This window comes from Aquarana catesbeiana, linkage group LG02, assembly GCF_042186555.1.
Source record: "Aquarana catesbeiana isolate 2022-GZ linkage group LG02, ASM4218655v1, whole genome shotgun sequence".
Lineage (NCBI taxonomy): Eukaryota > Metazoa > Chordata > Amphibia > Anura > Ranidae > Aquarana > Aquarana catesbeiana.
This window is the reverse complement of record NC_133325.1, coordinates 576,016,450-576,088,538: the sequence shown is the minus strand read 5'-3', so window position 1 is coordinate 576,088,538 and position 72,089 is coordinate 576,016,450. Positions and strand designations below refer to the sequence as shown.

General features: G+C 42.9%; 1 protein-coding gene across 1 annotated transcript; it reads left to right on the top strand.

Annotated features, from left to right (window-relative positions):
• The first annotated feature begins 36,425 nt into the window (after nucleotides 1-36,425).
• On the top strand, nucleotides 36,426-48,612 carry LOC141130019 (pancreatic secretory granule membrane major glycoprotein GP2-like). The gene is made up of 7 exons (XM_073618011.1): nucleotides 36,426-36,496; nucleotides 38,886-39,040; nucleotides 40,616-40,861; nucleotides 42,830-42,986; nucleotides 44,153-44,216; nucleotides 45,479-45,520; nucleotides 48,345-48,612. The coding sequence occupies exons 1-7, from the start codon at nucleotides 36,443-36,445 to the stop codon at nucleotides 48,404-48,406; spliced, it is 780 nt and encodes a 259-aa protein (XP_073474112.1). The 5' UTR covers nucleotides 36,426-36,442; the 3' UTR covers nucleotides 48,407-48,612.
• The last annotated feature ends 23,477 nt before the right edge of the window (nucleotides 48,613-72,089 follow it).

Sequence of the window (72,089 nt, the reverse complement as noted above, 5' to 3'; positions counted from 1 at the left end):
TAAGTCTTATCTTTACTATAAGTGTTATCTATGTCCATATCGGACATAGGGCTCCGACCATAAGTAGGAAGGCCAGTATGGTGGCCTGAATTTATGGGAGGAGCCCGGGGGGGTATTTAAGCAGCCCGCTCACCTGGGGTGCTTGTCGGTTTCCTGTGCGCGATACCCACCCTCCCATCCCCATTTCATAGCATTTCTCAACTATTCATTTCATTCATTTCTCTTACAGAATAATCATTTCTTAAACCAGGGTATGCCCCCTTATTTTGGCATACCGGCCATTAGACCAAGGCACACTTTCAGGTCCATTTCATATGGTAAGTCCACACTTTTAGGTCTATTTCCGATGGTAAGTCTTATCTTTACTATAAGTGTTATCTATGTCCATATCGGACATAGGGCTCCGACCATAAATATATATATATATCAATCTCTACAAAAAATTTTTTATACATTACCTGAATGGAAAAAAATGTAGACCAAAAAGAGAAGCAGACCAAGAAATATGATACAAGTTCTTCTGTTCTTCTGTATCTGTTAAGTTAAAAACAATTAAAATTTAATTTAAAATGAAAAATGGTTTTTAAAATTTTTACATTATTATTGACAATATGCCTAACATTTTTGCAATGCAGACAATAACAATTAGAAAAAGGCAAAAAAGTTTTTTTTATAACATATCTTCAAATTAAATACAGCTTTTGATGGCTATAAAAAAAAAAAAAAAAAAATACTTTTCAGTTCAAAATAAAATAACTATGCAATATGATTATAAATTTATATATATATATATATATATATATATATATATATATATATATATATATATATATACACACACACACACACACACACACACACAATTTATTTGATCTGAAGATCAAACTTTTTTTTTTTTTTTTTAAATTGTATACGTTATTAAACAAAAAAAAAAAAAAAATAGAAAGTTGTAATTAAATAAACTAAAAAAAAAAAAAAAAAAAAAAAAAAAACATAGTTTTATATTGCTGATGTTACATCTAAAAATAATATCTTTCGCTTTTTATACACAATTACAATTTTTATATATATTACAATTTAATAAATACTTTCCTTAGTAAAATAAAAAAAAAATTATTAAAATATAAATAATTTAAATAGACAACAAAAAATTTTATGTTTTAAAAAAAAAAAAAATTGGATAAAGAAATAGATATGAAAATTCTACTGTAATAACCATTACTATAAAGCTAGCTATATTACATTTAAAAATAGATTTTAAAATACATTATACCTATATACAAAGCATTGCAAGTAACAGTATAATTTTAGATTGAAAAAAAATATATAAATAAAGACACTAAGATTACTTACCTTATTGTTTGTGCAGTAGCATATGGTGACAAAGGGGAAGGTATGCCGCGTGTGCTTCGTTCGCCTCGTGTTCTCAGGTAATACTGCTGAATATTACCTGTATGCCCAACCTAAACATGCCAAATTTTGAAACGCCCTCCAAACGTGGCGGACGTAATGACGTCAGTCCTGCAGTCTCGCAAGATTTTGCGGAGGTTATCCGCAATGTCTCCTGGGATGAAAGACAATGAGATCCCAGGAGACATTGCGGGAACGAAGGATATGACGTCAATACCCGCAAAGTCCACGCCCACAGCCGCAGGGACAGAAACAAAGAAAGATAAATAACGGAAGGTAGCAAAAAAAAAAAAAAAAAAAAAAAAAGCTCCATATGGCACTCGGTGTTGCTTTTAGAAGCCACCGAGATGCTGATTAAAAAACGGGTGAAGATCCGCTTTAAACTTGCTCGCGGCTGTAATGTATTGCTGGCTCCTGGCAATATAAATGAAAAATCAAGGAAAAAAACAGCGTAGGGCCCCCCCCCCCCAGTCCATACCAGGCCCTTCATTTCTGGTATGGATTTTAAGGGGAACTCCACGCCAAAATTTAAAAAAAAATTGGCGTGGAGGTCCCCCCGAAATCCATACCAGACCCTTATCAGAGCATGTAGCCTGGAAGTCAGGATGGGGGGGCGAGCGAGCGCCCCCCCTCCTCCTGAACCATACCAGGCCACATGTCCTCAACATGGGGATGGTGCTTTGGAGTCCCCCCAAAGCACCTTGTCCCCATATTGATGGGGACAAGAGCCTCTTCCCGACAACCCTGGCCATTGGTTGTCGGGGTAAAGAAGAAAAAAAAAGTGACCCACAATGTCCATCCATCTTCGATCACGCCACCCAATGGACCCGAAAAATAGAAAAAAAAGAAAAAACACAGCCTCCATGGGAGACCTCCCGGTCACTGCTGTCTTTTCGCTTTGACAGTTCTTATATAGGCAAGGGCGGGGTCACTCGGTTACCTCACCAGGTGGCCCCGCCGCCTTTGCCTATATAACAGCTGTCAAAGCCAAGAGACAGCAGTCGCCGGGAGGCCTCCCACTGAGAAGGAGCTTTTTTATTTTTTTCTATTTTTCAGGTCCTTCGGGCGGTGTGATTGAGAATGGATGGATGTCACGGGACACTTTTTTTTTTTTTTTAATAAAGGAATTGTCAAAAACTGTATGTTGTGGTTTTTACTTTTTGATACTTTTTTTGGGAATGGGTAGGGGTACAATGTACCCGATACCCATTCACATGGGGTGGCGGGATCTGGGGGTCTCCTTGTTAAAGGGGGCTTCCAGATTCCGAAAAGCCCCCTGCCCGCAGACCCCGACAACCAATGGCCAGGTTTGTCGGAAAAAGGCTCTTGTCCCCATTAACATGGGGCCAAGCTGCTTTGGGGGGGACCCCAAAGCACCAATAGGTGAAACCTTGTGAGCTGCCACACTAAACCTAAATAAACACAAAAGATATAATAAGCTGCCCGCACTTCCCACACTTCCCCAAACTGTGATAATGCAATATATATATATACACTGTGCAGCGCTAATATGTATAAAAACAATACTAATGTTAATATATAAATCCAATAAACTATATATAGCAAAAATATCTAAAACATAACAGCATGTTTTTAAAGGAATGTATAAATCAAAAGTGCTGATATTACACTGTGTCCCAGTGGCGTAGCATGGGTTGTCAGCACCCGGGGCAAGGCAAGTAATTTGCGCCCCCTAACCTGCGGACTTTTAGCACTCCCCAAGTCCCTTCAAATACAATAGTACTGACCTACCTGATTCCTATACTGACCACTACACTAACCTACTTGATTTCAACACTGACCAACCTGATTCCTTTACTGACCATTACACACTACACTGACCACTATACTATACTGTCCACTACACTGGGAACTACAATGACCACTACACTACACTGTTCACTACACTGAGAACTACACTGACCACTATACTACACTGACCACTACACTACACTGTCCACTACACTATACTGTTCACTACACTATACTGTCCACTACACTGAGAACTACACTGACCACTACACTACACTGACCACTACACTACACTATACTGTCTACTACACTAACCAATACACTGACCACTACACTATACTGACCACTACACTCTCCACTACACTACACTAACCACCATACTACACTGTCCACTATACTACACTATACTGACCACCATACCACACTACACTGACCACTATACTACACTGACCACTATACTACACTACACTGACCACCATACTACACTACACTGACAACTATACTACACTATATTGACCACCATACTACACTACACTGACCACTATACTACACTGACCACTATACTATACTGACCACTATACTACACTATACTGACCACTATACTGACCACTATACTACACTACACTGTCCATTATACTGACCACTATACTACACTATACTGACCACTATACTGACCACTATACTACACTATACTGTCCACTATACTGACCACTATACTACACTATACTGTCCACTATACTGACCACTATACTGACCACTATACTACACTACACTGACCACTATACTACACTATACTGACCACTATACTACACTACACTGACCACTATACTGACCACTATACTACACTACACTGACCACTATACTACACTAAACTACACTACACTGACCACTATACTACACTATACTGACCACTATACTACACAGCCTACACTATACTGTCTTGCCTACAGTCTCTCCCCCCCCCCCGGGGGCCAGTAACACGACTCCCATGAGGGAGTCTTACTCACCTTCTTGTCCTGGCCTGCATTGGTCCGGAGGAGGAGAAAAAGACAGCGTCTGCTCACATTTTTGCTTCTCTCGCCACGCTCTGGCTGCTGCCATGTTCAGTGTCCAGAGCACTGTGATTGGGTGTATGGGGGTCATGTGCGGAGGTGGGACTTTAGGAGCGATCGCGGACAGGCCAGCCCTACGCCTCACATGACCCCCATACGCCCAATCACAGGGCGCTGGACACTTAACATGGTGGCTGGAGCGCGGGGGACACAGGTACTTGAAATTGGAGGAGGCAGCCAGTAGTGACACTTACTGGCGCCCCCCTAAATGTCACGCCCGGGGCCACGGCACCCCCTGAACCCCCCCACACTACGCCACTCTTCAGTCCTCAATGAAGTTATTTTAAAACTAAACGACAACAGTCCACATAAAAATATAAGGTGCTCGTGCTCCGCGAATATCAATGAATCCTTGATGAAGTATTTAAACCAAACAGCAAAAGTCCATATTAGCATCAATCATGTGATAATGGTGCCTTCATGCAGTGTGCACACACAACCCCCTGGGTGTTCCCTCACCTTAGGGGCTTAAAAATTAAGCCTGTAATAGATAGCAGTAACCTGCAGAAATCCTCCTTTACTTCCTTTATCCTATGCAGGATTGTGGGACACTTATATGGAACACAGGACACCTGCTCCTTCCGATAATAACCCAGCTCAGATGCCTCTATTTTCTCCTGGTATGTTCAGAAAATCTCCTCATAAATCACATGTGGGAAATGACAGAGGCATGCAATACGTGATACTGTTTAAAATGGTTTTAATTGCACACAAAACTCCATACATATATATACATACATACATATATATATATATATATATATATATATATATATATATATATATATATATATATATATATATACAACCCACATTTCAAATGAATAAAAACGCCTTTTAAAGTGCTATAGTGCTGAGGGGTGATAAAGTCACCTGTGGTCCGGTTCTGCAGCCTCGGTTTTCACGGCGTTCCCCCTGTCCTATGCCAGCTCTGCAACACTTCCTGGTACCCCTCTCGTCAGCCGATCAAGCTCCTCCTACCAGTTTCATCACTCTTGTGACTTCCTCTTGGAATTCTGTCAGAATTGCATTTAGTAGCTGCCTGCTCATGTGAGAAAGAGGACCTCAACCTGGAAATTGCCTGCAGTGTAACTTTCCTTAGACTCTACGCCATGGCCCTTCTTAGAGCCCTTGCCATCACTGATGAGTGGCATGCCAAACTTTTTGTGCTTACTCTGTGGCTTTCTCTGCTGTCTGCCCAGATGTTACAACCAAGTCCTCATCAGCCACTCTGTCCCTAGTGGTAGCAGATGTCCAATGCATGACATGCTGTGACCATTAGGCTTGTGCAATTCGTTTTGTAACAAATCGAAATTCGGCCGAATTTTGCATCTTTCGGACATTCAGATGCATCCGAATGTCCGAATAAAAAAATAACGAATTTCAACAAATACGAAAGAAATTATAGCGGATATGGAAAATGAATTTGACATGATTTGGTAATTCGTTAAAGGTCTAATGAAACAAAAAGTACTTTACTCAAAGTAAATCTTACAGTCCAATCAGCTGATTAATTTTGTGCTGGAGGTTGGATTACTGGCAAAGTGCATTCCTGAGAACTAAGTGACAAGGGTGTTTTATTGTATTTGAGCAGAGGAGAAGAGATATTGTCAATGTGTGTGTTAAAAGATTCAACAAACAAACGAATCATTATCACGAATATATATACATACATAAATATCGAATTTCAACGAATACAAACGAAATTATAGCGCATATAACGAATGAATTCGACATGAATCGAGATTCAGTATAACGAATATCGACACTTTACTAATAATAACGAATTATCTGAAAATGTATTAACGTAACATAATGAATATAACAGAACGGAATTATGTATTTTACGAATGACAACGAACCAAAACTAAACAAATTTTTCCGTTGTGCACAAGTCTAGTGACCATAGAACTCCTTTGGCTATTTATTTTGCCCAGTTTTACAACACTGAGCAAAATTATAAACGCAACACTTTTGTGTTTGCCCCTATTTATCATGAGCTGAACTCAAAGATCTACAAATTTTTCTATGTACACAAAAGGCCTATTTCTCTCAAATATTGTTCTCAAATCTTTCTAAATCTGTGTTAGGGAACACATCTCCTTTGCCGAGATAATCCATCCACCTCCCAGGTGTGGAATATCAAGATGCTGATTAGACAACATAATTTTTGCACTCTACATGATTAAGGCCACTCTACAGTAAAATGTGCAGTTTTATCACAGAGCACAATGCCACAGATGTCGCAAGTTTTGAGGGAGCGTGCAATTGGCATGTTGACTGCAGGAATTCCCACCAGAGCTGTTGCCCTTGAATTGAATGTTCATTTCTCTACCATAAGCCGTCTCCAAAGGCGTTTCAGAGAATTTGGCAGTACGTGCAACCAGCCTCACAACCACAGACCACGTGTAACCATACCAGCCCAGGACCTCCACATGCAGGATCTTTACCTCCAAGATTGTCTGAGACCAGCAACCCTGACAGCTGCTGCAAAAATTGGTTTGCATAACCAAAGAATTTCTGCACAAACTGTCAGGAACCATCTCAGGGAAACTCATCTGCATGCTCGTTGTCCTCATCGGGGTCTCGACCTGACTGCAGTTCATCGTCGTAACTGACCTGAGTGGGCAAATGCTCACATTCGATGGCGTCTGGCACTTTGGAGAGATGTTCTTGTAATGGAACGTCCCACACTCCGCTTGAGTGCTTCCGTCAGTATACCACTTCCTCCCAGTCTGGATACAGATATCAAATATTCCAACCGCTCATAAGCACAAAACAGGACGAGACTTGCTTAGCTGCTAACATGGACTCATTTATTAGAACCAAAATTACAAGTCGTTATATACCGTTAAAGAGGAGGTTCCCCCCTCCTGCTCATATTACTCTAACAATACAACTGTAACCTAATTAACATGAGCTAGTTTACTAAATCATTTACCCAGACTAGGTGACTCAGAGACATGACCTTTGGGCAGACTTGTGGTCACCGAGCTTCACACAGTAGTATAAACACAACAGGAGCTAATTACAATTAACAATACAAACACTGATCCCCCCCACCTCCTCAGCCTAGTAGGCAACAAACTATAGTAGGAGTAGACTGTCCGGCTCCTAGACAGTTCTAGAGGCCAATGTGATCAGCTATCTCAACTAACATGTGGAGTTCAGAATCAAACAAAGTCTTTACATATATCCTGGGAGGTATTGTGGATAAATATTACTGTCCCCTTTTAAGTAGTCCAAGATATATTTTCTCACTCACCCTGTGCCAGGATAGCACAGGGTGACTTAGACATAAGAGGTGTATGGGGAGCTGAAACAAGGGTATGCCACACTTTCCAAGGGATTCTGGGTTCCACGGGCCCTCCCGTCACAGTTATCTTCATGGATATATCCCGGTTTTCACTGTACAGGGCAGATGGCAGACAGCGTGTATGGCGTTGTGTGGGTGAGCGGTTTGCTGATGTCAACATGGTGGATCAAGTGGCCCATATTGGCAGTGGGGTTATGGTATGGGCAGGCATATGCTATGGATAACAAACACAGGTGCATTTTATGGATGGCATTTTGAATGCACAGAGCTACCGTGATGAGATCCTGAGGCCCATTGTTGTGTCATTCATCCATGACCATCACCTCATGTTGCAGCATGATAATGCATGGCCCCATGTTGCAAGGATCTGTACACAATTCCTGGAAGCTGAAAATATCCCTGTTCTTGCATGGCCAGCATACTCACCGGACATGTCACCCACTGACCATGTTTGGGATGCTCTGGATCAGCGTATGCGACAGCGTGTTTCAGCAACTTCACACAGCCATTGAAGAGGAATGGACCAACATTCCACAGGCCACAGTCAACAACCTGATCAACTCTATGCGAAGGAGATTTGCTGCACTACATGAGGCAAATGGTGGTCACACCAGATACTAACTGGTTTTCGGACCCCTCCGACCCCTCCAGTACACTAAAACTGCACATTTTAGAGTGGTCTTTTATTGTGGCCAGCCTAAGGCACACCTGTGCAATAATCATGCTGTCTAATCAGTATCTTGATATGCCACACCTGTGAGGTGGATGGATTATCTCAGCAAAGGAGAAGTGCTCACTAACACAGATTTAGACAGATTTGTGAACAATATTCGAGAGAAATAGGCCTTTTGTGTAATAGAAAAAGTCGTAGATCTTTGAGTTCAGCTCCTGATAAATAGGGGCAAACACAAAAGTGTTGCGTTTATAATTTTGCTCAGTGTAGTACATGGATGTGTGAGGTTCCCTGGTGAAAGTTCTAGAAAAGTGGAATCAGGAACTCAGGTCAGAATAACTGAGAAAATGTCAGACATGTTTTAGCCAAAGTGTGACCTTGGGGGAAAGGTTTGGCACCCTATCATGTTCAAAGCAATAACTCTCAATGCATAATGACATTCTTGAATGACATATTTTTCTGTTTTTAATGACCAACGTCTACCTGCAAGAAAAGATGAAAGCATTTATAGATATACATCATAACCCAGCCACTCCTTGTAGCAACCCCCAGCCACAGTGTCACCTTTTTATAGACAACTGGACGTAGATCATAAAACGTTCGATCAAGTAGTTTTGGTACCACCTCTTTCTATATTAAGAAGCATTTATCTATAAAAGCAGATATTCCCTAAATCTGAACTTGGAGAGCATCTGCATCTTACATACCGAAGAGAACACACTTGTAGAAATGAAAGTTTTCATCTTCATAATTGTTGGCATTATAACTAAACAAGTATCTGCAGTAGGTAAGTATATGATACATTACAGCATTATAATTTGAACCCCAGAGCTATTCATACTAAATGCACACAGAACATAGTTTTTAATATATGTTGCATGTCTGTAGAATGAGTTAATCATAAATGATGATAGTAATGGATAATGTAGTAAATAGAATTTTAAATATAATATGAATCCATATGCAGTATATCTGTTTTAAAATTAAGATTTTTCAGTTGGATGTTAAAATGCACAAAGTATATTTTACTTGGTCAGTTACATTATTTATTGATTCCTTATCTATAAATTTGTGGAGCCTTTCTCGACTGGTATTGTTCTACTTTTCATACTTACTATAACATCTCAATTTTTTCACTTCTCCTTCTGAATATGCAAATTCCTGGGTTGTCACAGCCCCTAATTTAGTTTTAACCACTTAACCTCTTGAAGGCTTTACCCCTTTCATGGCCAGGTCATTTTTTGCTATTCAGCGCTGTGCTACTTTAACTGGCACTTGCGTGGTAATGCAATACTCTACACAAATGAAATTTATGTCATTTTTTCACACAAATTCAGCTTTCTTTTGGTGGTATTTGATCACCACTGGGATTTTTATTATTTAATGTATTAAATCATTTTTATTAATTCATTTTTATTGATTTAAAAAAAAACAATATTTTTTACTTTCTGTTAAAAAACATATCCAATAAAATAAATGTATTCATAAATGTAGGCCAAAATGTATTCTGCTACATGTCTTTGGTAAGAAAAAAAATCCCAATAAGTGTATATCAATTGGTTTGTGTAAAAGTTATAGCATCTACAAACTATGGTACATATATACTGAAATTTACGCAGCTATAGACTCTATACTTGTAATGGTGGTGATCAGCTACTTATAGTGTGACTGTGATAGTGTGGTGGCAATCTGGCACTAACAGGCACTGGCTGGGAAGGACACTAACTGACACTGACGTTGTTAGTGACACTAATATAGTGATCAGTAATAATACTGTACACTATACTAATGATACTGGCTAGGAAGAGTTTACCATCAAGAGGACATCAAGGTGCTAACTGTGTGCCTAACAAGTGTATAGGGGCTGATTTTACTCACAGATCTGGCTGCTTTTTCTCCCTGAAGTCACATTGATTTCAGTGAGAAGAAACAACCAGATTGCTGTCTGTGAACAGAGTTCTGTGTGTTTGTAAATACAGAACTCTGCGTTGTGATTGGCCACAGCCGATCAGCAAGTTTCAGTTAAAATCATTGGCTGAAATCTGCTGACAAATTAGTGCTGAGCCCAATCACATTGCATGCGCACCCCAAACCCAGAAGAAAGGCCATGACGTACAGGTACGTTGCCTAGGCAGACTGTGCCACCCGTCCACAGTATATAAAAGTGGAAGTAAATGTGAACCCTCACCTTGTAAAACAACCCTTATATATATATACGTACGTTGTAAATACCCTTTTCTCTTTTTTTTATTAATGACCACATACCTTCAGTTCTCAGCTGCATAAAGAGCTCAGAGAGCCGGGGGGAGATAAAACAGCAGCCCACTGATCTCCCAAGTGGATTGTTGTGCAGGAGAAGGGTGTCAGCAAATGTCTGATCATTGGAGTTAAAGCACAGTCAGAAAACTGACCACGCTTTGACCTCATGCCTAGTATGGCCAGTTTTTATAAAGAAAGCTGAAGGGCTGGCAGGATTACCAGGTATTTCACACAAAGGAAGCAATACAAAGAGAACAGGTTGCTTTTTCATACAAGTACATAGTACAGCAGGCACATATCATGAAATGTTGTGATGCGAGTCAATGACTTAGATCGAATATAGAGATATGCATAGCCGTTTTTTATTTGCTCCATGCTTGTGTGTGACTCAGAATTTCTGTTTTGTTGCTATGTGTGCTTTGAATATCATCTTTGATCTTTGCAGGTCTACACAGAATAATCCTTAGCAAGTTTTTAGACAAGCACTCAAGTGCACAGTGGAGTAACCCACTACACCCCATAGCAACCAATCATGTTAGTTCACAGTTCAGATGAGATTTAAAATGATTTCTTGGCGTTTAAGCATTTCACGTGATGAATGTTGTTCTTTGAATAACCTTATTTTAAAAAATGTTGAGTTCTGTAGCTAGTCCCTGAGCCTTATAAAGGTATAACCCCTGCCCCTTGATTGGACATGCTGCAAAGTTGGATTCTGAATAAAGCATAGGGAGTATGAACCCCTATCAGGTTTATATTACTGTCTCCAGTGAAAACATTTCCCTTCATTGTGAGCCCCAGTGACACCCCTCTGACACAAGGACAAGAAATGAGAGAATAGGGGTCACAGGACAAGAAGGCACAAAAAGAAAAAGAATCCTGACCAAGGTTTTAACTTTATTCACTGCAATAAAAATATGCTTTTGTTTCTCTTGTCATCCCCATTAAGTAGATTTCTCATAACTCTGTGCCTCTGATTCCATGTCATTGTAACAGGAAGTGAGGAGAAATCTCTTCTATGGGGATGTAAAGAGCAATAAAAACCTGACAAAAGTTAGGAATCGTTTCCATTTTATCCTAAGCAAAAAGGAAAGTCTGGACACAATTATGTTCTATCTGTTTTCTGTACAAAAAAGTGGCAACCACCTGTACCTATAACTAGCCTTTGCAGCAAAGTGCACATGGAAGGCACATCACAAACAAACAAAAGATTTCCCAGCACACTTACCACCAGCCAGCCTGCAAAACAACCAAACTGACCCTGTCTAACAATTTACATTGTTTGTTTGTGATCTGTTTTCTGTCTACACTAGTGGATAAGGTGAAGGGAACTAGTCAAGCTCCAAGCCCCCTACCTTTGGGTCCCTGTGGTGGCCATTTGATGTGCTTTTGCAGACGTTCACTACTTTGTCTTGGGAATATGGTTTGAAGACTAATAAGCATCTGGAAACAACATAACTTTTATTTACTAAACCTTGCAAGTGATTAGAATTTCAAGCATGTATGGTATTCTTTGAAGTAGTAAAAATGAATGTGCAATAACTATCACGCAATCCCTCCAAATGCAGTGAAAATTAATTAAGTAAATAGGTAGCAGCCGGCACTGACATGTGATCCTAAACATCAAAGCAAAAATGTAAAAAAATAAAATGCAACGCTACCTTGGTAAACTACAAACGTGATTATATATTAGGAATAATTCTGACACCTTTCAATGCTGATATTCTACATAAGGGGGTTTCAGCATTATTGTTAATATATAATTACATATTAATAGTTTCAATAACAATAAGATCTTAAAATGCGCCACCAATAAAGATCAAAAGACTGTGCCACAGAGCTAATTAGTGATAATAAACATGTATAGCAGCCACTATAAAGAGAAAAACATTAAGAGACAATAAATCACACATATATATATATATATATATATATATATATATATATATATATATATATATATATAGTAAAGATAAATAGCAGCACTAGCAAATAAAAATTAATAATAATATAATAATTTATATAAAAAGTCCCACAGCTATAGAGTGTAAAGAAATTAATAGCCCATGAATAACTTCTTAATCAAACACTTGCTGAGTTTCCAACTGTCACCACACCGTGTGCGTAAACGTGCCACCGCTTCCCCAGTCAGATGTACACTCACCAACTAGTATTCCCTCACACTCTCGTGTTTTGGCAAATAAAGCAGTCACCCCCTCAGGATTAAACGAGATCCCATCAGATAAAAGGTCCAAGGAAAATCGTAATATGTGGAGAAAATAAACTCCAGATAGTGTGATACTGTATATAAAAGTTTATTTAAACATAGCATTACATCACTGTGTTTGTGGTAGTGCACTTACCAAAAGGCAATGAAAGTATCGCATGGGTATTATGTATGATGCCAGAAATATCACGCTGCGGCGAGCATAAGAGAACCTTCAAATTTTGCCCATATTCCTTATCTAAAAAACCCTTGGAACGTCGCTTAGGATAAATATACATTAGGATAAATATACATTAAGATAAATATACATTAAGATAAAAAGCCTCCTGTGTGCAGCAGCCCCCCTCAGCCCCCCCAATACTTACCTAAGCCCCCTCTCTATCCAGCAATGTTGCATGAGAGACTCGGCTGCCTGGGACGCTCCGTTCTCATTGGATGAGACAGCAGCGAAGTGCTATTGGCTCCCACTGCTGTCAATCAAAGTCAGTGAGCCAATGAGGAGAGAGGGGGGGAGAGTCGGGCTGTGGCTCTGTGTCTGAATGGACACAGGGAGCTGTGACTCGGCTCGGGGTACCACCATAGTAAGCTGCTTGCTGTGGGGGCACTCAACAGGAGGGAGGGGCTAGGAGCAGTCAAGAGGCACCCGAGAAGAGGAAGATCCGGGCTGCTCTGTTTAAAACCAACTGCACAGAGCAGGGAAGAATAACATGTTTCTTATTTTTAACAAAAAAAAAAAAAACTAGACTTTAGTATCACTTTAAAGTAGTGGGGAATTCATGAGCATATTTGGAAATACTGAATAGATTTTAACCACTTGCTGCCCGCCCTATTACAGAATGACGGCGGCAAAGTGGTTTGATATTCCTGTTCGGACGTCATATGACGTGATCAGGAATATCGAGCCGCTGCGCGCCCCTGGGGGAGCGCATCGCGGCAATCGTTGTTGCGGGGTGTCAGTCTGACACCCTGCAACACCGATCTAGGTAAAGAGTCTCCGTCGGAGACTCTTTACCATGTGATCAGCCGTGTCCAATCACGGCTGATCACGATGTAACTAGGAAGAGCCGGTGATCGGCTTTTCCTCACTCGCGTCTGACAGAGGCGAGTAGAGGAGAGACGATCGGCTGCTCTCCTGACAGGGGGGGTCTGTGCTGATTGTTTATCAGCACAGCCCCCCCTCGGATCCTACCCATGACCACCAGGGAAGCCGCCCAGGACCACCAGGGAAGCCGCCCAGGACCACCAGGGAAGCGATCCACACTGGACCACCAGGTATGCCCCTAGACCACCAGGGAAATGCCACTGTGTGCCCAGGCAGCTGCCAATCTGTGCCCAGGCAGCTGCCAGTCAGTGCCCACTTCAATGCCTACCACTGCCAGTGCCACCAGGGATGCCCATCAGTGCCTCGTATCAGTGCCGCGTATCAGTGCCCATCAGTGCCACGTATCAGTGCCCATCAGTGCCCAGCAGTGCCGCCTATCAGTGCCCAGCAGTGCCCAGCAGTGCCGCCTATCAGTGCCGCCTATCAGCACCACCCTATCAGTGCCCAGCAGTGCCCAGCAGTGCTGCCTTTCATTGCCCATCAGTGTCGCCTGTCAGTGCCCATCAGTGCCAACCAGTGCCACCCAGTGCCACCCATCAGTGCCCATCAGTGCCGCCTATCAATGCCCATCAGTGCTGCATATGAGTGCCACCCATCAGTGCCGCCTACCAGTGCCCCTCAGTGCCGCATATCAGTGCCCATCGTCAGTGCCCGTCAGTGCCCGCTCATTGGTGTCACCTCATCGGTGCCGCCGTATGAGTGCCTGTCAGTGCCACCTTATCAGTGCCCATCAGTGAAAGAGAAAACTTACTTATTTACAATTTTTTTTAACAGAAACAAAAGCAAAACTTTTATTTTTTTCAAAATTTTCGGTCTTTTTTTATTTGTTTAGCAAAAAATAAAAACCGCAGAGGTGATCAAATACCACCAAAAGAAAGCTCTATTTGTGGGAACAAAATGATAAAAAATTTAGTTTGGGCACAGTGTAGCATGACCGCGCAATTGTCATTCAAACTGCGACAGCGCTGAAAGCTGAAAAATGGTCTGGGCAGGAAGGTGCCCTGTATTGAAGTGGTTAAAACATAAAAAAAATTGTGCAATTAGAATTTGTTGAGGAAGGTTACATTTACTAGAAATTGTTCCTTTTTGCCTGGAATGGTATTCTGGCGATCCTGGCCAGATACAGAGCATTTCCTGATACTGCTGACCAATGGAAGTACTTGGTGGAAACCTCACAATCTTGTGCTAAAAAATTGCAGAATCCCTACAATACCAAATGTTTATTACAATGTTGATCTAACTGCACTTTACTATCACTGGTTGCATACAATTAACTGTGCTGCTGCATGTTTATATGCCAAGGTGCTTTTTAGCTTTCAACTAGCACTGTTTTAAAGTAAATCTGCACTCCATTCAAACCTTTAAATTTAGAACAGAAATTGTTTGTGTGCCTTGCTCTGATTTACCTTTACTTAGAGGCTGACTTTAGGCCCATACACACGATCGGACTTTTTGACAACAAACATGCAAATTACCTGTTTTAAGGCAACATCCGACCGTGTGTATACTCCATCGGACAAACTTTTTCGGTTTTCATCGGACAAAAGTGGGCTGTGCAAACAGACAAACTTTCTGGCAACAAAAGTCCTATGGTGCAAAATCCTATCGTGTGTACAGAAGTCCATAGGACTTTAGTCCAAAGTACAAACACGCATGCTCGGAACCAATGCAAAAGATCAGACAGCAATATAGAAGTTGACCAAAGGGTGGCGGTAAATAGCTGAAAAACCACGTGATTTGGTAAAAGTTGGCTGAAAAAGTCCTGCTGTGTGTATGCATACCAAGTTCACGGCCAACGCCCTTTGGACAGAAATCCACGGAAAAGTTTTTTTGAAGTCCAATCGTGTGTATGAGTCTTTACAATAACATCATGCCATCAAGGCCTGCCAACCATCAACCATGTGGCCAATTAGAGAACCCCAGTGGCCAACAAGGCAACTTGTGGTCCCTGCTCTCAGGTAGGATTTTTAAATGTATAAAACAAAGTAAAGGCTCAGAGTAATGAAATGGTCATTGCACATTTGGAAATTAAAATGTCATGGCAATTTTATCTCTGTTCTTTGACATGTAGTTAAAAGTTAACTTTTTGCAAACTAATATGCAATCGTTGTTGGCAGGCTTTTTCCATACAGGAGCAGCTGTCAGTCAGCATTCCTAATTTACAATGCAGATCCTGATCTGTGCCTCTGTAGTGGGGCCTTGACAATCAATATGACAATCAGTCCTGCACTCAGCTAAACTGTGACACATGGTGGGACCCAGCTGTCAGTTTGAATGGCTCTTCCAGTGTGTTCTGCAGGAGTACACTACAGTCACTCCACTGCCTTTGCATTGGCCTGGCCCTGGCCAAATGTTGAGGCTCCATTATATGACAGCATAGAGTCTGGAACGGAAATGGCACTGGGAACTGTAATTATTTCTGCATTTACATTACTCGTTATTTATTTATACATCAGAACAAGATTTTTCTATCCTATAGCTTAAACAGGAACTAAACCTTCCTATACTTTATAGCCAAAAAAGCTGCCATCTTAGCCTCTTGTTGATCTGAATTTTCCAAAGTGCTGTACATGTGATCAGTTACGACACCAGCCATTTGATGGTTTGACAGTTCAGTTGAGAGCACAAGCAACTGCCACTCATGGCATGCCTTGAATGTAACTGTTTTAGGAAACAGTTAAATTAGTGATTTAGTTCCACGTCATCATTTGAATATAGGCCCACTCTAAGTAGATAGTTTATGTTTAAGAGTTATTTTGTTGGAACAGGGACTAGGATAGTCCAGGTGCGGTGATCAAAGTATAAAGGATCGGCAAACTATTCTATATTTTGGTGCCTGGATAATACATTCTGCGTTGACATCAGGGCCGATCCTAGGGTCACCGGCGCCTGGGTGCAGAAATATTTTTGGCGCCCCCACATGGGCGTGGTCATCTTACCAACTCCTCCCCTTTACAAATCTTTCTATGGCAACGACTCAAATACAGAGATGCTCCCCTAAGAAGTCTTTGTTACCCTGGGATCCTCCTGTGATCTTTTAATAAAGAAAATACAGGAAGAGGGTACACTAATGAGACATGGAGGGGGGTCTCTCTGATGCACACAGAGAGGGCTTCTGTTAGAGAGTCTGTTAGAAAGAACCCCCAGACATAGTACAGGAGATGGTCAGAGACTGCAGACATAGTACAGGAGATGATCAGAGACTGCAGATATAATACAGGAGATGGTCAGAGACTGCAGACATAGTACAGAAGATGGTCAGAGACTGCAGACATAATACAGGAGATGGTCAGAGACTGCAGACAAAGTACAGGAGATGATCAGAGACTGCAGACAGGATATAAGAGATGATCAGAGACTGCAGACATGGTACAGGAGATGGTCAGAGACTGCAGACATAATACAGGAGATGATCAGAGACTGGGGACATAGTACAGGAGATGATCAGAGACTGCAGACATAGTACAGGAGATGATCAGAGACTGCAGACCTAGTACAGGAGATGATCAGAGACTGCAGACATAGTACAGGAGATGATCAGAGACTGCAGACATACTATAGGAGATGATCAGAGACTGCAGACCTAGTACAGGAGATGGTCAGGGACTGCAGACAGGATATAAGAGATGATCAGAGACTGCAGACAGTACAGGAGATGGTCAGAGACTGCAGACATAGTACAGGAGATGATCAGAGACTGCAGACAGGATATAAGAGATGATCAGAGACTGCAGACATAATACAGGAGATGATCAGAGACTGCAGACATAGTACAGGAGATGATCAGAGACTGCAGACATAGTACAGGAGATGGTCAGAGACTGCAGACATAATACAGGAGATGATCAGAGACTGCAGACATAATACAGGAGATGATCAGAGACTGTAGACATAGTACAGGAGATGATCAGAGACTGCAGACATAGTACAGGAGATGATCAGAGACTGCAGACATAATACAGGAGATGATCAGAGACTGCAGACATAGTACAGGAGATGATCAGAGACTGCAGACATAATACAGGAGATGATCAGAGACTGCAGACATACTACAGGAGATGATCAGCGACTGCAGACATACTACAGGAGATGATCAGAGACTGCAGACAGGATATAAGAGATGATCAGAGACTGCAGACATAGTACAGGAGATGGTCAGAGACTGCAGACATGATACAGGAGATGATCAGAGACTGCAGACATAGTACAGGAGATGATCAGAGACTGCAGACATAGTACAGGAGATGATCAGAGACTGCAGACATAGTACAGGAGATGATCAGAGACTGCAGACATAGTACAGGAGATGATCAGAGACTGCAGACATAGTATAGGAGATGATCAGAGACTGCAGACATAGTACATGAGATGATCAGAGACTGCAGACATAGTACAGGAGATGATCAGAGACTGCAGACATAGTACAGGAGATGATCAGAGACTGCAGACATAGTACAGGAGATGATCAGAGACTGCAGACATAATACAGGAGATGATCAGAGACTGCAGACATAGTACAGGAGATGATCAGAGACTGCAGACATAATACAGGAGATGATCAGAGACTGCAGACATAGTACAGGAGATGATCAGAGACTGCAGACATAGTACAGGAGATGATCAGAGACCGCAGACATAGTACAGGAGATGATCAGAGACTGCAGACATAGTACAGGAGATGATCAGAGACTGCAGACATAATACAGGAGATGATCAGAGACTGCAGACATAGTACAGGAGATGATCAGAGACTGCAGACATACTACAGGAGATGATCAGAGACTGCAGACATACTACAGGAGATGATCAGCGACTGCAGACATACTACAGGAGATGATCAGAGACTGCAGACAGGATATAAGAGATGATCAGAGACTGCAGACATAGTACAGGAGATGGTCAGAGACTGCAGACATAATACAGGAGATGATCAGAGACTGCAGACATAGTACAGAAGATGATCAGAGACTGCAGACATAGTACAGGAGATGATCAGAGACTGCAGACATAGTACATGAGATGATCAGAGACTGCAGACATAGTATAGGAGATGATCAGAGACTGCAGACATAGTACAGGAGATGATCAGAGACTGCAGACATAGTACAGGAGATGATCAGAGACTGCAGACATAGTACAGGAGATGATCAGAGACTGCAGACATAATACAGGAGATGATCAGAGACTGCAGACATAGTACAGGAGATGATCAGAGACTGCAGACATAATACAGGAGATGATCAGAGACTGCAGACATAATACAGGAGATGATCAGAGACTGCAGACATAGTACAGGAGATGATCAGAGACTGCAGACATACTACAGGAGATGATCAGAGACTGCAGACATACTACAGGAGATGATCAGAGACTGCAGACATACTACATGAGATGATCAGAGACTGCAGACAGGATATAAGAGATGATCAGAGACTGCAGACATAGTACAGGAGATGGTCAGAGACTGCATACATAATACAGGAGATGATCAGAGACTGCAGACATACTACAGGAGATGATCAGAGACTGCAGACATAGTACATGAGATGATCAGAGACTGCAGACATAATACATGAGATGATCAGAGACTGCAGACATACTACAGGAGATGATCAGAGACTGCAGACATAGTACATGAGATGATCAGAGACTGCAGACATAGTACATGAGATGATCAGAGACTGCAGACATAGTACAGGAGATGATCAGAGACTGCAGACATAATACAGGAGATGATTAGAGACTGCAGACATAGTACAGGAGATGATCAGAGACTGCAGACATAATACAGGAGATGATCAGAGACTGCAGACATAGTACAGGAGATGATCAGAGACTGCAGACATAGTACAGGAGATGATCAGAGACTGCAGACAGGATATAAGAGATGATCAGAGACTGCAGACATAGTACAGGAGATGATCAGAGACTGCAGACATAGTACAGGAGATGATCAGAGACTGTAGACATAGTACAGGAGATGGTCAGAGACTGCAGACATAGTACAGGAGATGATCAGAGACTGCAGACATAGTACAGGAGATGATCAGAGACTGTAGACATAGTACAGGAGATGGTCAGAGACTGCAGACATAGTACAGGAGATGATCAGAGACTGCAGACATACTACAGGAGATGATCAGAGACTGCAGACATACTACAGGAGATGATCAGAGACTGCAGACAGGATATAAGAGATGATCAGAGACTGCAGACACAGTACAGGAGATGATCAGAGACTGCAGACATAGTACAGGAGATGATCAGAGACTGCAGACATAGTACAGGAGATGATCAGAGACTGCAGACATAATACAGGAGATGATCAGAGACTGCAGACATAATACAGGAGATGATCAGAGACTGCAGACATAGTACAGGAGATGATCAGAGACTGCAGACATACTACAGGAGATGATCAGAGACTGCAGACATACTACAGGAGATGATCAGCGACTGCAGACATACTACAGGAGATGATCAGAGACTGCAGACAGGATATAAGAGATGATCAGAGACTGCAGACATAGTACAGGAGATGGTCAGAGACTGCAGACATAATACAGGAGATGATCAGAGACTGCAGACATAGTACAGGAGATGATCAGAGACTGCAGACATAGTACAGGAGATGGTCAGAGACTGCAGACATAGTACAGGAGATGATCAGAGACTGCAGACATAGTACATGAGATGATCAGAGACTGCAGACATAGTATAGGAGATGATCAGAGACTGCAGACATAGTACAGGAGATGATCAGAGACTGCAGACATAGTACAGGAGATGATCAGAGACTGCAGACATAATACAGGAGATGATCAGAGACTGCAGACATAGTACAGGAGATGATCAGAGACTGCAGACATAATACAGGAGATGATCAGAGACTGCAGACATAATACAGGAGATGATCAGAGACTGCAGACATAGTACAGGAGATGATCAGAGACTGCAGACATAGTACAGGAGATGATCAGAGACTGCAGGCATAGTACAGGAGATGATCAGAGACTGCAGACATAGTACAGGAGATGATCAGAGACTGCAGACATAGTACAGGAGATGGTCAGAGACTGCAGACAGGATATAAGAGATGATCAGAGACTGCAGACATAGTACAGGAGATGATCAGAGACTGTAGACATAGTACAGGAGATGGTCAGAGACTGCAGACATAGTACAGGAGATGATCAGAGACTGCAGACATACTACAGGAGATGATCAGAGACTGCAGACATAGTACAGGAGATGGTCAGAGACTGCATTTCCTATGGACGTTAGTAAATAATGGCCAATCGACCCTCTCACCTGACCCAGCGATACAGCAACGGTTCCTCTGATCAGGAGTCAGCTCACTCTGAATTGCCCATGGTGACTCCGCTGGATAGCACCCAGATCTGTATTCTGACAATGACTCCATTCCTTTCTCCACCAGGGATGGTGCTAGGCTGTGTGGCTTTCCCTCTGGTGGCGCAGGGCAGCGGGGTACTCTCTCTGATGGGGTTCCCTCAGCAATGTCCTCTCCCTCTGGAGTCCTGGGTGTACTTCCCTGAAAGCTTTCCCGGACTCCTGGCTCTCTCTCTCCCATTCAGCTGAGCATGCTGTGTGAGCTCCAGTTTCCGTGTTACAGTGGGGCTGCCAGTCCTCGGGACTACATGTCCCACAATCCTCTTCTCTGCTCCTTTTTCTATTCTGTTTCTTCCCTGGGCTTATGAAGGCGGGGGAAGATACATAGTGGGCAGCTGTGCTGGCAAGCGCTGCTCACTAGTACAGCAGCGTGCGCGAGAGGGAGAGGGAGGGGGGAGAGGGAGGGGGAGAGGGGGGAAAGAAGAGCCCGCAGCTGCATTGGCATCACTAGGGTTGGGGTCACTCCCCCTTCCACCAACTATAGTCGCCCCTCAGTACAGACCCCCCTCCACTAAGTATAGACCCCCTCCATCAGTGAAGAACCCGCACTAAGTATAAACCCCTCACTCAGTACAGACCTTCCTCAGTACAGACCCCCCCCACAGGAAAACCCCCCTCCATTAGTACAGACCCCCCCAGGACAGACCCCCCTCCATTAGTACAGACCCCCCGGGACAGACCCCCCTCCATTAGTACAGACTCCCCAGGACAGACCCCTCCTTCATTAGTACAGACCCCCCTCTATTAGTACAGACCCCCCATTAGTACAGACCCCCCAGGACAGACCCCCCCCTCAATTAGTACAGACCCCCCAGGACAGACCCCCCTCCATTAGTACAGACCCCCCTCCATTAGTACAGACCCCCCAAGACAGACCCCCCCTCAATTAGTATAGACCCCCCAGGACAGACCCCCCTCCATTACTACAGACCCCCCAGGACGGACCCCCCCTCCATTAGTACAGACCCCCCAGGACAGACCCCCCTCCATTAGTACAGACCCCCCTCCATTAGTACAGACCCCCCATTAGTACAGACCCCCAAGACAGACCCCCCTCAATTAGTATAGACCCCCCAGGACAGACCCCCCTCCATTACTACAGACCCCACAGGACAGACCCCCCTCCATTAGTATAGACCCCCCCAGGACAGACCCCCCCTCCATTAGTACAGACCCCCCAGGACAGACCCCCCTCCATTAGTATAGACCCCCCCTCCATTAGTACAGACCCCCCAGGACAGACCCCCCTCCATTACTACAGACCCCCCAGGACAGACCCCCTCTCCATTACTACAGACCCCCCAGGACAGACCCCCTCTCCATTACTACAGACCCCCCAGGACAGATCCCCCTCCATTACTACAGACCCCCCAGGACAGACCCCCCCTCCATTACTACAGACCCCCCAGGACAGACCCCCCTCCATTACTACAGACCCCCCAGGACAGACCCTCCCTCCATTACTACAGACCCCCCAGGACAGACCCCCCCTCCATTACTACAGACCCCCCAGGACAGACCCTCCCTCCATTACTACAGACCCCCCAGGACAGACCCCCCCTCCATTACTACAGACCCCCCAGGACAGACCCCCCTCCATTACTACAGACCCCCCAGGACAGACCCCCCTCCATTACTACAGACCCCCCAGGACAGACCCTCCCTCCATTACTACAGACCCCCCAGGACAGACCCCCCCTCCATTACTACAGACCCCCCAGGACAGACCCTCCCTCCATTACTACAGACCCCCCAGGACAGATCCCCCCTCCATTACTACAGACCCCCCAGGACAGACCCCCCTCCATTAGTATAGACCCCCCCAGGACAGACACCCCTCCATTAGTACAGACCCCCCCTCCATTAGTACAGACCCCCCAGGACAGACCCCCCTCCATTACTACAGACCCCCCAGGACAGACCCCCTCTCCATTACTACAGACCCCCCAGGACAGACCCCCTCTCCATTACTACAGACCCCCCAGGACAGACCCCCTCTCCATTACTACAGACCCCCCAGGACAGACCCCCTCTCCATTACTACAGACCCCCAGGACAGACCCCCCTCCATTACTACAGACCCCCCAGGACAGCCCCCCCTCCATTACTACAGACCCCCCAGGACAGACCCCCCCCTCCATTACTACAGACCCCCCAGGACAGACCCCCCTCCATTACTACAGACCCCCCAGGACAGATCCCCCCTCCATTACTACAGACCCCCCAGGACAGACCCTCCCTCCATTACTACAGACCCCCCAGGACAGACCCTCCCTCCATTACTACAGACCCCCCAGGACAGACCCCCCCTCCATTACTACAGACCCCCCAGGACAGACCCTCCCTCCATTACTACAGACCCCCCAGGACAGACCCCCCCTCCATTACTACAGACCCCCCCAGGACAGACCCCCCCTCCATTACTACAGACCCCCCAGGACAGACCCTCCCTCCATTACTACAGACCCCCCAGGACAGACCCCCCCTCCATTACTACAGACCCCCCAGGACAGACCCCCTCTCCATTACTACAGACCCCCAGGACAGACCCCCCTCCATTACTACAGACCCCCCAGGACAGCCCCCCCTCCATTACTACAGACCCCCCAGGACAGACCCCCCCCTCCATTACTACAGACCCCCCAGGACAGACCCCCCTCCATTACTACAGACCCCCCAGGACAGATCCCCCCTCCATTACTACAGACCCCCCAGGACAGACCCTCCCTCCATTACTACAGACCCCCCAGGACAGACCCTCCCTCCATTACTACAGACCCCCCAGGACAGACCCTCCCTCCATTACTACAGACCCCCCAGGACAGACCCCCCCTCCATTACTACAGACCCCCCAGGACAGACCCCCCCTCCATTACTACAGACCCCCCAGGACAGACCCTCCCTCCATTACTACAGACCCCCCAGGACAGACCCCCCCTCCATTACTACAGACCCCCCAGGACAGATCCCCCCTCCATTACTACAGACCCCCTAGGACAGACCCTCCCTCCATTAGTACAGACCCCCCTCTATTAGTAATGACCCCCCAGGGCAGACCCCCCTTCTCCATTAGTACAGACCCCCCCCTCCATTAGGGTACAGTACATAAAAACACCCGGGCGGCAGCTGGAGAGGAGAGGACAGTGTGCAGCCGCGCCGCCCGGGTGGAGAACAGAAGTGTACACAGCAGGCAGCAGGAGTGAGAGACACAGAGAGGAGGAGAATGTGTCAGCACGGACCGCTCCTCCCCCCCTCCCCCCCGCGCGCGACATCACTCACGGCTGGTCTCTCTCCACACAGAGACCAGCCGCTCTGCCTCCCTTCTCATCTCCGGCTTGAGCAGTTAATACAGCGGCGCCTTTCTTCTTAGAACGCCGGCAGAGAGGCGCCGCTGGACACAAACAAGAGGAGGAGGAGGAGGGAGGGGAGCACTCTGGCGCTTCAGCGCCCCCACCTCTCTGGCGCTCGGGTGCACTGCACCCCGTGCACCCCGTCTAGGACCGGCCCTGGTTGACATACTACAGGATCAAATACACCAGGCTAGCTTTAAACCTCTAGGAAATGTGTTATCTGGCACCATTGGAAGTATGCTTTGTGCTATGCAAATTTGGGTGTAGGCAAGATGGCATGACTATTTTCTATAGTTAAAACAGATTCGCTTGTGCCTTTTCTAATAGGTAATTATATTACACATGAAATCATCTCTGAACTTTTATAAGACTTTATACAATACAGTTGTACAATTTTACAGAAAAAAGTGTACAGGTTCTTAGTCACAGCTTTACTTTATGTTGGTTACTTGTTTTGAATTCCACTGATGAATGTTTGTTCATAAATGCTCATGTAAGCCTTCAGTTAATTATGGATAATATTTCATTTCACTTTCTGTCTTTTTCTTTCAGATCCTGAATGCTACGGTAAGCCATCCTTTTATATCATACTTTGGCAATTTTTACATATAAATGGGTTTTACTTCATGCCAAAATGTAATATTGTACTACCTCTGATGCAAAGCCTACACCATACTCTGTTCAGTGGTGAAGGAACAAGATAGCAGAGATGGTGACCACTACCAGGTCAATGACCACTTGTGGCTTTCATCTGACCTTTACTAAAGGTGTTTAAAGAGATTAGATGATGGTTTCCTGGTCCAGCAGTGTTTTTACCAATGATTAAATGTCTATGAAGCACAGTTGGGGTGAGGGACAGGAGTAAAAAAAAAAAAAATGAAGGGAAAGGAAGAACTTCTCATTTACCTGGTCTGGTGCCCATTTGCTGTCTAACAACACTGCATTCCTAGAAAGATTTACAGGTATTTTTTGCACTTATTGAAAATGTTCTTAGCTTCTAAAAAGGAAAAGTAATGCAGCCACCACATCCACAGCCACTAATATGCTGCAATGTTAAATATGCTTTAAAAGGGGTCAACAGGTAGCAGGTGACTTATTTTATTTGTGCTTTAAAAGAGAAACATGGGATGATAGAAAAAAAAAACGACGTACTCACCTCCATGCTGCAGCATCAGTGCCACATTGCAGCTGTCCTATGCTGATTCTAGAGTCAGTCACCACTCTCTGCTCTGCTCCTTACTGGAGTGCCAGCCTGGGCAGGGGGCGGGTGCTGCTAACTGCGGGATGAAAGGCAGGCCACTTATCAATCAGGCAGCAGGGTGGATCTGGAAAATTTTGAAAGGGGGGATTGGTCAAGTGTTTAATGTTTTATAGATAATCGGAGCCTCTACACCAGTGGTTCTCAACTCCTGTCCTCATGACCCACTAACAGGCCAGGTGATATAATTTGCCGCTCAGTGATTGCAGTATTCTCGTCTGCATCTCCCCAAGGTAATAAATAAGTTCTGGCCTGTTAGTGGGTCCTGAGGACAGGAGTTGAGAACCACTGCTCTACACTGTGCAGGTCCCTCAGTCAAGAGAACAACAAACAGAAACACAATTTCACTGATATAGAAATGGCTTGGAACAAAGTGAAGACACTGAAATTGCACAATTCTTTGAATAATACGTTTTTCATATAACAGTTTAACATTTCTCGCTGCATTTTTTGCACACGTTTAAAAAAAATTTTAGGCCTGAATATTACACAAAATCCCCAAACATATATATTATATCTTTTCTGGAAGCAGACACCCTAGAGAATAAAAGTGGAAGTTCCAAGTTTTTATGTCATATGATATTAATGCAAAGGTCTAGGAAACGCAAAATCTCAGTAAAAAACACACTAAAATTAATTTTAGGGCAAACAAATGCAATAGATTACACACACATTTTTGGTAAAATATAAAAGATGAGGTTGTACCGAGTAAATAGATACCCAACATGTCAAACATTAAATGTGTGCACCCATGAAATGGCAATAAACTTCAGTAGCTTATATTTTTTTCCAGGCGATGCTTCAAAACAGTTTAGTGTTTCATCAGTTTAGTGTTACAGAAGAGGTCTTGTGCTAGAATTATTGCTTTCACTCTGGTATGCACGGGGATATACAACATATGTATCTCAACCGCCGTTTTTATGCGTAAGCGCCCCCGGTGCATGCGTTTACGTTCGTACATGCGGATATGTGGGGGTGGAGGGCCTCAACATTTTTTGGATTTTATGTGCTTGGGTGTAACTATGTTTTGCAAAAAAAAAAATATTTTTTTTTACCTAAAGCAGACTTCCACCCAAAAGTGGAACTTCCTCTTATCTGAGACCGGGCCGCGTCAAAGTACGTCAGCAGCTCGGGCCAGTGAGAGAGAGCGCAGCACGCTTCGCGCATGCGCAGTAGGGAACCGGCCGTGAAGCCAGAAGGCTACACTGGTGGGTTCCCTTATCGGCAATGGCGGTGGCAGCAGCACCCGACAACTGATGGAAACATCAGCTGCGGTGCCAACCTTGCTGGACTCCAGCACAGGTAAGTGTCCTATTGTTAGAAGCCAGCAACTGCAGTATGTGTAGCTGCTGACTTTTAATTTTTAAAGGGACCTCCGCTTTAACTTCTTTTTTTCATCACATAGGGGGAAAAAAAGTCCACTATGTGATGATTTTTGGGTGACAGGTTCAGGCATCTCTCCTCTGTGCTCCACTGAATGTTTTGCAATGCAGATCGGCTAAGCTAGCGGGGGACACTGAAAGGCTGACCTGGAACTGACGTCATAGATGTCGCTTTCCGGGTCACAGCAAGAAGGGGAGGAGTGTCCGCTCTCCTTCCTCCCCTCCACCCACTGGCACCCGCCATGTCGGTCCCGGGCCTGCAGATCGGCAAAACATGACGGCCATTGCGGCGCGGGGGTGGGGGGCTGGTACCGGGGGGCCTGAGCAATCGGGCAGCACTGCAGCCACCTGAATGCTTTAATTCACGTAAGCAATATTTGTATGAAAACTGTCCCCACAACAAAATCCCAAGGATAAATTCAAAGAAAATACAAACCTCTGCGTGATGTCCTGAGTCATTCAAAAATAGATGATATCCTGCATCCTAACAAACAATAATCTTCCATGAAACAAAAAGACAGTTCTGCGCATATAGCAAGTATTCGATCTGCATCACTAATAAGAAAATACCATGATCTAGAAATGCTGGGGCTGTTTACACTTGGATGGGTCCTTTCCATCGTTTCTTCTCCAAATACTGACAACTGGTTGTTAGGATAATTTGCATATGGAGGATTTTGGCAAATCTCAGCATTATGAAAACCTTCTTACTGCCATTAATCCTTTCTACTTCCCTATCTTTGCACACATTTACAGGACGGTTATCCTAATATATCTTGCATTGTTGCCTGACTTAGAGTTAAATAATGTCTGACCTTGTTTAAAAAATGTTTTATTTAATTACAGCTGGAAGTGACCCCCCTCTATGTGAAGATGATGCATGTGGAGGAACTTGTAATGCAGATAATGGATGTATCTGTAGTGATGGCTCGAAAAAATGCTTTCCTACAGACTGCATAATGGGTTCCAATGACTGCTGTGATGCGAGTCCCGGGTGGTATTATGACTCAACAAAGCCCTGCTGCACACGTAATACATAATACAGTATTGTTGTTCAAATACATTGAAGAGCTTTCTATGTAAATATTCATGCATTGCAGGCTCACTTGTTTCTGCTCTCTCATATCTATTACAGAGACATTTCAATGCAATCCACGTTGTGCCGGTGATGAAATTTGTTTTAATTCAAGTGGAATTCAAGAGTGTCTATGCAATGTGACAGTCTACAAAGACCGAGGTAAATAGCACTGTTTTCACACAGGACACCAGATTGTCATTTCTAATGCTAGTGTCGTTTTAAAAACGCTTTTCAGAAACCATCCTAAAAGGGCCTGGTATGGACCTTCGGGGGGACCCCACATGTTTTTTTTTTCTTAATTCTGTCATAAGGTTCCCCTTAACCACTTCAATACATGGCACTTTCATCCCCTTCTTGCCCAGACCAATTTTCATCTTTCAGCACTCTCACACTTTGAACATCAATTACTCAGTCATTCAACACTGTAACCAAACACCTTTTTTATATTTTTTCACACAAATAGAGCTTTCTTTTGGTTGTATTTAATCACCACTGTTTTTTTTGTTTTGTTTTTTGCTATATAAGTAAAAAATAAGCAAACATTTTGAAAAAAAACACTTTTTTTAGTTTCTATTATAACATTTTGCAAATAAGTAATGTTTGTTCATAAATTTGGGCCAAAATTTATACTGCTAGGTATCTTTGGTAAAAATAAGCCAAATTAGTGGATATTATTTAGTCTGTGTGAAAGTTATAGAGTCTACAAACTATGGTGCAAATCATAAAAAATTCATCACACCTAAAGGAACTGACTCAATTCTTGAGGCCCTGAAATGTAAGGAAAGTACAAATACCCCCCAAATGACCCCTTTTTGGAAAGTAGACAGTCCAAGGTATTTAGTAAGAGGCATGGTGAGTTTTTTGAAGTTGTAATTTTTTCCAACAATTCTTGGGAAAATTAAGATTTTTTTTTTCCTTTACACAAGATTGTCATAATAACACCCCAAAATACATTTTGCTACTCCTCCTGAGTATGGCGATACCACATGTATGAGAGTTTTTCACAGCGTGGCCACATAGATAGGCCCAACGTGCAGGGAGCACCATCAGGTGTTCTACGAGCATAAGTTACACATCTAATTTCATTCCAACCTATCACACTTTTGAAGGTCCTGGAGCACCAGGACAGTGGAATTACCCACATAATGACCACATTTTGGAAAGAAAACACCCCAACGTATATATTCTATGAGACATGGGCTGCAGATAGGTACTCATGTACTCTGATGGGCTGCAGATAGTTACTCTGGTACACTGATCTGCTGCAGATAGGTACTCAGGTAGTCTAATGGGCTGGAAACAGGTACTCGGGTACTCTAAAGGGCTGAAGGAGGGAGGGAGTGTTTCTGCTGGCGTCATTTTACAATGCGTCAGTAGGGAAGTGGTAAAATCCATACCAGACCCAAAGTGGGGAAGCCTTAACAACCTATTGACTGTGAACTCAACGGGCGACCAACCCACTAAGTGCCCAGAAAGTTTGGGTTTTAGGCGAGTACCTGAATGGGCGATGTTCAGGCCAAACTTATGCTTGGCCCAAACCGTCCGCCCATCCTTAGTGGTGCCTGTACATTGTAACCCCTCACGGTTACACTTGCTGGGTGCAGGAACGGGCCCTGCTGTTAAAAATGAGAAAAATATTTTTAAATTATATGCACTTGTCAAACAGGTGCAGACAAATTGGGCCTCTTCTGGATGTTGTGGCTCAATAACACGGCCAGCACTGGAAAAAATAGGAGAAGCGTGCACTACCTGCAGAGGATGCACCATGTCCGCAAACACCACTTTTCACTGTAGACACAGAGGCTGCTTGCCCTCTTTTAGTGGCCTGTGAGTGTCTGCCTCTCCTTGTTGGCCTTTCGGACATGATGAGGATTTTTTGGGGGATTTTTATAACTTTTTATTATAGAGTGTGGGATGGAAATATGGTGCTTGGGTGCAATACTTTGGTGCTTGGTGCACTATAAACTGTTTTATTATTGTTTTTTATTTTTTTTGGGAGGGGGGGGTTATTATAACTTTTTATTATAGAGTGTGGGATGGAAAAATGGTGCATGGGTGCAATACTTTTGTGCTTGCTGCACAATAAACCAATTTATTATTTTTTTTAAATTTTTTTTTTTGGGGGGGGGGGATTTTTATAACTTTTTATTATAGCGTGTGGGATGGAAATTTGGTGCTTGAGTGCAATACTTTTGTGCTTGGTGCACTGTAAATCTGTAAATCGTTTTACTATAGTGTCTTTTTTAAATAAAGTAAATAAGGGTGCAGGAACTGTGAATATTTTTTTTCACTGTTGCTGCTGAAAAAAAAAAATAAAATAAAATAAATGTAAAAAAATTATGAAAGCTAAAAAAAAAAAGTGGTGCTGGAAAAGAAAAAATTAAAAAAGCCAAAAAAAAAAAGAAAAAAAAAGGGAACCACTGCTAACGCAGAGGAGGAATGCAGAGGAGGAACAGCAATTATGCCCTAAATATTTTTAGTGCTGCTGCAGCAAAAAAAAAAACAAAAACACACATATATATATATATATATATATATATATATATATATATATATATATATATATATATTATATATAAAAAAAGAAAGCAAAAAAAAAAGGAAACCACTGCTAACGCAGAGGAGGAATGCAGAGGAGGAACAGCAATTATGCCCTAAATATTTTTAGTGCAGCAAAAAAAAAAAAAAAAAACACACATATATATATATATATATATTTTTTATATATATTATATAAAAAAAAAGAAAGCAAAAAAAAAAGGAAACCACCGCTGACGCAGAAAGAGGAACACCCCTCAAAGCAGAAGGGGGACAGCAATTATGCCCTAAATATTATTAGTGCTGCTGCGCCAAAAAAAAAAAAAAAAATTAAAACTTTTTAAAAAATGTAAAAAAGGAAACCACTGCTGTGCTGATGCCGAAGGAATAACACCTGCGACACAGAAGAGGGCATACCAATAATGCAGCAACAGAACCTGATGCTGCCAAAAATAAATAAATAATAATCAATGAAAAAATAAATGCTGTCAGTGGTGATACAGAAGTGTTAATAATAAACAAGTGATCTTGTGCAGTAACAAATTATCACAAACAATAATGTAATATAAATATGCAAAATGGTACTAAATCTAGTCCCAAAAACATCAAATCCATATAGTTCTCCATGCTAGAGGTGTCTCTAATTCTAATATGTATTAATTTCTGTTATGTGCTCTCAGAACTCTCATATTAAACCAGTGAATATTCAGCCTCAAAATTATAAAGGAATATTCAGCCTTTAATTATATCACTCCAGGATCCTCTTATGCCGCGTACACACGAGCGGACTTCTCGTCCGCCTGAACTCCGAAGGACTTTTCAACGGAGTTCCGACTGATTTGCGACGGAGTTCCAATGACACGGACTTGCCTACACACGATCACACCAAAGTCCGATCGTTTCGAACTTGATGACATACGACCGGACTAGAATAAGGAAGTTCATAGCCAGTAGCCAATAGCTGCCCTTGCGTCCTTTTTTGTCCGTCGGACTAGCATACAGACAAACTAATTTTTCGATTGGACTCAAGTCCGTCGGAAAGATTTGAAACATGTTCTATTTCTAGGTCCGTCTGAATTTTCGACAGAAAAGGTCCGATGAAGGTCCGATGAAGCCCACACACGATCGGAATGTCTGACGGATTTGTTCCGTCTGACCTTTTCTGCCGGACAGTCCGCTCGTGTGTACGCGGCATTACTGGTATATTCACGCCTTCCTGAAACCCATAGGGTAAACCAGCTTCCGGACTCCAAAACACCAGACGTTAAACTGCTACCAAATCTCTATAGGCTCCAGTTGGCATAGGAATCAAAAATAAAAATGCCCTCCATAGTGTAGAAAATTCGAATAAAGATGTATTTATTGCAAATAAGTGGACTCTTACATCAAATAAGCTTTAAAAATGCATAGAAATAAAAACAAGGCTTTTGAGCGCCTTATTTTTTTTATTTTTGACTTTATCATAGTACTACAAGAATATGGCCAATATATGAAGAATGTGCTGCGATTATGTGATGGCCTTATGCCCTGTACACACGATCGGACATTGATCGGACATTCCGACAACAAAATCCATGGATTTTTTCCGACAGATGTTGTCTCAAACTTGTCTTGCATACACACGGTCACACAAAGTTGTCGGAAAATCTGATCGTTCTGAACACGGTGACGTAAAACACGTACGTCGGGACTATAAACAGGGCAGTAGCCAATAGCTTTCATCTCTTAATTTATTCTGAGCATGCGTGGCACTTTGTGCATCAGATTAGTGTACACACGATCGGAATTTAACCGATCGGATTTTGTTGTCGGAAAATTTTATATCCTGCTCTCGAACTTTGTGTGTCGGAAATTCCAACGGAAAAAGTCCGATGGAGCCCACACACGATCGGAATTTCCGACAACACAATCCGATCGCACTTTTTCCATCCAAAAATCCGACCGTGTTTACAGGGCATTACTTGGATTGGCCCAATCATTGCAGTAACAATTGGAACATTTTTCATTGTTTTAGATACAGAAGTGTTGTACACACAAACACTTTAGTGACACCACTATACTGTGTTATTCACTACACTACACTGTGTTATTCACTACACTGCACTGTGTTATTCACTACACTACACTGTGTCATTCACTACACTGTGTTATTCACTTCACTACACTGTGTTATTCACTACACTGCGTTATTTACTACACTACACTGTGTTATTCACTACACTACACTGTGTCATTCACTACACTACACTGTGTTATTCACTTCACTACACTGTGTTATTCACTACACTGCGTTATTTACTACACTACACTGTGTTATTCACTACACTACACTGTGTCATTCACTACACTACACTGTGTTATTCACTTCACTACACTGTGTTATTCACTTCACTACACTGTGTTATTCACTACACTGCGTTATTTACTACACTACACTGTGTCATTCACTACAATACACTGTGTCATTCACTACACTACACTGTGTTATACACTTCACTACACTGTGTTATACACTTCACTACACTGTGTTATTCACTTTACTATACTGTGTTATTCACTACACTGCGTTATTTACTACACTGTGTTATTCACTACACTACACTGTGTCATTCACTACATTACACTGTGTTATTCACTTGACTACACTGTGTTATTTCACTTCACTACACTGTGTTACTCACTACACTGCATTATTTACTACACTGTGTTATTCACTTCACTACACTGTGTTATTCACTACACTGCGTTATTTACTACACTGTGTTATTCACTACACTACACTGTGTTATACACTTCACTACACTGTGTTATTCACTTCTCTACACTGTGTTATTCACTACACTGCGTTTTTTACTACACTACACTGTGTCATTCACTACTCTACACTGTGTTATACACTTCACTACACTGTGTTATTCACTACACTGCGTTATTTACTACATTACACTGTGTTATGCACTACACTACACTGTGTTATACACTTCACTACACTGTGTTATTCACTTCACTACACTGTGTTATTCACTACACTGTGTTATTCACTACACTGGACTGTGGTATTCACTACACTGCACTGTGGTATTCACTACACTGCATTGCGTTATTCACTACAATACACTGTGTTATTCACTACACTGCACTGTGGTATTCACTACACTGCATTGCGTTATTCACTACAATACACTGTGTTATTCACTACACTGCACTGTGTTATTCCCTACACTACACTGTGTTATTCACTACATTACACTGTGTTTTTCACTACACTACACTGTGTCACACTGACTGCACTAAACTGACTGAACACACAATCCACTAACTACCCTGCCTAATCTCCATTATCAAACACTATACACGACCGCCGTGTAAGCAGCCTTATATAGTGTGGGGCGTGCACCCTGCTTTTGGCCAAACATGGCTCTCACAGTACATGGTGCTGTGATTGGCCAAAGCATACAGGTCAGGTGCATGCTTTGGCCAATCAGCAGCCTTTAATGCACCGCGGTCTGGCAGTGCATTATGGGGCGCTCGTCGGTGGGCAAACTTCCCGCCGAGTGCCCCATTTGTTAGTTTGTTCAGCGATCGGGCCCATCCCTAGTAGCCAGTCTGTGGGAGCCAGAATTATTTTGGCTGGTTGGGTAATCAAATACTTATTTACTCACTAGACTGAAAATTAATTTATAACATTTGTATCGTGTTTTTTCTGGATTTTTGGTTGATATTCTGTCTCTTCTGATTAAAATACAATTACAACAATAACAATTATAGACCCTTCATTTCTTTGTGAGTGGGCAAACTTACAAAATCTGCAGGGGATCAAACAATTATTCTTGCCACTGTATATGCGGCAGCTGGGCATTAAGGTCAACTTGCTGTTCTGACACATATTTGCATAATACTGTCACAAATGGTTTAAATAAAAAAGAAGAGAAAAGTGATTAAAAAAAACTAAAGTTTAAATTTTTAAACATTTGCCCCCACAGTGGAGCTTAGAGTGAAGTTTTGAGGCATGATATATATATAGTACCTATTTTTTCGACACAACCTCATCTTTTACATTTTATAAAAATGTGGATCTTGTATTGTGTTTTTGTGCACTAAAAGTAATTTGTGTGTATTTTTTACTGAAAGTATAAATTTGATAAACAGTAGTACAAAAATTGTGTGACTTAAAAAATGCAACCGCCATCATTTTAATGTTTGATTTCAGAAAATATATAATGTTTTGAGATTTTAGGTTTCATGTGAAAAGTTTACATGTTATTTTAACTTAAAAAAAGGTCCCTTTCACCATAAAAAATAAATGAAAATACATGCCCCCAAGCAAGATGAAAATCCAAAATATCCCCCCCCCCCCAAAAAAAAAGAATAAAAAAATAACAACAAAAAGCAAAGGGGTGATTCCCAAAGAGCTTGCAATCAGAAGTAAAGCACAGTATCTTAAATTAACCTAACCTCTCCATACACAGTTTGTCAGCTTCACTGGCTGTGGTTCAAAGGCCATGCAGTATATTCTGCTTGAAAGTCATAGCATCTATGATATTTAATATTTTTTTCTAATAAGACACCTTTTCATTTGTTGATTGTCTGAGTCCAGATTAAAATTCATACAGGCTCACAACTGCCAGGAAAGAAGCCAGAAGTGTTATTTTAGGTTGTACCATTGAAGGGGATATTTTATTTCTCTGGGACTTCAACAGTGAGATTGCTCTGGCAAAGATGCTTGGAGACTCATCCCACTTGTTGCATTTGTAGTATAAGGGGTGATCCTATTGGTTAGAGTGTAACATCGTTGTTATGCTGGAACAAAGAAGTGAAACTGAGGTTTTCCAGAGATCTCCCTGAGAAATATTAGCTGGTTATTCAGCTTGCTGTCTCCAACCAAAGACCTCAGTTTTAGACAGATTTATTCTTCTTCAGCCAGATAAAAAGGTGTTCCACATATTAGTTCATGTTAATGGTTACATGTTTTTATATACTGTATGTTTACAGTCCTAAACCTAAATCAGCTTTCTTAAATGGCCATAGCAAAAAAAACAATGCTATATCAGTTTTGACAGATCCTGAGGGATTAAACCACCTTCACACCTTGAAACCACCTTGAAATTTCTGAACTTGTGTTTCTGGGCATGTCATCTGATGTGGCCGTTATGAACAAGTCCATCTCTCCCTGTTGGATGTTTTACGTATATATCATGGGGCATGAAACAAGAGGTGGTTGGAAGATGGGTCAGAAATTATAGCAGGGATATTCCACTGTCATTGTATCCAAGACATATAAGAAGCCAAGTGTTGATTCACCCACCAGGCTCCAGCTGTAACCAAAAAAAATCACTTTTAAGAAAATAAACCATGTAAGTTTCATCAAATAAAATATTAATTTTACTATGCTTACTGACATTATTTTACAGTTATTGGAGATTTCAAACCCTCAGTGAGCTGCTCTGGTGGTACAATGACAACATCTTTAAGCAAGTGTGAGTTACAAGCATTGGGCTACAACTTCAGTTCAGTTCACCTGTTCAATACTTCGGAATTCTGTGTCTTTGCATATGCCAACATTCAGAATGATATCAGTATGTACAGCGTCCAAGTGCTAGCAGCCATAGGATGGTGTGGAAACATTGCTACGGTACAACTTATTTTTAGCAAATGTTTGTTTACTGTAAATTACTCTAAATTAAAAAAAGACCCTTAATAAGTGATATATCTACAGTTGTGCTCATAAGTTTTTCAGAGAATATGAATGATAACACAAAAACTTTTCTTTCACTCATGGTTAGTGTTTGGCTGAAGCCATTTATTATCAATCAACTGTGGTTACTCTTTTTAAATCCTAATGGCAATAGAAACTACCCAAATGACCCTGATCAAAAGTTTACATATCCCAGTTCTTAATACCGTGTATTGCCCCAATTAACATCAATGCCAGCTTGAAGTCTTTTGTTGTGTTTGTGGATGAGGCTCTTTATCTTCTCAGATGGTAAAGCTGCCCATTCCTCTTGGCAAAAAGCCTCCAGTTCCTGTAAATTCTTTGGCTGTCTTGCATGAACTGCACGTTTCAGATCTCCCCAGAGTGGCTCAATGATATTGAGGTCAGGAGACTGAAATGGCCACTCCAGAACCTTCATTTTATTCTGCTGTAGCCAATGACAGGTCAACTCGGCTTTGTGTTTTGGATCATTGTCATGTTGGAATGTCCAAGTACGTCTCATGCGCAGCTTCCTGGCTGATGAATGCAAATGTTCCACCGTTATTTGATAACATACTGCATTCATCTTGTCATCAATTTTGACCAAATTTCCTGTGCCTTTGTAGATCACACATCCTCAAAACATCAGCGATCCACCTCTGTGTTTCACAGTAGGAATGGTGTACCTTTCATCATAGGCCATGTTGACTCCTCTCCAAATGTAGCGTTTATGGTTGAGGCTTGTCTCTGTGCTGTTTGGTGTATTGTAAGAGGGATACTTTGTGGCATTTGCGTGATAATGGCTTTCTTCTGGCGACTCGACCATGTAGCCCATCTTTCTTCAAGTGCCTCCTTATTGTGCATCTTGAAACAGCCACACCACATTTTTTCTGAGAGTCCTGTATTTCACCTGAAGTTATTTGTGGGATTTTCTTTGCATTACGAACAATTTTGCCAATTTCCATTTCTTGATTAGAGTTTGAACACCGCTGATTGGAATTCTCAATTCCTTGGATATCTGTTTATATCCCTTTCCTGTTTTATACAGTTCAACTACCTTTTCCGGCAGGTCTTTTGACAATTCTTTTGCTTTCCCCATGACTCAGAATCCAGAAACATCAGGGCAGCACTGGATGAAAGATGCAAGGATCTGTCAGGAGTCTAGAAACTCATTGACCTTTTATACACACACACTGATTACAAGCAAACAGATCACAGGTGAGGATGGTTATCTTTAATAGCCATTAAAACCTCTTTGTGTCAACTTTTGTGCATGTTATCAGGCCAAAATCACCAGGGTATGTAAACTTTTGATCAGGGTCATTTGGGTAGTTTCTGTTGTGATTATGATTTAAAAAGAGTAAACACAGTTGATTGGTAATAAATGGCTTCAGCCAAACACTAACCATGAGTGAAAGAAATGTTTTTGTGTTATCATTCATATTCTCTGAAAAATGGTCAAGAAATCATAAATTCTGCCAGGGTATGTAAATTTTCTATGTTAGCATAGAAATGTTTAATTAAAACATTGCATGTGATTCTGTGAAAAATGTTTCTTTGAGTGTGTCCATGCATATAACTGTCAGGAAACATAAAGAGACATTTACATTTTTAACCTGTCCACAGCCTTCTCCTTAGCAAGTTTTAGCTAGGTTGGGTTTAAAAAAAGTTCATATGATATAATCAAGGCTTTTAAAGCTTTTTTGGTGTACACTGAGCTGTCAGTTTTATTATAAGACTGACAGCTTAGTGTACACCAAACTGTACACATTATTATATTAACATTATGATGATATTATTATAGAGTACTTCAGTAAATCAACCCCATACCAGTATATTAGAAGGTATTGTTTCAAGTAATGTACAAATTTGGATTTGTTCAGCTGAGAGTAGTGCGACAAGTTTGTTTTTTTCTGTGTGACAAGAGAATAGCTACTAAAGTCAAGGTCTAGTTTTGAAGAGCACTATAGGGTTACCTAATGAATAGAACATAGGAAGCAATTTTACTTATCTTACCACATAGGATGAAGATGTGTCATCCAACTATTTGCCAGTTTTGCTGAGCACATGATTGGGTTTTTAAAATAAACTCCATTTTATCTTTTTTACTAAGCTAAGCAAACAGTGTCTATTTCTTTAGTAAATCAAGCCTATAAGTGCTCTTCCATTAAATTATATACATGGAGCATTCCTAATAACCTGGAACATTGGTTCAGATCCGTTTTTGTTGTTTATATTAAAAAAAAATAAAACTTTTATCATAGTCTCTATGTGTTTTTAATTGCTTCACTTTCCTTTTTCTTGTTTTTTTTTTTGTTTTTTTTTTTAGGTGGGCTCATCAGACATTTATTTTACCAATAATCTTCACATTGAAGCATATTCAGGACCTCTCATTACTAAGAATCCAATCAGTTTCAACTTTTCTTGTGTTTTTAACCGCACTATGCAGACCAGCCTCAATTTCTTTCTGAACCCCATATCAAGGTTAGAAATAATATTACTTACATTTTTATCAATTACTGTGCTAGGGGGGTTTTGTTTGGTGTTGCCTATACACTATAAGAGCCAACCTATAAAGGTTGTGTCCCAAAACAGCTTTTTTAAACTCAGTGCTTGACTCTCCAAGGCTGTGTAAAGATTCATATCTTAAAGCGGAAGTGAAGCCTAGAATTACTCTATTAACATTAAAAAGCCAAATAAAACAGGTACCTTGATAAATGCATAGCACCATGTATGAATTATGTCAGTGCTCCGGTTGTCAAGCAATTAGCACTAAAACCTGCCAACCATTTACCAGCGACACGATGCAATTTATGGTGTGACTTAGATGCCATCCTTGTCTTTGACAACATCAGAGCACAGAGGGAGCATTTTCCAGGCATTTATAAAGCTTGTTCTTCTATATTTCCATTATTCTACTTCTAATTCACAAGGTGCAGATAGGGGGGGGGGGGGGCTGAGTGACATTATGAGGTGCATGGTGTTCCTGTTAAATGGCTTGCAGGTTCCAGTGCTGATTCCTGGACAACCAGAGCACAGACAGAACTCAGGCATGGTGCTATGCATTTATCGAGGCATATGTGTTATTCTCTGCCTCTCATAAGCTGCAAGTGAACTAAGAAAGTGGTTTCCCACCCAACCTTTACCAAGCATAACCTAGTTGTAACAAGTATAACTACTTACCTTGCCAGTAACTAAAGGTAGGATGATCATCAGTCAGTCATCAATGTCAAAGTTGGAATAGACAGTTTTCCTTTGTGTAAAGTACAGTGATAGTACTGGGCCAGTAAAAGTTCCCTCTAGTGGCTAATTTACAATTCTAAATTTAAAGTAGAATAATGGAAATATAGAAGAACAAGATTTGCAAATACCTGAAAGTATCATCAAAAAAGACTTTAAAGCTGCTTTCCAGCCTTACCTTAATTTATGCACAGTTGTACAGGCTCATTTCCTCTACTGAAATAGTTTACTCTGATTTTACTGCACACTTTGAACTCCTAGTGTGCATTAAAAGCTGTAGCAAGTCAAAGAGAGCCCACCTTATTTTGTGGCCGGGGGACATTCAGGATCATCTAGCCCTGACCTGCCTCTTTTATTCCTTGGATTTTGTTTTTTTCAATCATGGAGACTCAGCATCACACGTGTACATTGAATAGGGCAGTCTGAATGTCTAAATGTCACATGCCTAGGAATGTCCACTCCTCTAGACTGACACATGCCCATAAACGCATAAAACCATATCAGGGCTAAGGGCTCTTGAAAGCAGGTACTAGAGACAGGGTGCTGTGATGTTTTCAAGAACCTATGCACCTAAAAAAAGTATGTAATGAAAATGGTAAAAGTTTGCAGAAGCAAAAACCAGGGAATACAAAATTTATAGCAGAATACAATTTAGCTTAAGGGTAAACAGGGCAATGATGCTCAATTTAAAAAAATGTACACTTTACAGAATCTATTCATTCTTTTATCCCTCTTGACAAAAATGTGACACTGATCCTGTAGGAATATTATGAAAGGTTTGTGAACTTTTCAATTTTTACATATTTTTTGTTTCCTCAGCACAATCACCATTCCATCTGAAAATGGAATCAGCAGTTATACTGTAACATTGGCAGCTTACAGTGATGAAACATGCACTTTGCCATTACAGGGAAGTGATACCTTGATTGTTGGATCAATTTTATACCTAGGCATATTTTCCCCAGATTTAAATGGAGATGCATTTACTTTAAGGGCAGAGAAATGTTTTGCCACTCCTACAAATGACTCTAACTCCAACCTCAATGTAATACTAGTAGATGGAGGGTGAGTATCATTTATAATATGGAAGATGCAATGTATAGTTTTTTTTTGTTTGTTTTTTTAATGTCACATATGCCAATCCAACAATAAGGATAATAATTACAGCGTACAATGTGAATTGGTTTCAGCATCTATGCTCACAAGTACCACAAATTCATCACCCAATCAACTATTCTGCCTGTCTGATTTATGGTACGACCTTCATTTAGCAGCTTCTGAACAGGACTAAGGTTCAGATTTGATACTACTATGGGTTCAGGTCAAACCCTATGGGTTTGAAATTCGCAATCCTGGCGATTTTGTCTGAAGATTAATATTTTTAAACATAATGGTAGTTCCCAGCATGCTGCTGCATTATTTGAAAAAGAAAAAAAAAAGTGGAAAAAGAGTGTGCACCTAATCCACCTCAAATCATATCAGTCACATTCACCTCACCCCCCCCTAGTAAAAAAAAAGAAAAAAAAGAAAGGTAAAATCTGAGTAGACTTATTATTTGTGATGAAAACTGTCCTGCTGCCAACCAATTTTACACTGCTGTATCCTCTGTGGATATCTTATTTCTTGTTGTGTAACACCTGTCTGTGCTTTTGCTCTTTAGTAAATTAGTGGTCTTGCTCATTAAAATTGTTCTGCTGCTGGACAATTTTACAGTGCTATATCATCTGTAGAATCTCAACTCTTGTAGTAAAACCTCTACTTTTGTTCTTGTCCCAATTACCTTTGGGTCCAGTCTTCCACATTAAAACTTGTCCTGCTACAGGCCAATTTTACACTGTTGTACCATCTATCTCTTAATTATTGTAGTAAAACACCTGCCTGTACTTTGTATCTCCACTACATTTTGTCCTATTCTCCCTCATTAAAAGGTCAGTTTTACACTGAAATGTGTAGTTTAGCTTACAATCCAGAACACTGCCTGTGTGACAAGATAACTAACTGTACGTCCCTTCATAAATGTTTTGCAGGACAGCACACCAATATATTAAATCACAAAACAAATGATCGCAAACTGGCTTCAGCTGGCTCTCCACCCAACAGGAAAGCCCCTCTAACACGTTTCACCCATGTAGGGCTTAATCAGAGAGGCCTCTCTGATTAAGCCCTACATGGGTGAAACATGTTAGAGGGCTTACTTGATGGGTAGAAAGCCAGCTGAAGCCAGTTTGCGATCATTTGTTTCATGAATCATTATATTGATGTGTGGTCCTGGGAAACATTTGTTGCTATATGGACGGGCTTGATGTTCTCTTATCAGTGACCCAGCACCCAGCAGCAATGTTTAAACCGGACGGTATATCTGACAGGAGCATGTAAACAGTGGTGCTTTTTATTTGGTTTATGTACTGCTGTGCCTGTCTTTAGTAATTCAACCACACAGTCTCTACCCCCATCTCTCACACTGACTGTAATCTTCTTAGGTTGAGGCAGTTTCAGGGTCAATAGCTTTGCCAAACAAAGGATTCAAAAGAGGGAGTCTCACTCTATTCGTAATGAAGAATTTATCAATGAGAGTGGGATCCTCATGTAATGGCCAGGGAAGATGGGTAGAGCTGGAAACTTACACACAGGGATATCTCCAGAAGAGTCCCCAAGAGATCTATATGGCGAAGTGATGATTTGTCACATTTGCCAAAATATTAGAAATCTAAACTGACAATAAACTCTGAGCTATAATATTTTGTTTATATTATAATAATTTATAATCAGTAAATAAATATTGAGGTATCAATTAAATATGTTGTACCAACCTAGACCTAATAAGAGCCAAATAATAGAGTCCACCGGAACAGTTTAAGTTAATTATTGCTGGATACAGAAGATTAAACTATTCATTGTGGTGGAAATAGTAATAGCCACAGAAGATATACAATGTTGTAATCATGATAGTAGAAGATATAGAAACAGACATTTAAATCTGTATTGTTCAAATTGATCATATGAAAACATAATGCACATTTTTTTTTATACTAGTTGTGCAGCTGCTGGCAGTGTTTCAACAACAGTTTTAGAAAATGGAAAGTCTACAGAGGCAAGAATCGAGATCAGCTCCTTCCTATTTCAAGGATACAGTGACATTTTTATATTCTGCAGTGTGACAATATGCAACAAAAGTGAAGATTGCACAAAGGTAATAATCTATTTATCTATTTACACACTACATAACTGTTGGTTTGCTTAACATTTTCATATAAAAAAAGTATATACATATATATATATATATATATATATATATATATATATATATATATATATATATATATATATATATATATATTATGCGTGTGTGTTTTCCATTGCACCTTACATAACCACTGCTAGCTTTTAAAACTGACTAATTTTGTTTTTACATTTCTAATGGTAAAAGAACGGTTTTCAGGCCCTCCAGAAATATGGCATGGTCACACATCATTTGAAGTCCAGTTAAATTTAAAATGATTTTAGAAGCAACAGAGCTTAGTTAGCCTCAAACATTTAGACCTTCCCAGAAATTGCCTTTTTCCACGTGAAGAACATCATAGGCATTATACATATTAACAAAAATGCTTTTTGCATCAGTTTTGGTTTGTATCAAGTCAGATTTGATAGGACATTTTTTCTTTGCTAGACTTACATCTTTATACTTTTCTAAATACTTATGCCTCGTGCACACGGTTGGACTTTGTTCGGACATTCCGACAACAAAATCCTAGGATTTTTTCCAACGGATGTTGGCTCAAACTTGTCTTGCATACACACGGTCACACAAAGTTGTCCGAAAATCCGATGGTTCTAAACGCGGTGACGTAAAACACGTACGTCGGGACTATAAACGGGGCAGTGGCCAATAGCGTTCATCTCTTAATTTATTCTGAGCATGCGTGGCACTTTGTCCGTCGGATTTGTGTACACACGATCGGAATTTCCGACAACGGATTTTGTTGTCGGAAAATTTTGGAGCCTGCTCTCAAACTTTGTGTGTCGGAAAATCCGATGGAAAATGTGTGATGGAGCCCACACATGGTCGGAATTTCCGACAACAAGGTCCTATCACACATTTTCCGTCGGAAAATCCGACCGTGTGTAAGGGGCATTACTCATTTAAAATCAGGGGAGTGACGTTGGTAATCATTTTAAGTGTACCGCCCTATACTGAATTGTGATAACAATTTGTTTTTGCTTTCCTTATGCGCTGTTTTTCCATTTTATAAAACAAAAAAAAGTCTTGCTCAATTATTAGAATGTACTACTTGGCTAGTCAGTTATATTGGTATAAGGCACTCAAATCTATTGATATCATACATTTTTTTCTTACAGTGCAACCCAGCCCGTGCTGCAGATATAATCAGCCCAGTTCTATCAATAAAGATGAACTTAGAAGGTAAGGCTGTAATACAAGGATAAAAAAAAGATTTTCATATACCTACTTCCAATGTGAAATATGTAAGCCCACAAGTACCAGCTAGCACTTGCTGCAGTAAAAGAACAATGCAAATGCATATGTGCTACTCAAATGGCTGGAATTGTGCTACCATAATGTTTAATGTAATAGTTCTTATAAATTAATCTTTCCCAACCTGTCTGCAGGGAAACATAAACAGGACGAGCTTCTTTTATTTAATAATAAAACCAAAACATGTTTAAATTGGCATACAAATATATATATTTGAAATCAAATATTTATTATTTTTTGGCAATAACATGGTGTGGGTGGATTTCTGCCAGTCTCAGGCTGTGTCACGCCCCTCCAGCCTGTGTCTTAGAATAAGAGGGAGGTGAAGCTTCTATCAATCTACATGTACTAACCCACCCCCATTGTGTTTAGATGGTTAGTGGGCATGGAGGAGGAGGGAGGGATTGGGCTGTCATTTACCACTGTATATATGCCCACATGTGTGACTCTATAGTCACATGGGCTGCTCAGATGTGATAGGGAAGAAATGCTCAGCATTGAAACTCACTGAAAACTGAGCATGTGCAGAGTTACCACTACAGCTGCAAATTCAATAGCTGAATTGGGGACATGAACAGAAGGGGGGATAGAGAACAGCAGGATCAGCCAGGTTTTTTGCAGAATACAGAAAACAAATCTCATAGTGACTGAGTGAGTATAAACAGCATGTAATACACCATTTATTGATATGTTTTTTTATGATGTGGGTTTAGTGACAATTTTTATAGGGGTTATTTTCTTAGAAAAACACATTTTATACCTGCTAGTATAATCTTTATTTTCAGTTGTAAGAAGAGTGAGTACTCCTTTACATTGTTAGGTTGATAACATTCCTCCAATCCTTGTTTATGCAATACATGGAAAATGAGGACAAATAAAGAATCACACAACAGGTATAATAGTGAATATAAGAAACAGTGGATTCATAATAGATGACAAGGAGAAGGTAAAAAAGAATTAAAAAAGTATATTCAGACAGAAAATGGAAAGACTAAACAGGAGAAGAATTATAATAAAAGTAAAGTATAAAGAGGAATGGTCAAAATTGGGTGGTGACCTAAGACCCTTCAATAGCAGTATTGCAAGAGAGATGTGACTATTTCCTTAATCTCTTTCTTCTTCAGTGTTTTATTTACTATATATTTGTCTTAAGAAATTACTTCATATTTATAATATGATTTCATTAACAGATCTTAATAACATTGAGTACAGCAACTCTGGACATGTTAAAGGTAAGAATAGTATTTTATGAATAAATAGATTTCTTCAGTTGCTTTCATGCTCGTGATGGAAAGTGTGACATCTTTTCCTGGACTAACAGCCACTCAAGTGGCACTAACTATGTCTGGAGAAGAGCAGCATATATCACTGTACATTTGTAAAAGTCACTTTTATTTCATAAACTAAAATACATTTTGTTGGGGGACTCTCAGGCTGACCTTAGATGACTAGATGTCTCATGGAGAGTGGAGACTGTGACATCTGTCCTTTTCCAGATCACATTACCTTGAAAACTGTTACATGACTCTGTCTGAGTCAAGTACATGTAGCATAGTGGAGGTTACAAGGAATGATCCATGGTAAATAGTGTACTTCATCTCAAGGTGACTTTTTCCCATGCCAATTTTGCAATTGTATATACTCTTCATGTAATACAATGTGCTACTAAAGATCTCTGAATTACGCAGCTTACACTGAACATCAGTGGCAGCCGCTCATACGAGGCGCCGCTCCCCTAATCTCCATGCGCCCGGCCTCTAATCTCCATGCATAGTGCTGGACGCATTGATTTCTATAGGTTTTTTTTTTTTGAAGCACATGATTAGAGCCTGAGGCTCTAATTGGCTTAAAAAAGAGTGCACTTCGGGTGCAGAGCACTGCGCTCTGAGCCCACCCAGTTGTCTTTCTGCTTCTCCTCCCAGCCTATCAGGAAGCGGGTCGGGAGGAGAAGAGACCGGATTGGCCGGGAGGAGAAGCAGGGGGGAAGCTGCCGAGAAGGAAAAGCAGAAGGGGAGCCACGGAAACTGCCTGCGACCTGGGTGGGGTAAGTAGTGCGGGACAATTGACCGAGCAGTGCAGGAGGCTGAACATTGTAATATCAACAGGTTAATTTGCTAAAACTGGAGTTTGCAAAATCTGGTGCAGCTCTGCATAGAAACCAATCAACTTCCAGGTTTGTTTTCTTGTCAAAGCTTAATTGAACAAGCTGATTTCAGAAGCTTATTGGCTACCATGCACAGATTTTACACTCTTCAGTTTTAGTAAATCAATCCCAATGTGTCAATACTTTTTTAATTACAATTATTTTTTTTTATTGTTTTAACCTCCCTGGCGGTATTCCCGAGTCTGACTCGGGGTGGAATTTCAGAACCAAAAGCGGTAACCCTGAGCCAGACTCGGGATCGCATCGCAGGATCCAGGAAGAGCTTACTTACCTTGTCTCCAGGATTCTGCAATGTCTCCCCGCAGTGTGAGCGGCTTGTCCTCCGCTCGATTCATCACGGAGCCGAGTTCCGATCCCTGCGAGCGTTGTGATGCACGGGGACGGAGAACGGCGCCAAATTCAATAATTGAAACACACACAATACATACAGTATACTGTAATCTTACAGATTACATTACTGTATGAAATTATTTCACATCCCTTTTGTCCCTAGTGGTTTCTCCAGTGCCCTGCATGCAGTTTTATATTATAAAAACTGTTCTTTCTGCCTGGAAACTGGAGATTGTCCGTGGAGGCACGATCCAGATTCCTGTCAATCCCATAGTAAGGCAACCCAGAAATAACCCACTGCAATATATACAGATCTGGAAATGTAACCCATGGGGGAATACTATCTTGAATAAGATTGGAAAGGAAGAGAAGAAGAGGTTAAACAACAGCAGTGGTAGAAATAGGATGAGCTTTCTATAGCTGGTTGTCCTTCGAACCCTTCTAGAACCTAGCCCCTGTACCCAAGGTACCCCTTTTTTTTAAGTTGATAGTGCCATATTACATCTATTTTATTAGGCATCAGTTTTAGGAGATGATAGTCCACAATATACTGATATCTGTAAAAGGTACAATCACTCAACTATTACCATTCTATGGCTTGCAAAGCGCTGGTTTATAACACTTTTTTTTTTAAACCCTAGTACTATAGGGGTGTATACACTAATACATGACCTGTTGAATGGCACCCATGTTACAGTAGCTTTAAAAAAGGAAGTCACATATATTTTTTTCAATGTGTTAAGGTGCAATGCCAGACTATTCAGTATGCATGGGCTGCCTTGAAGCCGTGTGCCTTAACACTCATTAAAGCAATACTTAAGTTCAGCATGCAGCCTGAGCATGTCTTGAGGGATGCTGTGCAAGCATAGAAGCCACAGTGGTCAGCAGGGACAAGCTGCGCACAGGCACATATGGAGGAATGCCAGGGATGCCATGCAAGCATAGAAGCCACAGTGGATAGCACTGAGAATGCAGACACAGACACTGCTGGAGGGGTATAGAGGCTGCTAATTTTTTTAATAGCAACGGCAGCAGTGAATACAGGGACACCCAATAGTGCCAGGCAAGTAAATACTAAATGGCTGTATATAGGGGGTGCTGGGTGGGCTGCACCCCCCAGATTTGAGTTGCACACACCCTTCCCAGGGCCCCCTGCCCACTATGTGCTGTGTGGGGAGGTAAAGAGGATGTTGTGGACAGGGGGCCTCTGGGAGAGCAACTGAACTCTAGGGGGCACAGCCTACCCCAGCACACCCCTGGATACAGCTATGCGGCTGTATGTCACCCTCCTCTACTTTTATAATAAAATTATATTAGATTAAAAATGAAGTTTTATTATTTAGTTAGGTACTATATATATATATATATATATATATATATATATATATATATATATATATATATACATATATATATATAAATAATATCAGTGATCGTTAACTTCTAAACTAGTGGATTATAGTTAATGTCATGTTATATGTTATATGTTTTAAAACATGAAAAATATGTATATTAACATATAAAATACTCAAACTTAGATCTCCTTTCCTTCGTCCTTTTAGGTGTCTCCTGGGCTTTGCTGGTCAGCACCCTTCTTGCATACTTCTACGTTAAGCCTTTCTAAATAAATGACAGCATTTTGCCCTGTTAAACGGATGATGGTTGGGCTAGGTCATGGGCTATCTTATAAATGAGGATTTCATCATAGGGACACCATTTATTTTATTAATCTCTTTTCCACTGGCCTGCAATATATGTATGACAAGACTAAAAGAGACTCTATATGGAACGGGCAGCTTCTGATGTCTTTTTACCATTTTGGACCAAAACATTTTGGTTTTATCTTTCCCTTGATCAGACATTTAGACATCATATTTTTTTCTTAATGATGCTTGCCACTTTGAAAGATAAGTGGCAAATCTGTGCATAACTGCTTATTATATAATGTACTATACAGTATTTGCAATATATATATATACAATATTGGTTTTGAGTGTTCATTACATAAATAAAATATCATATTTGGCTGATAAAAACAGTGGCTTGTGTGAAATGATTAATAGTAACTCATTTTGTGTTCTTTTTATTGAAATCATAAACTTTGAAGGAAATATTCCTTTATAAACCATAGCAAAATCTAGATATGCAAATGTTAAATAGTGGGATGGGTCCCACCCATTTAGCTATTCATTAAAACACAGCGCATGTGCAGCTCAGTGTACATTATAAACAAGATTTTAATAAAACTTACCTGTAAAGCAGGAAAGTTTGCTTTATTGTACAAGAGACACAGTAATGTAAAGCCAATCTGCTTGCAATTTGTAATTTTGTATGTATATGTGTAAGTAAAGCCAAAACTTTTTTTTTTTTAGTTTTGGATAGAGTAGCAAATGGTTAACCCCCCCCCCCTTTTTCTTTTTTACTGTATTTTTAATTTGCTGATTTCACTTTCTGTCCCAAAGACAAAACGAGGAGCAAAAGGAAATCCCTCCAAAGCAGCGGGAACCCCATTTTAGACAGTTGCCACGACAGTGCTCATTATTGGAGGATTTCTACTTACAACGTTGTATTTTCTGTTCTTGTAACAACTCTGATATTTTTGATTTACTATCGCTTTCTGGCCACCAGGACAAATAAAGTGGCTAAACACTTCCTCAATACAGTAAACAAAAATAGAAAAAATAAATAAAATCGCGTTAAACATGTGAAAAATATGATCTCCAAAGACACCTAACGGAACCATTACTCCTCAGATCACCTCATTTCATTCCCAGCCCATAGGCGGATGTGCATAGCATGTAATGAGGCGATCTGAGGAGTAATGGTTCTGTTGGGTGTCTTTGGAGATCATATTATAACCACTGACGATTTGAAGGTTATTGGCTGCATCTGATACGCCATGGAAGGTATCCTTCTGAGTGCCCCCATAGCAAGCCACTTGCTAGGGGGCACTTGTGCGGGCTCGATCACAGTCCACTGACACACATAGCGTGGCTTTGCTTGGCCCTGCCCCCCACTCTCTCCTCACAGGCAGTGATTGACATCAGCAGGAGCCAATGGCTCCTGCTGCTGCCTCCATGTCCGATAAGGAGAGAAAAGAGAGCCGCTGCTCGCGGGCATCAAGATCTGGCTCAGGTAAGTATTTAGAGGGGCTGGGGTTGAGCTAAACACAGATTTTTTACCCTCATGTAGAGAATGCATTAAGGTAAAAAACCTTCTGCCTTTACAACCACTTGAATTACCTTCTAGAGGACATATCTTTAATGTTGTCTTAATTTAAAGCTGAAATTTGCTAAAAAAAATCTGAGAGATACAGAACCGTACACATTAGTTATAACCATCTACATTACCTGTAGAAGGCTACTTCTATAAATCTTCCATGCTGTGTACTCTTCACAACATCCAGATACTGCCCTGAGCAGATGTCTTCAAGCACTACATCTATAATTTTATTCAAAATGCCCTTGTAGACCAGAAACAATGAACAGATACTAATGTGTATATCAAGAGTACATTTTAACCACACAGATCATAATTTGAATGATTTAAATGTTTCTGTTAATTTAACCAGTTAGCCTAGACAGTGATTAATCAGTATTACATAAATAACGTTTTAAAGGCCAGCTACATAATATAGTTTATGAAAAAAGAGCATAATATACGGAGCCAGAATTGACAGAAGTGTGTGATAGACAGAAGTAGAATTTAGTTTGAAATGTATTCTATTTTAATAGCTACAACAGCAGCTCAAAAGTATTGTAAAGCTTTTTTTTACATTAAAATAATAAACATATTATATTTACTTGCCTTGTGCAAAGGTATTACCTCCTCTTTTGAAATCCCCCACCGGCGCTCTCCCCTCCTCTACTGGCTGCTGAGGGGGCATTCCTGCGGGTGCACTCCCAAGCCGGGCTGGGTGAATCCAGAGACACACACAACGCAGCTCAGCACTGCCCTCTCCTTATAGGGTTTTACTGATAGCAGCAGGAGCCAATGGCAGAGATCCATGTGAATGCAGAAAGGGAGAGTGACGCTGCTGCACAGGGGACAGCATTGGTTAGAGAGAGGACTCAGGTAAGTGTTTAGGGATGGCTGGGAAAGGGCTCGGGCATTGGAAGGTTTTTTACTTTAATGCAGATAAAGCATTAAATAAAAACAACTTTTGCCCTCAGAAACACTTTAAAGCCGAACTCCAGCGTTACCTTTTTCCCCTCCTCTACACTTGTAGCAAGTCCTCTCTTCTGTTGAAATTGATTACAGCCAACTTCTTGCAAACTTTTTTGAAGCTGCAGCAGTTATCTTGAGCCTACCTTCACTTCCTGTCTGAATGACTTCAATCATCAATCAATCCCCTCTCTCCACACTATTACTGCCCACCCCTCAAGGCTCTTAGCTTTCTCTGGCATCAAACATTTTGTTCCCACGCATTATATAAAAGAACACATCCCCAGTGTCCCTTTATACAGTCTCTTTTACCACACTCAGAGCAAAGTCTAGCAGACGGACCCAGTGATGACAAGAGGTATTGTTTGAAAACAAAACGATTTGCTTAATTTAAATTGAATCTTGATTGGAGGAAGTGGGGAGCAAAGGTATTTTATGTGTACATTACACTTCAGATTTCACTTCACCTAACCAAGTGGTGCATTATACACCAATGAGTTTGAATCCCAATTTTTATCATTTTTCACACTTTACTACTGGCTTACTTTAGCCGTTTGTTTTTCTTTTTTAGTCTATTCTCTTTTTTAACCATAGTTTTATACTTTTCGTCTGTTTAAATATATGAAAAAGTTCTAGGAATATATGAGAAAGTTCCTAAATAGTTTTAAAGCTTTTTAAAAAGCAGATTCTTATCATTAAAGTGAGTTATCATTTGGATTTTCCACATGAAAATACACCAAATACGCTTTTAACTAGACTTGATAAATACAATAAGAGGTTCAAATGATGAAATGTAAAACAAAATATATAAAAGAAATGCCATTTTATTTTAAATCAAATATTTTTTTAATTTCTTTTATATACAAACGTCATAAACAACGATAACAACATACAACCCAGCACGTATAGAGAGGGAATAAAAAAAGAACAAAAAAAAGGAAAAAAAAAAAAAGAGAAAAAAAAAACCCCACCCCTGGCTCCCATGCCCCCCCCCCTTCTCTCCCTATTGCTCCCACATTTATCCGGACCCCTCTCATCATTGTGCTGTCCCAACAGGGCATAGAATGTATATATATTGTTTTCCTAACCATTTTCTATGGACTTTTATGTTTAGTGTACATGCTGCCATCTAGTGACCCTTTGTGGTAATGCACTTGTTTCTCAAGTTTATTTTCCCTTATGTTATGACACACTTCCTTTGAATGTAATGCTCCACCCTTCTTCCTGTGTTTGTATTTCCTGTGTCATCTATGCAGTTAACAAGCCACATGTAGCAGGGCGCATGTATTCTCCATTGTAAGCTACAGACAATATCATCTTTTGACCGCACAGTACCACAACCTGTTCATCTGTTTGTATCCTGTCATCTGCTGTAATCTGATGTTCAGAATAAAGCATCTGTGGATGGAAATCGGTATTGGTGAGTTCAAGCTATCTGATGAGGATTGTCCTTAGTGATTATATCTGCTTATACAGGCCAGGCATAGAGGTCTCACAAGGGATAAATCGCTTAACACCACCGTTCTGATATATATATAGTGACATTTACCAATGCCAGACGGGGAGTGTGCTGCCCCAACAGGGCATTGAATTTATATATATTGTTTTCCTAATCATTTTCTATGGACATTTATGTTTAGTTTACATGCTGCCATCTAGTGACCCTTTGTGGTAATGCACTTGTCTCTCAAGTTTATTTTCCCTTATGTTATGACACACTTCCTTTGAATGTAATGCTCCACCCTTCTTCCTGTGTTTGTACTTCCTGTGTCATCTATGCAGTTAACAAGCCACATGTAGCAGGGCACATGTATTCTCCATTGTAAGCTACAGACAATATCATCTTTTGACCGCACAATACCACAACCTGTTCATCTGTTTGTATCCTGTCATCTGCTGTAATCTGATGTTCAGAATAAAGCATCTGTGTATGGAAATCGGTATTGGTGAGTTCAAACTATCTGATGAGGATTGTCCTCGGTGATTATATCTGCTTATACAGGCCAGGCATAGAGGTCTCACAAGGGATAAATCGCTTAACAACAATCGGAGTCAGAATAGTCATACATCCAGAATATTAAACCATCTTCTCCATATTTTTCAAATTTCTCTAGATTGCCTCTAAGTAAAAAGGTATATTTTTGGGGTGTGGCCTGGACATGGCTGAATAGAGACATGCACTAGCTGAGCTCCCGGCCGTCTTACCCCTATCCCGGCTATTTCAGCTTGAAATTTAAACTATGCACTCTTCCAGAAGGAAAACGACAAAGAAGAGCAGCAGATCGACTAAATCCACTCCTCAGCCACCCATATCGAGCGAACTTAGAAGGAGATTCCAGCTCTCTCACCCCGGAGCTCAAGATGGCAACGCCACGTGGAGAGCACTCAGGGAGACAAGCAGCAAGCGGATCCCCGTCACCGCATAGAGACACACAGTCGGCAGACAACTACACTGGCTTCCCCGCGGACCTCCGCCCCGTTCTCAGTGAGCATTCATAGCCCTCATCTCAAGCTCCTGGAGTGGACACAGAGCTGCGCGCTCTATTACAGGCACTACCTACTAAAGCAGACATTGCGGCCCTCATAGCTACGGTGGAAGCTGCTCACCGCAAAGAAATGAATGCAGTGAGGGCGGATGTCAGTGCGCTGACTACTAGAATCAGGGGAAAGCTCCCTAGTGGCGCTGGAATGCCGAATGTCGGCAGTGGAGGAGAGCCAGGACACACAAGCAGAAGCACTACAAGAACAGCAGTTGCGCTTAGAAGAGATGGAAGACCGGAGTCGCAGGAACAATCTGCGCCTCCGGGGACTCCCAGAGGCCACAGGACCTGAAGATCTGGCAGATACATCGATCGCCATCTTCCGCAGCCTTCCAGGTATTGATCTACCAGACCGTATTGTAATTGACAGGATACATCGTGCACTAGGCCCTAAACCAACTGACCCCCTGAGACCAAGAGATGTCATTTGCAGGGTACACCATTATGTGCATAAAATACAAATCCTGCGCAGAGCCTGGGAAACGGAGGATCCGGAACTGGACGTTGTCATGATAAAGATCTTTCCGGAACTATCTTGCGCTACCCTGCAGAGGCGCGCGATCTGAAGCCACTGCTGGATCTGACTAGGCGGAAAGGAGCTACATACCGCTGGGGGTACCCCCTATCTGCCACATTTAGGAAAGACCTCGCGCAAACCAGATGCCCTGCCAGCCTTCTTCACCTTTCTGGACACAGACCCTATAGATGTTCCCAATTGGCTGGGCCCCCTTCCGCGCACACCAGGACGCCTGCCCATGTCAGGAATGGGAAGCAATCTCCCACCGAGACAACAGCGGAACTGCCGTTGACCCAGGGCAACTTCTCAGGAAGACGCACGTGAGTCGTGAAACATATGTTTATCTGCAACACATTCACTCTCTAAGAAGTAGTGTTCTGGTTGTTCTGTTCCCCATTGTTTGGGTTGGATTGTCACTTACATTCAGCAGTTGTCCCTAGCCTATCTCGGCCACATGGCGGTCAAAGAATCATCTGAGTCTTGCTGGGTGGGAGGCCGCTTGAACCGTCACTGCTGGCAGGCCGTACTTTCATCTTTACCCCTACCGTTGCTATATTTAAGCAACTTATCTGTTGTTTTGGATACTTTCTCCTTAAGATAGGCCACTATACCATGGCCTGCGGAACTTTCGAGGCGGTAGGCCCAGACACCTGCATTTTGTCTAACGGGAACTGTCCCAAAACTTTACAGGTACTCCTGCTATTGCCCTGTAAGTTCACATAAGTGGCCAGCATCTATGGACGGAAGCTGAAGCAGAAACTTTACATGAAAGAGACGCTGATGGGCACTTACCCTTAGATGACTGGCGTGAATTATGGCCTGCAGAGCATGTCCCTGATGGCTCCAATCCATTATGTCTTCCCAAATGTCATCTCTCCCTCAGGAGATCAGAGATGACCTAGATTCACCCATAACCCTGACAGAAATCCAAAGAGCCATAGGGACAATGAAACCAGGTAAAGCCCCAGGCCCTGATGGCTATACACTACAATACTATAAAACACTTTTTCCTATACTGGAACCTCGCATGGTCACATTGTTTAACATGATAGAAGCGGGTAAAGCCTTTGCTAGAGAAACTTTGGGGGCCCATATTTCGGTGATTCACAAGGAAGGGAAGGACCCGGCAGCATGTGGTAGCTACAGACCCATATCGCTGTTAAATCTTGATCTTAAGCTATTCACTAAAATCCTTGCGGTTCGGCTGGTGCAGCACCTCCAACAACTTATCCACCTAGACAAAGTCGGATTCATTCCTTCTAGGGAGGCTAGAGATAGCACTACAAAGGTGCTAAATATATTGCATATCACCAGGTCCAGAAAAATTCCATGTGTCTTCCTTAATACCGACGCTGAAAAGGCGTTCGACCGAGTAAGCTGGCAATTCATGTTTGCGGTACTCAGACACATAGGCATGGGGGGGGGGTGATGCTTAGCCGAATAGCCGGTATATATTCCACTCCCACAGCACAGGTGAAGACGAATGGAGTCCTGTCGGATCCCTTCCCAATAACAAATGGAACGAGACAGGGATACCCTCTATCCCCTCTCCTCTTTGCCCTTTCTCTAGAACCCTTTCTCTCCAAAATAAGATTAAATCCTGATATACAAGGAATATCACTTGGTCCCATGCAACATAAGATTTCAGCCTATGCAGACGATTTACTTTTCTCCCTGACCAACCCAGTGGTGTCCCTACCCAATCTCCTCAGAGAATTTGAAATATATGGGAAGCTGTCAAACCTAAAAATTAATTTCTCCAAGTCAGAAGCGATGGGAATATCTATATCAGCCAACAGTCTTCCAAATTTGCAATCGAGTTTTAGATTCAGATGGACTGATTCTGCTTTGACTTACTTAGGTACGAAAATACCATCTGATCTGGCCCTACTGTATGTCAGCAATTTTCCTCCCTTACTAATCAAGACTAGAACATTAATAGATGACTGGAATACAGGACTACACTCCTGGTTTGGGCGGTGTAACTTAATCAAAATGAGTATATTACCAAAATTTTTGTACCTCTTCCAAGCCCTGCCAATTAAGATACCTACCACATACTTTAAACAAGTGCAAACTCTTTTTACACGCTTTGTTTGGGCACCCAGACATCCGGAAATATTACCAAGCAGTCCATTTAGGCAGAGTAGTAGATTGGCACTGACATAAAGAGTCTAAACTATGGGCACAAATAGAACAACATCAAACAAAGATACCTTTACAGACGACAATGTGGTGCTGGGACTCCCTTCCATTAGAATTGTCTCATCCTCTCATAGGAAACACTATTAAGCAATGCTTACAGGCAACGTTACAGGCCTCATTAACGACCAAAGAATCTCCTTTGACCTTGATCCTGGGAAACCCCAAATTTCCCCCGGGAATCACATCTGGGCAGTTTCAGGCATTAAGGAGTTCTAACTGTGTTGGAACTTCACAAGTTGTGAAACAAGATAAATGGCCCTCCATTTCAGAACTAGTGGACCCGATAGGCCCGTTCAAACTTGTATTTTGGAGCAGTACAAATCCACCATTTTCTTCAGGCAATTCCGAACCCTCAATCTTACACTAGACCTTTGACCACGTTTGAAGAAATATGCTCAGACACAGAACCACTACCACAGGTCTTATCCAAGATGTACACCTTATTAAACACACCCCCACAACCACCTAGCTTGCCATGCATCACAAAATGGGAAATAGACCTTCAGCGTACTTTTACGGCAGTACAGAGGCAGAACATGATCGCTCTCTCCCTTAAATCCTCAATATGCACTAAAATACAAGAGACCAACTACAAGATCCTGACTAGGTGGTATTTAACACCTAGCCGCTTACATACCATGTTTCCCAGTACGTCAAAATACTGCTGGCGATGTCAGGAGGAGGAGGGAACGATACTACACATGTTTTGGTCCTGTCCTAGACTGACGAATTTCTGGACTACAGTCCGTTCCATTTCCAAAAAATTCACTGACTTTCAGATCCCGAACAACCCGGCATTTTTTCTACTCCATATATCCGCCATACCGCTCAAAACTTATAAAAAAATCTATATTACGTCACCTAACAAATGCAGCCAAATCCTGCATCCCCATGCTCTGGAAGCAGCAGTCCCCACCAACCACTTTGATGTGGCTACGGAAAGTAGAGGACATAAACAAAATGGAAGATCTCATAATGACGACCCAAGATAGACAAGCAATTTATAAGAAAACTTGGACACTCTGGAATATATTTAAATATTCAGAGGAAGGAAAAGCCCTTTTTGGGAATCCAAATCACTAACAACTCACGGCCCACCTGACATAGAATGACTAACTTAAGTAAAGGTCTCCGCTGACCCCCCCTTTATTCCCCTCCCCAATCTTCCCTTCCCACTCCCCCCCCAACCTTCCCCCCCATCTGTTTTCTTTTCTTTCCTATTACTTGCTTTTCTATCTCTCTGTTTCACTCTCTGATTGCTGCCTCCTGATTGCAGTAGACAGGTCTTCACACGAAAGACTTGATATTTAGCTGGAGATCTAGTCCGATGATCTCTACATGTACCCACAGAATTTAAGTTCTAAGATGGTGGAACAAAGAAACATGTATGTTTCAGTAACAGTAGCATGCTAACAGAACTTGTTCAACAAGTCTTACGAAATGTATTATATATTATTAAGATGTAATGTCGGGAGGCTGCGACCCCCCCTGTTTGTTTTGTACCATTGTGGTATTTTCTGGGCTCTGCCCTTTCCTTTAAAAACTAATAAAATATATATTTGAAAAATAAAAAGGTATATTTTTCCTTAATTATGGTTTCCCTTAATTGCATTTTCCATTCTGCTACTGTAGGTGGATATGGTGACAACCATTTTTGTGCTATAAGCTTACGAACCTGAAATAAACTTCTATTTATTGATACCAAGTATTCCCCCAGAGTTCTTAGTTCATCCATGATACCCAGGAGTAGGGATGAGCTTCGTGTTCAAGTCGAACCCATGTTCGACTCGAACATCGGCTGTTCGGTCGTTCGCTGAATTGCGAACGATATTGGCGGTTTGCGCCAAATTCGTGTGGCGCGTCACGGCCCATAATTCACTGCGACATCACAGTGCATTGCTGGCTGATGATTGGCCAAGCATGCACTATGACCCGCATGCTTGGCCAATCACAGCGCCGCCTGAACAGAGAGCCGTAATTGGCCAAAGCCAAGGAGGCTTTGGCCAATTATGGCTCAGGGGATTTAGTACACGCCCCACACTATATAAGGCCGCCTGCACGGCGGCCCTGTGTAGTGTGTGTTCCGGCGTTCATTGAGAGAGAGAGAGAGACAGACAGTGACATTTGATTTGAGTTAGATAGATTAGGCAGAACAGTCAGTCAGTTAGCTGCACTTACAGTGTATTGTGTATATATATATATGCATCCCAGGCGTCGCATATATATACAGTATATACACTGTATTCAGTTTAGCTAGATCCGTTCTTGTTATCTTCCTACTGACAGGCAGGCTTGTCTTGTTACAGTACTTACAGCTACCTGAAGAAAATTACTGGTGTTCTTTTGATCCTATTAGTACCACAGTCAGGCAGCTAGACTATTTACAGTTAGTGGGGTGCGTCCTGCTCACAGTGTTCAGCTAGATCCGTTCCTGCTATCTTCTTACTGACAGACAGGCTTGTCTTGTTACAGTATATACAGCTACCTGAAGAAAATTGCTGGTGTTCTTTTGCTCCTATTAGTACCACAGTCAGGCAGCTAGACTATTTACAGTTAGTGCAGTGCGTCCTGCTCACAGTGTTCAGCTAAACTACAAGTTAGTGGGGTGCGTCCCGCTCACAGTGTTCAGCTAAACCTACAAGTTAGTGGGGTGCGTCCTGCTCACAGTGTTCAGCTAAACCTACAAGTTAGTGCAGTGCGTCCTGCTCACAGTGTTCAGCTAAACCTACAAGTTAGTGGGGTGCGTCCTGCTCACAGTGTTCAGCTAAACCTACAAGTTAGTGGGGTGCATCCTGATCACAGTGTTCAGCTAAACCTACAAGTTAGTGGGGTGCGTCCTGCTCACAGTGTTCAGCTAAACCTACAAGTTAGTGTGGTGCGTCCACCTCACAGTGTTCAGCTAAACCTACAAGTTAGTGGGGTGCGTCCTGCTCACAGTGTTCAGCTAAACCTACAAGTTAGTGGGGTGCGTCCTGCTCACAGTGTTCAGCTAAACCTACAAGTTAGTGTGGTGCGTCCGCCTCACACTGTTCAGCTAAACCTACAAGTTAGCGGGGTGCGTCCTGCTCACAGTGTTTAGCTAGATCCGTTCCTGTTATCTTCTTACTGACAGGCAGGCTTGTCTTGTTACAGTATATACAGCTACCTGAAGAAAATTACTGGTGTTCTTTTGATCCTATTAGTACCACAGTCAGGCAGCTAGACTATTTACAGTTAGTGCAGTGCGTCCTGCTCACAGTGTTCAGCTAAACCTACAAGTTAGTGGGGTGCGTCCTGCTCACAGTGTTCAGCTAAACCTACAAGTTAGTGTGGTGCGTCCACCTCACAGTGTTCAGCTAAACCTACAAGTTAGTGGGGTGCATCCTGCTCACAGTGTTCAGCTAGATCCGTTCCTGTTATCTTCTTACTGACAGGCAGGCTTGTCTTGTTACAGTATATACAGCTACCTGAAGAAAATTACTGGTGTTCTTTTGATCCTATTAGTACCACAGTCAGGCAGCTAGACTATTAACAGTTAGTGCAGTGCGTCCTGCTCACAGTGTTCAGCTAAACCTACAGGTTAGTGGGGTGCATCCTGCTCACAGTGTTCAGCTAAACCTACAAGTTAGTGTGGTGCGTCCACCTCACAGTGTTCAGCTAAACCTACAAGTTAGTGGGGTGCGTCCTGTTCACAGTGTTCAGCTAGATCCGTTCCTGTTATCTTCTTACTGACAGGCAGGCTTGTCTTGTTACAGTATATACAGCTACCTGAAGAAAATTACTGGTGTTCTTTTGATCCTATTAGTACCACAGTCAGGCAGCTAGACTATTTACAGTTAGTGCAGTGCATCCTGCTCACAGTGTTCAGCTAAACCTACAAGTTAGTGGGGTGCGTCCTGCTCACAGTGTTCAGCTAAACCTACAAGTTAGTGGGGTGCGTCCTGCTCACAGTGTTCAGCTAAACCTACAAGTTAGTGTGGTGCGTCCAGCTCACAGTGTTCAGCTAAACCTACAAGTTAGTGGGGTGCGTCCTGCTCACAGTGTTCAGCTAAACCTACAAGTTAGTGGGGTGCGTCCTGTTCACAGTGTTCAGCTAGATCCGTTCCTGTTATCTTCTCACTGACAGGCAGGCTTGTCTTGTTACAGTATATACAGCTACCTGAAGAAAATTACTGGTGTTCTTTTGATCCTATTAGTACCACAGTCAGGCAGCTAGACTATTTACAGTTAGTGCAGTGCGTCCTGCTCACAGTGTTCAGCTAGATCCGTTCCTGTTATCTTCTTACTGACAGGCAGGCTTGTCTTGTTACAGTATATACAGCTACCTGAAGAAAATTGCTGGTGTTCTTTTGATCCTATTAGTACCACAGTCAGGCAGCTAGACTATTTACAGTTAGTGCAGTGCGTCCTGCTCACAGTGTTCAGCTAAAACTACAAGTTAGTGGGGTGCGTCCCGCTCACAGTGTTCAGCTAAACCTACAAGTTAGTGGGGTGCGTCCTGCTCACAGTGTTCAGCTAAACCTACAAGTTAGTGCAGTGCGTCCTGCTCACAGTGTTCAGTTAAACCTACAAGTTAGTGGGGTGCGTCCTGCTCACAGTGTTCAGCTAAACCTACAAGTTAGTGGGGTGCGTCCTGATCACAGTGTTCAGCTAAACCTACAAGTTAGTGGGGTGCGTCCTGCTCACAGTGTTCAGCTAAACCTACAAGTTAGTGTGGTGCGTCCACCTCACAGTGTTCAGCTAAACCTACAAGTTAGTGGGGTGCGTCCTGCTCACAGTGTTCAGCTAAACCTACAAGTTAGTGGGGTGCGTCCTGCTCACAGTGTTCAGCTAAACCTACAAGTTAGTGTGATGCGTCCGCCTCACAGTGTTCACCTAAACCTACAAGTTAGCGGGGTGCGTCCTGCTCACAGTGTTTAGCTAGATCCGTTCCTGTTATCTTCTTACTGACAGGCAGGCTTGTCTTGTTACAGTATATACAGCTACCTGAAGAAAATTACTGGTGTTCTTTTGATCCTATTAGTACCACAGTCAGGCAGCTAGACTATTTACAGTTAGTGCAGTGCGTCCTGCTCACAGTGTTCAGCTAAACCTACAAGTTAGTGGGGTGCGTCCTGCTCACAGTGTTCAGCTAAACCTACAAGTTAGTGGGGTGCGTCCTGCTCACAGTGTTCAGCTAGATCCGTTCCTGTTATCTTCTTACTGACAGGCAGGCTTGTCTTGTTACGGTATATACAGCTACCTGAAGAAAATTACTGGTGTTCTTTTGATCCTATTAGTACCACAGTCAGGCAGCTAGACTATTAACAGTTAGTGCAGTGCGTCCTGCTCACAGTGTTCAGCTAAACCTACAGGTTAGTGGGGTGCGTCCTGCTCACAGTGTTCAGCTAAACCTACAAGTTAGTGTGGTGCGTCCACCTCACAGTGTTCAGCTAAACCTACAAGTTAGTGGGGTGCGTCCTGTTCACAGTGTTCAGCTAGATCCGTTCCTGTTATCTTCTTACTGACAGGCAGGCTTGTCTTGTTACAGTATATACAGCTACCTGAAGAAAATTACTGGTGTTCTTTTGATCCTATTAGTACCACAGTCAGGCAGCTAGACTATTAACAGTTAGTGCAGTGCGTCCTGCTCACAGTGTTCAGCTAAACCTACAGGTTAGTGCAGTGCGTCCTGCTCACAGTGTTCAGCTAAACCTACAAGTTAGTGTGGTGCGTCCACCTCACAGTGTTCAGCTAAACCTACAAGTTAGTGGGGTGCGTCCTGTTCACAGTGTTCTGCTAGATCCGTTCCTGTTATCTTCTTACTGACAGGCAGGCTTGTCTTGTTACAGTATATACAGCTACCTGAAGAAAATTACTGGTGTTCTTTTGATCCTATTAGTACCACAGTCAGGCAGCTAGACTATTTACAGTTAGTGCAGTGCATCCTGCTCACAGTGTTCAGCTAAACCTACAAGTTAGTGGGGTGCGTCCTGCTCACAGTGTTCAGCTAAACCTACAAGTTAGTGTGGTGCGTCCAGCTCACAGTGTTCAGCTAAACTTACAAGTTAGTGGGGTGCGTCCTGCTAACAGTGTTCAGCTAAACCTACAAGTTAGTGGGGTGCGTCCACCTCACAGTGTTCAGCTAAAGCTACCTGTAGGTTGGTGGTGTTCTCATACTACAGGCAGGCAGTTGATTTTGCTAGCTGCAGTATCAGTACATATATATATGTATATATATATATATATATATATATATATATATATATATATATATATATATATATCCCAGCTTAGTGCAGCTACAGGCCATTAGTATGTCTGGAAGGCCAAGAAGGAGAGGCAGACAGTCACAAGCCAATAAGAGAGGGCAAGCAGGCTCTGTGTCTAGTGCTGGTCGTGGAGACGGTGCATCCTCATCAGCACGTGGCCGTGGGACACGCTTGGGCTTTTTTTCGGCAGCTGGCCGTGTTGAGCCGCAACATGCGGAAGACTTGGTCGAGTGGATGACCAAGCCGTCCTCATCCTCCTCATCCTCTCTCACCCATGCCCAGGGTACTTTGTCTGGCAAAGCAGCGGCCTCTTCCCTCGGCTCAATGTCATCAGTGACTCCTTCCCTAGCCCCACCATGTCCTCCTGAGGAGTCCCTCGAACTGTTTGACCACAGTGTTGGGTACATGCTCCAGGAGGATGCCCAGCGTTTGGAAGGCTCTGATGATGATACTGAGCTCGATGAAGGCAGTAACATGAGCACGGACAGAGGGGGTGCCCAAGAAGGACAGCAATCTGGCAGTCATGCTGCAGCATACTGCCAGCTTTGCTCCAGTGATGAGGAGGGAGGGGATGATGAGGTCACTGACTCAACGTGGGTGCCTGATAGGAGAGAGGAAGAAGAGGAGGAGGAGGAGGCGGCACATCACCAACGAAGCAGGATGCCCTCCAGGGGCCAGCCTAAGGGCAGCACATTGACTGCATCACACCCCAAAGCTCCACATGTGCAGGTCGCTGCAGTCTCTGCGCGTTATTCAAAAAGTTCTTTGGTGTGGGCCTTTTTTGAGACGAGTGCATCGCTGCTATTTGCAACATATGTCTCAAGCGTATCTCGCGTGGCCAAAACATCTCCCGCTTGGGTACCACATGCTTGACCAGACATATGTTGACCTGCCATGCAGTTCATTGGCAAGCGTATCTAAAAGACCCACACCAAAGAACAAAGAGGACCTCTCCTTGCTCCTCATCAGCTGAGATTTCCAACCCCACTATACCTTCAGTCCTCTCTGAGACCTGCACTGAGAGGAATGAAGGTGTAGAATTAGGTGTGTCACAGCCAAGTACTTGTGGGCAATCTGCTTTTGGTACACCAACGTCAGATTGTACCAGGCAAATTTCCCTGCCCCAGCTGCTGCACCGCCGAAAGAAGTTTGCTCCCAGCCATCCACATGCCCAGCAGTTGAATGCTAGCTTGGCAAAATTGCTAGCACTTCAACTGCTGCCTTTTCAGTTGGTAGACTCTGCCCCCTTCTGTGAGTTTGTGGAATGTGCGGTTCCTCAGTGGCAGGTACCCAAACGCCACTTTTTCTCACGGAAGGCGATTCCGGCTCTCTACCGGCATGTGGAAGGCAATGTCCATGCCTCGCTGGACAGGGCCGTCAGCGGTAAGGTGCATATTACCGCTGACTCATGGTCCAGCAGGCATGGACAGGGACGTTACCTAAGTTTCACGGCGCATTGGGTGACTCTGCTGGCAGCTGGGAAGGATGCAGGACAAGGTGCAGTAGTGTTGGAGGTTGTTCCGCCACCACGCCTCCAAAATGCTAATGATTGTGACACACCTCCCTCCTCCACCCCCTCCTCTTCTTCTTCCTCCATGGCCTCTTCCTGTGCTTTGTCCTCGGAACCAGCGGTGCTCCGTAGCCGTTCAAGGGGCTACGCAAGTACGCAGGCCAAAAGATGCCATGCAGTGCTTGAGCTGGTGTGCTTGGGGGACAGGAGCCACACTGGGGCAGAGGTTCTGTCAGCTCTGCAGGGGCAGGTTCAGAGGTGGTTGACACCACGCCAACTTAAGGCAGGAATGGTGGTTTGCGACAATGGCACCAACCTCCTCTCTGCCCTCCGACAGGGACAAATGACCCATGTGCCCTGTTTGGCTCACGTCCTTAACTTGGTGGTGCAGCGGTTCTTGGGCAGGTACCCGGGCTTACAGGATGTCCTGAGGCAGGCCAGGAAAGTCTGTGTGCATTTCTGCCGGTCATATAATGCCAGTGCTCGGCTGACGGACCTCCAAAAGGAGTTTAACCTGCCCAAGAACCGCCTAATCTGTGACATGCCCATCAGGTGGAACTCAACGTTGGCCATGCTGCAGCAGCTGCACACGCAGCAGAGGGCCATCAATGAGTACCTGTGCGATTATGGCACCAGGACAGGGTCAGGGGTGCTTGGTTTTTTTTCCCCACGCCAGTGGGCCATGATCAGGGATGCATGCACTGTCCTGTCACCATTTGAGGAGGCCACGAGGATGGTGAGCAGTGACAGTGCATGCATCAGTGACACTGTCCCCCTTGTCCACCTGTTGGAGCACACGCTGCGTGGAATAATGGACAGGGCACTTGAGGCAGAACAGAGGCAGGAAGAGGAGGACTTCCTTAGCTCTCAAGGCCCCCTTTATCCAGACAGTGTTCCTGCGTGCCCGCCGATCACACAGGAAGAGGACGAGGAGGAGGAGGAGGAAGATTGTGTCAGTATGGAGGTGGAGCCTGGCACTCAGCATCAGCAGCAGTCTTTAAGGGATCAGTCCCAAGAAACACATGGACTTGTACGTGGCTGGGAGGAGGTGGCTGCGGACCATGTCATCCTTAGTGACCCAGAGGACTCCGGACCGAATGCCTCAGCAAACCTACGCTGCATGGCCTCCATGATCCTGCAAAGCCTGCGTAAGGATCCTCGTATTCGTGGTATCAAGGAGAAGGACCAATACTGGATGGCAATCCTCCTTGATCCACGTTACAAGGGTAAGGTTGCGGACCTTATCTTGCCATCGCAGAGGGAGCAGAGGATGAAACATCTTCGGGAGGCCTTGCAGAAAGGTCTGTGCAACGCGTTCCCAGAGACTGGGAGGTTACAAACTCCTCTTTCTGGACAACGTGTTGCTGAGGCTTCGGTCAGTCAAAGAAGGAGCGGTGGAGAAGGTGGCCGTTTGACCGATGCGTTCAGACAATTTTTTGGTCCGCAGCCCCAAGGTATGATCGGTTCCAGCAACCATCGCCAGCGTCTGTTTTACATGGTGCAGGAATACCTAGGGGCAAGATCAGACTTGGACACCTTTCCCACCGAAAATCCTCTGGGTTACTGGGTCTTGAGGATGGATCACTGGCCAGAGCTTGCACAGTATGCAATTGAGCTACTGGCCTGTCCTGCATCCAGCGTTCTTTCGGAACGCACATTCAGTGCTGCTGGAGGCGTGGTAACCGATCACAGGGTGCGTCTGTCCACCGACTCGGTCGATCGACTGACCTTCATAAAAATGAATCAGTCTTGGATCACCACCAGCTACCAAGCACCTGATGCTGATGTAACCGAATAATTTTTTTTGAAATCTCAGATCCCTTCAAAGACTGCCTATGCTGATGCTGAGTGACTATCCCTGAGTAATTATCCTCTTCCTCCTCAATCATCACGCTGATAGCTTGTAAGAACATTTTTGGTTCTGGGCGCCACCACCAGTGCCTAAGGCACAATTTTTCAGCCCCTGTTTAACAGGGGCGTGTAATTACAATTTTTGATGCAATACTTTGCAGCAGGGCTCGTTCCTGCGTTTCAACTAGAGTGTCTGTGAGGGGTTGCAGTGTTGTGGCACCAGCACCAGTGCCTAAGGCCCAATTTTTCTGCCCCTGTTTAACAGGGGCGTGTAATTACAATTTTTGATGCAATACTTTGCAGCAGGGCTCGTTCCTGCGTTCCAACTAGAGTGTCTGTGAGGGGTTGCAGTGTTGTGGCACCAGCACCAGTGCCTAAGGCCCAATTTTTCTGCCCCTGTTTAACAGGGGCATGTAATTACAATTTTTGATGCAATACTTTGCAGCAGGGCTCGTTCCTGCGTTCCAACTAGAGTGTCTGTGAGGGGTTGCAGTGTTGTGGCACCAGCACCACCACCACCAAAGGCCCAATTTTTCTGCCCCTGTTCAAAAGGGGCATGTAATTACAATTCTTGATCTAATATTTCACAGCAGGGCCCATTTCTGCACCCACCAAGAGCGAGTGAGGACTTACAGTGTTGTGGCACCAGTACCACCACCACCACCACTAAAGGCCCAGTTTTTCTGCCCCTGTTCAACAGGGGCATGTAATTACAATTCTTGATCTAATATTTCACAGCAGGGTCCTGTGAGGGCTTACGTTGTTGTGGCCACAACAACACCTAAGGCCCAAATTTCTGCTGAGTATATAGGGCAGGCCCCTACTTTCAAACATCTAACTTACAAACGACTCCTACTTGCAAACGGAAGGAGACAACAGGAAGTGAGATGAAATCTACCCCTAGGAAGGGAAATTCTCTCCTGTAAGAGTTAATATGGGAAAAACATTTCTCCTTTCCACTGATGCTTTCCAATCCTTGTTCCACAAAAAACCCCAAATTTTCAAAAAACATTTGTCATTGGGACAAAAAGTGAGGTGAAATCTTCTAAAGAGGAGGAAAGACAGCAAAACAAATGTCACAGGGGTGATAACCCTTCCCTATGTTTTCCAAAAAGCTTAACCACTTGCCGACCGCCGCACGACTATATACGTCGGCAGAATGGCACGGGCAGGCAAAAGGACGTACAGGTACGTCCTTGCCTGCCCGTGGGTGGGGGGTCCGATCGGACCCCCCCCGGTGCCAGCGGCGGTCGGATCGAGGTCAGGGTCGATCGAAGGTGAGGGGGAGGCCACTCATTCGTGGCTCCCCCCTCGCGATCGCTCCTGGCCAATGATGTGCTTCCTCGGCTTCTGTGAATGTAAACAGAAGCGGAGAAAGTGATGTCATCTCTCCTCGAGACGGTCTTTTCGTCCGGCGCCGAGGAGAGAAGACATCCAAGTAAGTGCACCAACACTACACATACAGTAGAACACTCAGGCACACTTGTCACCCCCCTGTCACCCCCCAGTCACCCCCCGATCACCCCCCTGTACCCCCACACATACTGACACCAATAGCAGGTTTTTTTTTTTTTCTGATTATTGCATTGGTGTCAGTTTGTGTCAGTTATAAGTGTTAGGGCAGTTAGGTTAGCCCCCTTTAGGTCTAGGGTACCCCCCTTAGGTCCAGGGTACCCCCCTAACCCCCCCTAATAAAGTTTTAACCCCATGATCACCCCCCGTCGCCAGTGTCACTAAGCGATCGTTTTTCTGATCACTGTATTAGTGACACAGGTGACGCTAGTTAGGGAGGTAAGTATATAGGTTCGCTGTCAGTGTTTTATAGCGACAGGGACCCCCATATACTACCTTCTAAAGGTTTTAACCCCTTGATTGCCCCCTAGTTAACCCTTTCACCAGTGATCACCATATAATTGTTACGGGTGACGCTGGTTAGTTGGTTTGTTTTTTGTAGTTTATTATAGTTTATTACAGTTTATTATAGTTTTAGGGCACCCGCCGTTTATTACCTTATAAAGGTTTAACCCCCTAATTGCCCGGCGGTGACATAAGTTAAGTTTTTAGGGTCAGATAAGGTCTGCGTCGCCCCAGGCAGCGTCAGGTTAGCGCCAGTACCGCTAACACCCACGCACGCAGCATACACCTCCCTTAGTGCTATAGTATCTGAGCGGATCGATATCTGATCCGATCAGATCTATACTCCCCAGCAGTTTAGGGTCCCCCAAAAAAACGCAGTGTTAGCGGGATCAGCCCAGATACCTGCTAACACCTGCGTTTTGCTCCTCGGCCCAGCCCAGCCCACCCAAGTGCAGTATCGATCGATAACTGTCACAAAACACTAAGCACACATAACTGCAGCGTTCGCAGAGTCAGGCCTGATCCCTGCGATCGCTAACAGTTTTTTGGTAGCGTTTTGAATCAGTCGCTGACAGTCAGGAGCTTTTTTGCCTGTGAGTCTCACTAGTGTACCCCTAAATTTAGAGGCCAAAATGGCAAATCGAAGGTACACTAGTGAAGAGGCCTACACGTTTCTGAGTATGACAGATAGTGAAGAGGAAGTCACTCATCTGTCAAGTTCAGGCTCAGAATACGATCCTGTAGAGGACAGCGGCTCCATGACAGATAGCTCTGACGACGGAGTTGTGGTCCCTGCTAGGGTCAGGCGTACCAGACCCTGAACTTCTTCTTCTGTCCTTGAAGTGCAAGAACCGCAGGTCCCTCGTATGGAGCAGAGCAGTACTAGTGCCGCTACTCCTTCTGGTGAACTGGCAAGCACCAGCGGCCTAGTACACCCTGGTCGTACATCCAGCACTGCAGTATCACGTGGTGACGTGGCGAGTCCCATAAGTGCAGTTCAAGCTGGTGAGGTGGCAAGCACTAGTAGGGTCCCGCTGCCACCAAGAAGACAAAGACAGGCCCGTCGTGCCCATAGTGCCCTTCCTGCTGCATTGGCCAATCCGAATTGGGTACCCACCACTTCTGCAGCACCCGTATTGCCCCCATTCACTGGCCAACCCGGAATTCAGGTGGAAACAGTTGATTTTACGCCACTGGATTTTTATTCACTGTTTTTCACCGAAGATCTCTATAGATCTATTGTGGACCAAAGCAATTTGTACGCTGGTCAACACATCGCCACTATTCCCCAGTCCTCCCTTGCCAGAGATTGGAGACCAATTACGGTCTCCAAATTTAAGGTCTTTCTGGGCCTTTCCCTCAACATGGGCATAACCAAAAAGAGTGAGTTGCGGTCATATTGGTCCACTGACCCAATTCACCATATGCCCGTGTTCTCTGCCTCCATGACCAGGGCACGATACGAGCAGATTTTGCGGTTCATGCACTTCAACGACAATGAACTCTGTCGTCCTCGTGGAGACCCTGAATACGATCGGCTCTACAAAATTCGGCCCCTCGTAAACCACTTCAACCAACGTTTTGCAGACTTGTTTACTCCCCATCAAGTTGACTGCGTTGATGAGTCCCTGATTAAATTTTCTGGCCACTTGTCATTCAAACAGTACCTTCCCAGCAAGCGTGCCAGATACGGGGTCAAGATGTATAAGCTCTGTGACAGGGCCACAGGCTATACATGTAGATTTATGGTTTACGAGGGCAAAGATAGTCACGTAGAGCCGACAAACTGCCCTGACTACATAGGAAGCGCTGGCAAGATAGTGTGGGACTTGGTGTCACCCTTATTCGGAAAGGGGTACCACTTGTACGTGGACAATTATTACACGAGCGTGCCACTTTTTAGTCACCTTTTTGATCATCAAATTGGAGCATGTGGCACCATGCGACCTAATCGCCGGGGCTTTCCTCAGCGGCTTGTAGATTCCCGTCTTAGGCTGGGGGAGAGAGCCTGCTTGCAGTGTAATAATTTGCTCGCTATGAAGTGGAGGGACAATAAGAATGTTTTTGTTCTTACCTCCCTTCATGCAGACACGACGACCCAAATTACTACGGCGACTGGTGTTGTGGAGAAACCCCTCTGTGTCCACGAATATAACCAAAATATGGGAGGGGTGGACCTCAACGACCAGTTGTTGGCGCCGTACCTAATTGCCCGTAAGGCCAGACGCTGGTACAAAAAAGTGTCTGTATACTTATTTCAATTGGCTTTGCTGAACGCTCATGTGCTATACAGAGCTTCAGGACGGACTGGATCCTTCCTTAAATTCCAGGAAGAGATCGTCAGAGCCCTTCTGTTTCCAGACGGTGCTCCACCTCACCTTCCCCAACCAAATGCAGTAGGCCGGCTGCATGAGAGGCATTTTCCTTATGCCATCCCGAGTACCCCTACCCAACAAGCCCCCCAAAGAAAATGTCGTGTCTGCAGAAAGCGCGGATTTAGGCGTGACACCCGGTATTATTGTCCCTCCTGTCCTGGCAATCCTGGTCTTTGCATTGGTGAATGTTTTGAACGCTACCATACACTAGTTGAGTTTTAGCGTAGGGTACAGCACTGCACAGACTAGGACACACTTTCACAGGGTCTCCCAAGATGCCATCGCATTTTGAGAGACCCAAACCTGGAACCGTTACAGTTTTAAAAGTTACAGTTATAAAAAAAAAAATGTAAAAAAAAAAAAAAAAAAGTAAAAAAAAAATAAAATACACAAAAAAAATATAAAATAAAAAAACCAAAAATAGTTGTCGTTTTTATTGTTCTCTCTCTCTCTATTTTCTCTCTATTGTTCTTCTCTTTTTTACTGTATTCTATTCTGCAATGTTTTATTGTTATGTTTTATCATGTTTGCTTTTCAGGTATGTAATTTTTTTATAGTTTAATGTGTTTTAACCATTTTTTTGTTTTCAGGTACGCCATTCAGCTGCAGCGCGGATTTATTTATCTTGACAGCAACAGCGTTTGCTCCCACGATACATAAAGCCGTGACTCCAGCGCTGTCGGAGGTGATTTCACCACCACAGTTACATACTTCAGCATATATGCCGAAGCGTGGGGGCAGCAGTGGGTGGAGGAGCGATTTGCTCCTGCCTTTTGTGGGAGGATGCCCCCATGCTTCGGCATATATATATTTTAGGTAGGCACAGGTTGCGTTAAATGTTTTATTTTTTACTATGTTTTTTTTTTTTTTGTATTTGCTTTGCAGGTATGGTAAGTATTACTGTTATACTGTAATGTTACTTTGTTTTTTGTTAACCATCATTTGCTTAGTAGGTACGCCATTCAGTTGCAGTGCGGATTTATTTATCTTGACAGCAACAGCGTTTGCTCCCACGATACATAAAGCCGTGACTCCAGCGCTGTCGGAGGTGATTTCACCACCACAGTTACATACTTCAGCATATATGTCGAAGCATGGGGGCAGGAGTGGGTGGAGGAGCGATTTGCTCCTGCCTTTTGCGGGAGGATGCCCCCATGCTTCGGCATATATAAAACGGTGCATGTATGCCCATCATTAGAAGTGGGTGGATGAAGGGAGGTATTCTAATGGTGGGCATACCCACCGATCAAGATCTTTTTTTCGTTCAGCCCACAGGCTGCATGAAAAAAAAGTTTACAATGTATGCCCAACAAGGACCAGCAATGTACTGGTATGTTGCTGGACTTTGAGTGGTTATACCAGAATGATGCCTGCAGGTTTAGGTATCATCTTGGTATCATTCTTTTCAGCCAGCGGTCGGCTTTCATGTAAAAGCAATCCTAGCGGCTAATTAGCCTCTAGACTGCTTTTACAAGCAGTGGGAGGGAATGACCCCCCCCCACTGTCTTCCATGTTTTTCTCTGGCTCTCCTGTCCCAACAGGGAACCTGAGAATGCAGCCGGTGATTCAGCCAGCTGACCATAGAGCTGATCAGAGACCAGAATGGCTCCAAACATCTCTATGGCCTAAGAAACCAGAAGCTACGAGCATTTCATGACTTAGATTTCGCCGGATGTAAACAGCGCCATTGGGAAATTGGGAAAGCATTTTATCACACCGATCTTGGTGTGGTCAGATGCTTTGAGGGCAGAGGAGAGATCTAGGGTTTAAAAGACCCCAATTTTTTCAAAAAAGAGTACCTGTCACTACCTATTGCTATCATAGGGGATATTTACATTCCCTGAGATAACAATAAAAATGATTAAAAAAAAAAAATGAAAGGAACAGTTTAAAAATAAGATAAAAAAGCAAAAAAATAATAAGGAAAAAAAAAAAAAAAAAAAAAAAAAAAAGCACCCCTGTCCCCCCCTGCTCTCGCACAAAGGCGAACGCAAGCGTCGGTCTGGCGTCAAATGTAAACAGCAATTGCACCATGCATGTGAGGTATCACCGCGAAGG

What these genes read in the sequence shown, in the direction of transcription:
- LOC141130019 (XM_073618011.1), top strand. Translation starts at nt 36,443, where the DNA reads ATGTACAGCGTCCAAGTGCTAGCAGCCATAGGATGGTGTGGAAACATT. An exon ending in TTTCTGAACCCCATATCAAG is followed by an intron (nt 39,041 to 40,615) that starts GTTAGAAATAAT and finishes TTGTTTCCTCAG; the next exon opens with CACAATCACCATTCCATCTG. An exon ending in CAACTCTGGACATGTTAAAG is followed by an intron (nt 45,521 to 48,344) that starts GTAAGAATAGTA and finishes TCGTCCTTTTAG; the next exon opens with GTGTCTCCTGGGCTTTGCTG.